Raw genomic sequence first — 64,928 nt, 5'->3', positions numbered from 1 at the left:
AAGAAAGACAAAATCTCTAGGAGGTTTCAAATGATAGGTAGCCCCCAGTGGTTATGCCTGATATCCCAGGCTGGTTCTCCTGATTACTGAGAACTGCACCAACGTAAATACTGTAGCACGCAAACTTCTGGCTCACACCAAACTATTTCCCTACTCCATTCTGTTGTTATCCCCACAACTAACTTCTGTAACACAAAGCCTGTATTAATTTGTATATTTTCTGTCTGTAAGACTTTTCCCAATAAAAGTCACAAGACAAAATGGTAGGAAATATCTGTTAAAAAAGTATTTAGCAATCTCTGTGATTATGGACCAAGAAGATAATTGTCAGACCAAGGATAACTAAATTAATGGAATAAATCCTGTGCATTAATCAGACCTACCAATTGGCCTTATATTACACTTTTATAAATAAGCCTCCCTAAGCCCTTTTTATGACTGGCTATTGCATGCATTGGCGCCTATAACCTAGTTAAAAGGTTAAAAACGGTTGTACAAATTGGTAAAACATGTAATTTCTTTACTCTATATGCCCTAACTGTTCTGCAGCTGTAAGTACTGTTTTCTGTCATATCCTGTTGAAAACTGTAAAAGCGAACTCCGAGGCAAATATGAAAATAAGTAAAGTCTTTTAGTTCTCTTGTGCCATGTTTAATAACAAGAACAATGAAGGCCAACTTCCAAGAAGCCGACTGTCATTTCACTATATTTATCAGAACATGGTACTCCTACTCCCAGGTACAACCTACCTACGTATGTGAGTAATAATGGATAATCTTATGCAGGATATAAAGTGGCTTCTTTGGAGTTCTGAGGTAAAAGCTATTACACAGAAATCTGTTGATTACAAATTTAAATATGATATACTGTATCAAAACATTCATGAATATGTCAAAAATACCCCTATGCAGTCATGATGTAAAATGATTATTATGATTGCTGGAGTTTTTATAAATTGTGGTTCAACATGGGTCCTTTATATTTTTATACTTATTCCACACACAGTTAAAAAAAAAAAATCAACATTTCATTATCCAGTATGTCAAGAGTCTAGACAATTATGAAGAAATCAACTAAGTAAAAAGGCACCCCCCTCATTGGGCAACAACTTCCTCCCACAGTTCTTATCTATTGCAGATATTAAACCTGGGCTTCCTCAGGGGTAAAGACACTAAGGAATATAATTCATGGTGGGCGGAAGTCCAAGACTGAAGGGGAGACCTATAAGTGGCATCTACAAATTTATATAGGCATTTCCAGCTCATATGTTCCTTTTAGGTCCAGTCTCCCCAAAGACCTTTTGTAGAGACTAAAATAGACTGGCTTAAAGGTGCATCCCAGAGAATTCTCTTTCAGACATACAACTTTCTGCTGTGCTCAGATCCCTTCCAATATTCCAACAGAAATGGCAGCATAGTATTACAATATCTGAAAAAGTACCAGCTCTAAAGGAGTTGTTGAGAGTATAATATAAAAAGTCAAAAGAACAAAAAGAGATATAAAAGGATCCCTTCTCCAAAAACAGCTTATCTACAAAGCTCTGAATTATGAGAAAGCCATCTCCAGCAGAGTCCATATTATAATTAAGTAATTCCAAATAATTCAATTTCTCTCTCATAATAAAACAGTATCTTTTACTTGATGGTAGCTAAGCTTTATAAATCCTTGTGAATAATGGTTGTAAAACAACTCACAGTTTATTTAGCCCCAAATTACTTAACTAGTTAACTACTTAACTATCCCATTAAATTTACATAATCCAACAATTTATCTTGTATTTCATGTTTTCCACCTAAAAGTTATCATTGATACTGAATGTACAGAACCTTCACATGGTGGTCTGACTTCTCTCTTACAAAAAGCAAAACAAACAAACAACAAAAAAAAACCAGATTAGAGCCAAATCATATAGTTCATTGCACTTCCTAAACACTTAAAGAATAGCTCGTCTATTAGGTTAAAGACTCCATTAAATTGCTGCAAGTAGTTAAAACTATCTAGCATTCTCTTTCCCTTACTATGTTATTACTGATGTAGATGAGGTGAACTAGGTTCCTGATTTAACAATTTTTGTCTAAAAAAGATGTATTACATTACATTTTTGCATAGAACCTATTTTGACAACATTTGTTCTGTCTTTTCCTGATCTTTCACATCTGTGATTTAGGTGCAGAGTCAATAAATAACTGCAAATGTTTAGATATTGTCCCATTAATGATGCACTGCTTAGTCAGAAATTGACTCCTTTGCCTAGCGGTTGTCCTATATACATATATATATGTAGGGACCCAAAGGGTTAAGCTCCCTATGGCTTTATCCCCTACCTCGTCACATCTTTATTATTATTGGGCAGAAGCCCTTGTACTTCAATTACAGTTGTAAAGCTATCCCTTAGGGCTCTGGCACACGGGGATATTAGTCGCCCGCGACAAAACTCCCTGTTCGTGGGCGACTAATCTCCCCGAGTTGCCATCACCTGCCATCCCACCGGCGAAAATGTAAGTCGCCGGTGGGATGGCACACGCGGCGGCGCAATTTCAGGAGATCACCAAAAAAGCCTTGCGAGGCAACTTCGGCGATTTGCCGAAATCGCACCGCCGTGTGTGCCATCCCACCGGCGACTTACATTTTCGCCGGTGGGATGGCAGGTGATGGCAACTCAGGGAGATTAGTCGCCCGCGAACAGGGAGATTTGTCGCGGGCGACTAATCTCCCCGTGTGCCAGAGCCCTTATAGGTTTAGCTGGTTGTACACGCCCCCTGCAGACTGATAAAGTGTCTGGCAGGAGGGTGTGACTTCCTGATGCACCACTCCATTGAGCCTGGGTGCAGACACCGGCCCCAGTAGCCATATTCATCCAATTTAAAGTTGGGGACAGGGCCCCGTGAACGAGGTACAGTAAGAACAGGTTACTTTATATTATAGGACTCTCTAGGAGAGTTACACAGTCAGGATTTATATAGAAAGAGCAGTTCATTTTCTCCATCCAGGAGAAGAGTAAAGGAGTAGTCTCCTAACAGGCTTACTTGCCATAGTTAGGGACACAGAAGTGCTAGTGACATAGGCCAGCAATTAACCCTGCTCTTACCTCTACCAAGAGAAGAGATTAACAGGTGAGCTGCCTCCTAGCCACACTGTTGGCTGTCTTTCCCTGCCCATACCTCTTTATAAGAAGGGAGGAACCGGAAGGCATTCATACTTCATCTGCTTGATTGCTTTAACATCGTTGTGCTATTGAATACCTGTTACCTCATCTGAGTGAGTATTGATATCCCTGCATTTACAACATTGTCTTGGACAAATAAACAGTCCCTTTGTTTGCAAGAGCTCCTGGCGTCCATTATCTATTCTTAAATCAACATTTACATCTAATACACTACACAGTGGCAGTGGGAGGTATAGTATAACAACATCCTCCAGCACTTCTCCCATATAGCGGAGGCCCATCCTGATGTATGTGAGTCGCATGTAACCAATGCTCTACTCCTAGCCTGGTTTTGATCCAATCTAGCCCAAAATAGTGTTATATATACTATACATTATACTATACTATACACATAATATACTATAGTCCTATAACATTCATGGAGCATAGATTAATAGGGTCTCCTGTTAGAGGGCATGGCAGCCCATGAGAAAAAAAGGGCTTCCATTCAAATTAGAAAAAAAGGAGGTTCCATCTTAAGATGTGAAAAAGGTTTATTACAAGAGTAAGAGTTGTGGAATTCCCTCAGCCTGAGATAGCTGACCTGGCAGATAAAATGGTTAAATTAGAAAATGTTTTTTTTTTAGACAATGATGAGAAGATCAAGCTATTGTGCTCATTGCATTAGAAAAGCTAAATTTCCATTTTATGAAACTGAAATTAGGCTCTTAAAGTTACCAGAGGTGTTTTTTTGCCATCTTAGGCAACTGGCGGCTTACTGCCACCTAAGGAATGGTTCTCACCTTGCCTTATGGCAGAAGCTGCCCTGGATTCAGTGATCTTGGGTCTCAAGAAGAAAGTGTTTTGAGGCTTCAGTTTTCACCTTCCTACTATGCATCTACTATGTATATGTTATGATTGTTATTCATGAATATTGACATAAATAGCTTCTTTAAATATCTAACTTTCTAAATTGCTGTTTAAGATTAAAATTTTCAGACATGCAAAATTGTGAAAAGTCACCAAACGTCTTAAATAGTGATTCTGAGTAAATATCTTTTTTTTGTATTCTTTTTTTATTTTGGTTTCTCCTGCTTTGTTTGACAATAATGGGATTATGCAATAAAAGGCAATACGTTAGCCCAGGAGCAGTAACCTATAGCAACCAATCAGCAGGTAGCATTTAAAAACTAACGATGATATGGGTTATCTCTCCTGGGCAAACTTGGTCAATTCCTTATTTCTTCTTGTAGCAGCTCAACTATGAATGTATTATACAAATGTTATAGCTTCTAAGAGAGACTCACAACATAATAATACATTTGCAGCTCCACAACCCTATCTTACACTCATACACGTGTATATTCCAGTTGGTGAAAGAAGTACAGTAGGTGCTGAGACAGGCAGTGCGTAAGACTGTCATCAAACAGCCTCCCTTGGGAAGGAAATCTTTTTTTTATTATAAGGGTATCAGTAGCCCTATAACATAGAGCTATCTTTTTAGGTGTAAATTATATGAATATGACAAAAGGTATTTGAATATTAACAGGGTGCCCTGACAACAAAGCAAGGGACTGCAAAATAATCCAAGCCCAGCCATAAAGAATTTGAAAAAGAGAAACACTGATTCCCTATTAAAGATGTTATTTAACAGATTCAATTCATTAGGCTTACACCTTTGGAGAAAATTAGACACGATAAGTAACTGCTATACAAGTAATTACATGGCTAATAAACTCCTCCGTTTTGGTGTAAGAAAAACCCTCTGTCTAATGATGGCTCAGAGTTCTTCAATGTCATCCCATGCAGGCAGCAACTATTAACCCTAATGGGCTGTAGTGTGGCTCAAGTGTGTTCATTTGCTGTCTTAAAAAAACTGAAGCTCCACAGTCAAATAAAGCATAAAAGCATATTAGAAAATCATCAGTTTGAGAGCCAGGAATAAATGAATATATATAGTGTCATTTTATTTACCAGTACAGTTTTCCAGATTTCAAAAATGATGTATCTTAAAAAATAAGTATCCTTGGCATATTTTTATACCAGCCATTTAAACATTGTAAACATTGATGTGTTAAAGAGCCCCGCACAACACAGAAAACCCATAATATTCCTATCACTGTAATCTGTTCCTTCAAAAAGTATGAATAAATACCATTTTTATATGCTGAAATCCAAAACAGTTCTCTTTCTGCATCATTTGAAATCCTGGCAAGGGAGAAGGGATTAGAACATTGATGTTACAAATTATAACACCTTCTCAACAGCTTACAGACAGTATGCAGGAACTACTTAAAACACAATTTTTTGCACTGTGATGTTCTTTTTCTTATTGACATTATGGGGGCCATTTACTAGAGGACAACATTTTTTAGTATATCTGCCCCAGTGTGCAGGGGATTGTGGGATTTGAAGGATGCAGACTGAAGGCAGACTGAGGACAGTTGACTACTGTTACATTTTTTTGGAGTCCCAAAGTAGTCAGGGGGCTACGCTTAGGTAACCAAACAATATTAATACATTAAAAATCATAAAAAAGCTGCATATTTTTAAACTAATGTATACTGCAAAGTAGCTTGAAATTATGTTTACTTTTCAAAAAGCTCAAGTTGTATTTGGGTATTCCCTTTTAAGACCATGCTCCTTGTGGGAAGCCCAACAGAACCGTATTATCTGGAGAAAGGAAACTGAGCTTATGGAAACTGTGGCATGCTCCATGCTAAGTTACGCTATATACCCTCCCATCTAAAGCCACTGGGCACAGGATCTGTGTGATGCTATACACATCAAGAATCTAGATGTTAAGAAAAGAAAAAATAAAATAAAGCACTATAGATATGTCGACTTTTTTATTTTTCTCCATATAAAGTAAAAAAAAAAACCCGTGGCTTCTGTCTGGTTTCCCATAAATTTAATTGCTATATCATGAATAAGCAAGCCTAAAGCTTGAATAAATAAGCCTATTTATAAGCAGTGTATTATAATTTACATTGCTGCACCATTTTCACAATTTAAAAAAAAATGTGCTGAAGTATTGTTTGAATGGTGGTACCACCAATAAAAGCTTGCATGAAACTGCACATAACCAACACAAAACCTGGTATTGCTGGAAAACTCACGTAAAAAAACTTCTTTGTTCTCACTGCTTATTAAGTGACAGATTTTCTGTAAATACTGCCATTGATTACAATGGGCTTTCATATATTCATATTCAATATATATATTCATATATATTTTTTTCTAGACAAAGAACCACTCAAATCAGAACCAGACTTAGAGGGGTGGGGGGTTGGTCACATAGGAAAACTAGGTCCCCTATCTAACAAGAAAAATATGGTAATCTGTGGTCCTTATGTTTTTGCATCACAGAGTCTCACCATCAGCAGTGTGCAGCATTGTGCGATGTCAGTTATCAAGTGAAGTGATGATACTTGTGCAGGCTTCTTTGTGGGTCCTCTATTTTGAGGGTTACAGCTGAGAATAAAGTGCCCACCTATTGGGCATGATACACTTTGCAATGGTTTTTATTAACCTAAGATTTGCAGTGTACATTACTGAATATATATAAAGGATGGTTTTATAAGCATAGAACATATTTTACAGTGATATTTTAAAGGATGCACTTTATTGCCACCTAAGGGTTCAAATTAGGTACTACAATCATGTATTTAGATAATGGCTAAAATATTGTCAGCACTATTGTCTCATATTTTAGAAGGTAAAAATATCTTGTAATTTGCAATCTTACCCTTATCATGAGAAAGGTCCTATTGTGGCCTTTTGGTTATTTAGAGTGTTGGACTTGTTTATCTAGAGAAACAGCCACCAGAAAAGCTAAACATACCACAGACAATGTAGGTGACACATTATATTCAGAGATGGACAGTAGTGCATTCTCTAATGCTGGTGACACACAGATTTTCTGTACAATGTGCTCAGTCTCTATATATTTGATTGTGTGAGTGGGACTGACTGATTTAGTTGATCAGTCACTGCTGTGATGACACAAACATTTGCTTGGTCAAAATAGAAACTGATACTAACTGATAACACTATTCAACTGAAATTTTGAGATATCAGTTATTTTATATTTTAAAAGGCCAGCTTTTCATCTACTGGAAATTGGTCCAATCTGTCAGGCAAATGCAATTAGACAAACTGTACTCAGTGCATGTTATGAAACATCAATAGTCATATTAGTCAGACAGTCCATATCAGGGAATGGATCAGTATTTGGTCAGTTTGACTAAAGTTGTAGGTGATTTTGGAGGTCTCTGTATTTCTCTGTCTAAGTGCTAGAGTACACATGACAAATTTCAGCCTGGTCATTTTTATCTTCAGCTCCTTGCCTCCTGTGGATCTTATTAACCTGAAGGAGAAATTGCTCAAAGTGCCAGTATCTTGTAGCACCTACTGACTTGAGAACCACAAGGCAGGAAGCAGTGCCAGGTGTTTTTCAGCTGGTAAAGAGGCAACAAGTGTGCTATTTCCCTGTGGTATGTTAGGATTAAATGGAGAATCGCTGATATAACAGTAGCCACAGCTAAAAAGCTTCAAACACCACACAGAGCAGAGTACATATAGCTAAACCATACCATCAGTGCCGCAAGCCCCTTAAAGAAAACAAGAAAGTCCTAAACAATGCATAAAATTGCAGATTTTATAAGTGACACAGCATGTGTAGGAGGAACATAATAGTACAGTGACCCTGACAAAAAATAACTAAATTTGGGCATACAAGCCAAATCAGTTTATTATATTTTTCAGGCACAGTGGAATCTTACTAAGACTCTATTGCAATATCAGCATTGTAGCCTTGTGAAGTCATACTGTAGCCAGTGCCACAGAAGTATAGCATGCACTTGCTGATACAGTGTCAGTTTTATGCTATGTCCAGTGGTAAACTACAGCAGAGACTATGGCATTAGCACTGTAGCAGACTTTTCTAGGTATGATTTGGACAAAAGGAGGCTGACATGTTACTGATGTTCAATGTGATATATTAATACCTAGGCATTGTAGTGACCACAAGTATCCATGTCTACATGACTGACCTTTAATTCATGAGGTCGGACTGGCCCACCAGGATACCAGGAAAACTCCCAGTGGGCCCAGGTGTAAGTGGGCCCTCCTGACCAATTGGCCTGTTTTATGGTCATTCCCTGTTTCTGAATGGGAAGAAAGATGAGAAATAGATGGAAGAATAGATGCTAGCATGTCAATAAAAGACTAGGAGAATGAAGAGGTTGGATGAGGAAAGGAGGAAAATAGTTTGGAAAGTGGGCCTATAGTCTAAGGTTTCCTGGTGGGCCTCTGGGTTCCCAGTCCGACACTGCATGAGGTTAATGAGGAATTATTAAAACAAAATAAAAATGTAATAGGAACTTTAATTCCATAAAAATTATGAACAATTAAAACTGTGTACCATGTCTGAGATAATCAAGTTACTCATCACTATCCCTTTCTCAGAAATTGCCTCTCTACATAGTTCCATAGTAGCTCAAAATGACCCAATCTGATATATATACATATAATTTCAAGAAAGGAGTAAGCACTGTTAGAAGTTTAGTCTGTGTTCAGCCAGATGAGGTTGCTTAGTTGTACTTGTTCCCAGAAGGCTCACTATGACAGGCTGCATGGAGTGTGTGAATCTTTGGTCTCTGGCCAAAAAAGCTCAATTGTGCCCCAGCCACAGTACAGCTACTAATAGCACCCAAGGGGATGTTCACCATATTATTTACAAATCAGTGTTTTAGCTGGCTCTCGCTCATGTGCCTGTCTATTTTCCTGCTATAGTTACATAGTTACATAGGGTTGAAAAAAGACCAGTGTCCATCAAGTTCAACCCATCCAAGTAAACCCAGCACACCTAACCCACACCTACCAATCTATACACTCACATACATAAACTATAAATACAACCACTAGTACTAACTGTAGATATTAGTATCACAATAGCCTTGGATATTCTGATTGATCAAGAACTCATCCAGGCCCCTCTTAAAGGCATTAACAGAATCTGCCATTACCACATCACTAGGAAGGGCATTCCACAGCCTCACTGCCCTCACCGTGAAAAACCCCCTACGCTGCTTTAAATGGAAGCTCCTTTCCTCTAATCTAAAGGGGTGACCTCTGGTGCGTTGATTGTTTTTATGGGAAAAAAGAACATCCCCCAACTGCCTATAATCCCCTCTAATGTACTTGTACAGAGTAATCATGTCCCCTCGCAAGCGCCTCTTTTCCAGAGAAAACAACCCCAACCTCGACAGTCTAACCTCATAGTTTAAATCTTCCATCCCCTTAACCAGTTTAGTTGCACGTCTCTGCACTTTCTCCAGCTCATTAATATCCTTCTTAAGGACTGGAGCCCAAAACTGCACTGCATACTCAAGGTGAGGCCTTACCAGGGACCTATAAAGGGGCAAAATTATGTTCTCATCCCTTGAGTCAATGCCCTTTTTTATACAAGACAGCACTTTATTTGCTTTAGTAGCCACAGAATGACACTGCCTGGCATTAGATAACTTGTTATCAACAAAAACCCCTAGATCCTTCTCCATTAAGGAAACCCCCAACACACTACCATGATTTTTATACTGCTGGATATTTTTCCTTCTGACCCCAGCTTTATTCTATTTGACCATATCAATATTTTCTTTTTCTAAAGATAATTATTCAGTCATGTCTAAACATTTTTAACAACACATGAAAGGATATTTGGATCCTAACACTTTTCAAGCAAAGAGAACCTGTACCTTTACAGCTGTTTCCACTGTGCTTAGAACATATTGTTTGTATTTGTTGCACTGTTCTCTTTAGAGAAAATAAAGTCTTACTAAACCCACTAAATTAACATATGACATATTAATGTACAGATATTGATTTTTCATACATTTGTGTCAAAAGGTTTACATAGAATAAACCCAGTATCTAGCCTCAGTTCTAAACTAATTGCTCCCTTTTAGACCCATCATGTTCTGTTTTTTTCCCAGTAAATGTACATGCATTGCCAGATAAATACCCCTAATGGATTTAGGTGACAGCTAAACAAGTTGGGTATCTCTAACCCCATTTACTTTTTATTCCAAGTAATTAGAGATCACATATTAGCAAAGGGCAAAATAAAAGCCATTTAATGGCCGCAATTTGACAAAACCAGTCCAGTAACTTCTATCTATTCCATTTAAATATGAGATTTTCTTTGAAAAGGTACATTAACTCTGGTCGCTTTCCCAAATTTCAGATAGGATGCCTTATTAAGCTAATTCCTGCAGCTTTAATTGACTACCATTCTCATAAATGACATAACCAACTAGGTTTTAGTTTGAAGTTTATTCAGGGTGAATTAAAATGTAATTACTTATTTTTCCTGGTATTTATTTAGCACATTTCTACAGTGTTTTACAAAGGGGCCATCCCTGCCCCAGAAGAGCTTACAATCTAAGGTCCCTATTACATTAACACACACAACAGTCAGTTTTATCAGGAACCATTTTACCTGCCTGTATGTTTTTGGAAAGGAAACCAGATTACCCAAGGGAAAGCCATGCTGACATGGGGAGAACATACAAACTCCTTGCAAATAGTGCCCTGGCAAAATTAAATGACATGCATGGTGCAAAGTACACTTTTTGCACTCAAACTACCATTTTTTTCCACAATGCAGCATTTTCCCCCAGAATGCCAGCATCATTGCAGACACACACTAAGTTGCCTCTGTTGTAAGACATTAACAGAATCTGCCATTACCACATCACTAGGAAGGGCATTTCCCAACCTCACTGCCTTCACCGTGAAAAACCACCTACACTGCTTCAAATGGAAGCTCTGTTCCTTTAATCTAAAGGGGTGGTCTCTGGTTTCACTGTTTTTATGGGAAAAAAAGAACATCCCCCATCTGTCTATAATCCCCTCTAATGTACTTGTACAGAGTAATCATGTCGCAAGCGCCTCTTAGTTAACCTCATAGTTTAAATCTTCCATCCCCTTTTAGTTGCACATCTCTGCACTCTCTCCAGCTCATTAATATCCTTCTTAAGGACTGGAGCCCAAAACTGCACTGCATACTCAAGGTGAGGCCTTACCAGGGACCTATAAAGAGGCAAAATGATGTTTCCATCCTTGAGTCAATGCCCTTTTTTTATACAACAGCACTTTATTTGCTTTAGTAGCCACAGAATGACACTGCCTGGAATTAGACAACTTGTATCTACAAAAACCGATCCTTCTCAAATGAGGATACCCCCAATACACTACTATTTAGTGTATAACTCGCGTTTATATTATTATTCGCGTTTATATGCATAACTTTGCACTTGTCAACATTGAACCCCAGTTACTATTTTGCTGCCCAGTTTTCCAATTTAGTCAAATTGCTCTGCAAAGTGGCAGCATCCTGCATGGAACTTATAGTTTTGCACAATTTAGGATCGTTAGCAAAAATAGAAACAGTACTTTCTTTGCCCACCTCCAGGTCATTAATAAACTTGTTAAAAAGGAAAGAACCAAGGACTGACCCCTCCGGTACTCTATTAACAACACTGGCCCAATTAGAAAATGTTCCATTTACCACTACTCTTTGTAATCTATTTTTCAGCCAGTTTTCAATCCAATTATAAATACTGTATTATATTCTAGACCGATATTGCTCAATGTTATCATTACCTTTCTGTGAGGTACTGTATCAAATGCTTTAGAAAAGTCCAAGTAGATGACATCAACTGCAATTCCAGCATCAAGGTTCCTGCTCACCTCCTCATAAAAGGCGACTAAATTGTCTGGTAGGATCTGTTACGCATAAAACCATGATGGCACAAACTTATAGTATTGTGATTTGTAATGTATTCAAGTATCCAATTCATTATTACCCCTTCCAGATGCTTCCCTACTACTGATGTCAGACTAACAGGCCTATAGTTTTCAGTCTGAGAATGGGATCCCTTTTTAAATAACGGCACCACATTAGCAATTCGCCAGTCTCTGGGCACCATGCCAGACCTCAATAAATCCTGAAAAATTAAGTGAAGAGGTTTGGCAATCACAGCACTAAGCTCAATTAATACCCTGGGATGAATCCCATCCGGTCCTGGACCTTTGTTTACCTTTAAGTGTTCAAGTCTCTTTTGAATTTCCTCCTGAGTGACCCATGCGTCAGTAGTTATATTTCTGCAATTAGGTCTATTAAAAGGGAAGCCTTCATTAGTTGGCTCCTCAGTTGCTTAGATAGATGTAACCTTAATGCTATGTATGGCTATATTGTATGGCTATCTTTCACAAGTTATTCACACATTTTAGGAGTAATTTAGGAGTAATTTTATAACAAGCACGGCTTTTGTTTGTCTCACACAGAGCAAATGATCATTAGTCAGATACAGCATCATAAATCAGAGAAAAGCACCATGGCTATGTGAGATAGTGGTACCAATTCCATATACAGGTATGGAACCTGTTATCAAAAATCTTTCGGTACTTTGGATTTCCATAACTTAAGTCTGCTAAAAAATTATTTAAACATTGAATAAACCCAATAGGATTGTTTTGCCTCCAATTAGGATGAATTATATCTTAGTCAGGATCTAGTACAAAGTTCTGTTTTATTATTACCATCCCTTAATTCGGAGCTTTCCCGGATGATGGATACCATACCTGTATTGAATATTAAATGGCACCCAGCAATTGGCAGACACCTGGTGCTTACTGGACAGGAATAGTCAGTTTTAGTCCCAAGTCACTCAATGTAGCAGGGAATTTTTACAAAAATCTGAAAGGTCTGTAAAAAAAAGTCTTTGCTAAAATAAAGTTTTTCTAAAAATTCCTGGATGCCCTGAAGCTTGCTACATTTATAGTTGAAAAATGGCAAGTTCTATACTTATTTGTAATTACATAGTTGATATGGGTTAAAAAAAGAGACCTATACATCAAATTCGTTGTTTTATTGTATCTCCCCTTGCATTGTAGGCCAAAAACAGGCTCAATAAAAATTTTTTGAAGGTCCATAGTGGACACCCACAGAAATGTAGTACAAAGAAGCCATCCCAGTGATTGATGGCCATGCCAGTGGAATGCCCATTGCTTCACCCCCCTTGTGGTATAAATACAGGTGTCCCCTAAAAATCCTAGAGGGTTGACAGCTTTGCTACATGTGCATTTGTTGACTCTTGGGAGTTCATTGAAAGGAATAGCTGCAGAGTCTTAATGAATAATGGCCTAAAATTATCTTTTAATTTTGGTTTTATAATCTACAAGACCTACAGCATCTGCTTGTTCTAGTTACAATGAAACAGTTGCAAGTAAAGCAACAGAAGATGAATTGAAAGCTGCAAACCCTAACCTGTACTATTTAAGGATGTTTATTTAGTAATACATACATAACCTTTCTTTTAGTTTCTTCCAACACTGTCTGCATAGCAGTACTGTACAGATATCTTTAGAGCATTTCTCGTTCCAGAACAGAAAATGAAAAGAGCCATGCTGTGCAATTATTAGATTTTTTAGCTAGTCGCCTACATCATGATTTCTTGTTGGCTGAAGAAATGATTTTATAAGCCCTTACCTATGTAATCAGTTACCCTTCAGAGCTTTTAATGGACTTCACCTCATTATGTGACCACTCATTAAAAGCCTTGTATCCAGAAGAATTTTATTTACATAAAGTGATCTGTAAGGACGTTATATTAGCTTAGGAGATACAAGCTTAATTTTACTCATTCGTCTTAATTTTTTGTAATCATTTTCTGTAAAAAGGGTATAATGTCAGCCGTTGCTTCCATGCTACTGACAGATCCAATCTTGCAGATAATTACCATAAGGAAATTGATGCTTTAGTGTGCACGGGAGAATTTAATTTACTCAGACATCCCACTGAACAATGCATTCCAAAGAATACTAGGATTTCATTTTTTGAGAAATTAAATGTTGCCATATAACAGGATTACTTAAAAAATCTTTAAATTGCTTTATTTAACTGTTTGATCCTAGGGTAGGTAATATTTTGGGCTAAACTCCAAGTTATTGTGGATGCTTTTTTCCAATTAAAGCCCGATGTGGGACAACTAAGTCATGGCCTGCTGCACCCTTTTCACTAATGGGCATATTGTTATAATATGGCAGACCCTCTAGTGAACTGTGGTAATATCTATTTTCACTGATAAATAGGAACCAATGGCTAATAGTATACATGGCAATGCAAGGTCTTTTGCCCATCACATTTGTTTCATGTTTAAAACATAACCTTTACCGGTACTGTTTGGCACAAAATGTTTCTGATTAACATAATTTATCCCATGTGGTAAGGTCACTGTCAGGATACCTGGGAAAGTCCAGGACGGAGCTTATTTATGTCCCAGGTTCCTAAAAGAATGGTTCTGGGACTGCTAGTCCAGCCCGGGTGTTGCCGGTCTACCTGAGGCTAATTAAAAGGCAGCCTGGGCCAAAGTAGAGAGCAGTCTGGGGGAAAGACACAGGGAAGCTGCCTGTGTGAGCTTACAGAGAGTTTTGAAACCACTACAAGGTTTGAACATTGTTTTTCTTTTCTCTGTGTGGGAGACAGGCGGTAGGCCTTCTCCAGGTTAGTTAGGACAACTAACTTGTTAGTTAGAGCCCATTAAGTGGCAAGGATTTTATTTTGGAACTGTTTTGTTTTGTGATTTTGATACCAAGTGAAAACTAAACTGCCTTAAAGAGACTATGCTCTCATGTGTTGTAATTGTGCAAAGCCTGCTTTACCCCCAGAAAGCTGGTCCCAGCCGGGGCCGGATTTTCAAACTGGCCACCCCGATGCTGCCCCCAGTCGTCGCCCATCCAACTGCCCCCCCCAAGAGTGCGCACACGCAAACAATGGGTGCGCGCATACGCGGAATGCCGCACTTGCTACGGAGCAGTGGGGTGAAGTCCCCATTGCTCCATATGGGAACAAAATTTTAAGATTTTGGTGCGGCGGGGCAGCATGCCGACCCCAAGTTTGTGCCGCCCTAGGCCCGGGCCTTTGTGGCCTCTCCACAAATCTGGGCCTGGTCCCAGCTACCTAACCCCTGTCACCCAATAAAGGAGGTTAGTTTGAAGCATGTTCTAAAGAATAAATGTACAGTTGCCTTTTTTTTTTTTTTAACAAAAGTTTTTTCATAGGGATTCTGTGGTTCTCCTGATATAAAATAGATCCTCTGCACTCATGTATAGAAATATATTAAAGGACACAAATCCAGTTTGTTAAAAAAAGCTATTTAACGCCCTTCCCTTCAAAAAAAACAGACACAGAGCTTTCGAAGTGATGCAATTCCCACTTGGGCAAACGGATTTCATTTTTTAAAAAATAAACTATTTACTACTACTTTACTATTCATCCTCCTGCATGAAACTTTGCGTGACTTTGGAATGCCAAAGCGGCACGTAGGCCTTTCCACCAGCAACTCCAATTTTAACAAAGTTATAAATATTACCAGACAACATTCACCTGTCTCTTGTCATCCTTTCATAAGTGTGTTTTCCTTAAAACAACCAAAACAATCAAAATTGAAAAGAGAAACATTCTCCTCAAAATTAAAAACACATATTGTAGTAAGTTGTGTATGATTTTGAAGTATTTTTGGAGAATTTGTTGAAACTGTTTCTGTATCCTTTGATAAATATGACTTGTAACCATAACATGTGCAAAGATAAACGATACATCAAGATAAGCATATGGAACTTTTCCCAACTGTTTTCACAAGTGGCTGTTCTATTTGTGGTACAGGAAGCTTGCTTTGGATTCTCTACCAGAATTTAACATCTCCATTTGCCCACACAGGAAACCTGTTTATCTGATGCAAAGAATGCAGCTGAACCCAAAGTGTCTCACTTAAAAAATGTGCAATAGTAAAAAGATTTATTGGTAATTTCCTTAAGGAAAGATTTAATAAGTCATAGATACATCATGTAGCCTTCTCTATGACTACCATCCAGCTAGGGAGACTGGCAGGAAAAACTAACTAGTATAAACTGTCTTGACTACGTAGGTTATATAAATGAACTCACTGCTTTGCAGAACCATAACACATTTTGGATGCTGAATCCCCTCGCACCTGATGCAGTGCAATTGCACTTGCAGAGCCAAAATTCCAATTTAAAAAGTAATTTACCAGGAGCTGTCCCACTGCGCCCCCTAGTTCTGCTGTAGAAGTTGTCAAAAGACATGATTATAGATTATTATATAGATTGTAAGCTCTACGGGGCAGGGACCTCCTTCCTCTTGTGTCCTCTACTTTTAACTTATTGCAGCTGTATTTATTATGATACTTTGTATTTATCTATTATCTTACTAACACCCTGTTTGTATTAATGTATTCTACTGTACAGCGCTGCGTACATAAGTAGCGCTTTATAAATAAAGATATACATTATAGATAAATAAAAAATTCACCAATGAGCATTCTACTGTCAGGCATCTTACATATAGAGATAATTATGTCAGTTTTTTTTCTTCATTATATGACACTGAAATCAGACATGGGGATTTGTTCAGTGCTGGCAAACTGTGCCTAAAGTACAGGGAGCCAGGTTTATACAGATCAGCTGGGATTCTCATTGGAGGATTTTTTGCATTTTAATGCAGCCGCTGGCCCTGGAGATTTGGTGAAAAGTTTTATTGTGCAATATTCCTTTAAGAATACAACTCTGATGTTGCCGGACTACAGCTGCCAGCATGTCTCAACCTTATTATATGTTACATTATTCTGGGGTTTGTAGTCCAGCAATAGCTGAGTGAAGTTTGGTTGAGCAGTGCAGTGCACCAGGGTTTAGTACCCCTTTAAACAGTCCCAATATGTCAAAATGAATGGAATAATGTGATTCCCAATCCATTTTTCTTAAATTTTACATGAAAAATGTAAAAATAAAAATAAAAATACATGAATTTGGAATTTTAATAAATAAAAATACATGAATTTGGAATTTTAATAAATCTGTCTCCCCACTTTAGTCCTCTGTGATGCAGGTGACAACTGGGTTAATATTTAGAAGACTTATGCCCCTATGTAATAAAAGGCGCAAAGTTTGCCCAGTAGCAGTGATCCATAGCAACCAATAAGATACTGTTAAACAGGTGACCAGTAAATTCTACCTGCTGACTGGTTGCTATGGGTTACTGCTCCTGGGCAAACTTAGCGCCTTTTAATACATAACCTGATTTATGCTGTGTATACAATCTGGGCTGTTCTTTATACAGTCACTAGGCTCAGATTAGGTATAGCACATCTGCGGTCAGGTCACACTTTTTAACCATATCTATATTAGAAGGAATAGACTATTTAAGGAGGAGATCATGAAAAAAAAAAAAAATTATAACATGCCTTTAAATAACCTTTTCATGGTCTATTGCATTACAAACAATCTCCATTCTTAAAGGAGAAGCTCAATGGTTGTATGTAAAAGAAGTTCTTTATTGTTTATTATTTAGTGTTTCAAATGAATAGCCTCCCTATTCTGCATCTTGTTGATCTGCATTTGAAAATGCTATCTGGATGTCAGGATCAAAAATTTGTCTCATAAAATATCTAGTATAAGTAAATCTATAAATCTAGAGCAACTGGACTTGCTGAGTAATTATTGAAGAAATGTCATTACTCATCCGAGCAGCTTCTTCAGTTCAACTGACTGGGAAGTCCTCAGCATTTGAACTTTTCCTTTAATCTAGTCGCAATTTCACATTGTAACTCTTCACATACTTCAAATACAATGACAAATTTTACAGACAGAAACATGGCTGTGCCTTACTTATTTACATTCAAGGGGACTACACCAAGTCACTGGTTCAGGTATGTAGATGGCACTTGGGTTAAAATCAGATCCAATGAAGGGGTGGCCTTTACACATTAACTCAGTAGACAATAACATTAAGTTCACAAAGGAAGATGTCCATGAGAAAACTTGCCTTTTTGGACTGTTTGATATCCATCCAAGAGGGGAAGTAACTTTAAAACAGATGTATACAGGAAACCCACTCATACAGATCAATATCTGTTGTTCGATAGGGATGTAGCGAACCTCAAAAAAAAAGTTCGCCAACGCGTTCGCGAACTTACGCCAAAAAGTGTGAAAATTTGCGAACTTTGTGAACCCCATAGACTTCAATGGGAAGGCGAACTTTAAAACCTAGAAAAGCCATTTCTGGCCAGAAAACTGATTTTAAAGTTGTTTAAAGGGTGCCACGACCTGGACAGTGGCATGCAGGAGGGGGATCAAGGGCAAAAATTTCTCTGAAAAATACGTTGTTGACACAGCGTTGTGTAAAAACGCAAGCTATTCCTATCTATACACAAAGGCAGCTGGCAGACCTAGCGGAAATACGCGGCGTTTTTTGCTATTTCGCACTATTAGCACCATGGAAACGGGATTTGCTAAAAAACGCCATGTGTGGCTTGTGCAGCGGTTTTAGGCCGAGAAGAAACGCAGCGGAAAAATGCCATGCGAACCCAAATTGCGAACATGCGTGAAAAGTTCGCGAACTTGCGAACACCCGATGTTCGTGCGAATTAGTTCGCCGGCGAACAGTTCGCTACATCTCTATTGTTCGATTCCCACCATCCGCTAGAACACAAAGATGGTGTCAACAGAACTCTTCACCACATGGTGCTGTGAAAGTGTGACAACCAATACAGAGTCCAAGGACAAGGAGCACAAACATCTCAGAGGAACACTGAAAGAGTGTCAGAAAAACTCAGGAGGATTTTCAACAAACACCACATCCCTAGGAGTATACAACAAACACCACATCCCTAGTAACTAGTATACCTGAAGGATCCAACACCAAAGGAAAAAGAAAGCAATGTGGTATATTCAGTACAGTGTAGTGAGGAGCATGGGCGTCCACAGAAGGGGGCAAGAGGGGGCACTTGCCCCCCCCTGGAAAAGTAGCAAAAAAAACATAAACCTTACTCCGTTTCTGCACTTTCCCCATAAGCCCGTTTTTGCTGTGCTCCGATTGGATCTTTCTTCTTGTCGATTCACCAATCAGAGCACAGCTTCCTTGACAGACAGTAAAATTGACCAATCAGAGCACAGATGCACACAGGGATCGGGAGATTTTGCAAACTGGAAACAGAAATAAAGACTGAAAAGATGAATCTGCCCCTGTAACTTTACCTGAGAACCAACTAATCTATCCCCTACCCTAACACATGGAGGGTAAGTTAACTCTTTCCCTCTGAAAAAGCTCATTGTGTGTTTATATATTTGTTGTTGTTTTTTGCACTTACTATTTTTTTTTTTTTTTTGTCATTGTTTTGTTCATTTATAGTAAGTTACAGTGGGGCCAATGTTGTGTATCAGTGCCAGTGTTATAGTGCCAGGGCCTGAATATCTGCCATCTGTACCCACTGCTCCTCACTGCATATAATGTGCTGGGTTTGTAAATACAGACTGCGTCTCACTGTATATAATGGGGAGTCAGTACCCACTGCCTTTCTTGCTATAAAACTAACATAAACACATCTAAAGGGGTGGTTCACTTCCTTTAGTATGTTATAAAAAGACCTATTCCTAGCAACTTTGCAATTGGTCTTCCTAATTAATTTTTTTGAATAATTTGCCTTTCTCTTCTGCCTCTATACAGATTTCAAATGGGTGCCAAAAAATATTGCTCTGCGAGGCTACAATTTTATTATTATTATAATTTTGTATTACTTATTTTTCCAAGTAGGCCCCTTAACTATTCATATTCCCATCTCTTGTTTAAATCACTACCTGGTTGCTAGGGTAAATAAGACCCTAGCAACCAGATAGCTGCTGAAATACCAAATGGAGAGCTGCTGAACAAAAAGCTAAATAACTGAAAAACCATTAAAAATAAAAGTGAATTCGAATGCGAACTACCCCTTTAAGCTAACTGATCACAAACACAAATGTTTGCAGATCCCCTAACAGAAGTGCGCGTATGAATACTTTTACTACTAATACTAAACATTTTAGGGTAAAAAAAAAAAGCACCCCCACCCGCACTTTTGTACAGTATCCCTGGGAGTCAGTGGGAACGGCAAGAGGTAGTTGGGAGGTTAACTTTTTACGTCAGCAGTGAATCCACTAAGTGTCACATTAGCTGTAGGTCAGTCTGTGTATGGGCCATATTTAGCCTCCCCTAGTATCATCCTGCAAAAAAAAAAAAAATATATATATATTTATCTGTTGCAGGATGATGCTAGCTTACTTGCCCCCCCTTGGAAAATTTTCTGCGGACGCCCATGGTGAGGAGTGCACAGACCTATATATTGGTGAGACAAAGGAACTGCTGAACAAGCGAACGGCTCAGCATAGGAGGGCGAACAATACAGGGCAAGACTGTATTTTAGGCTGTATTTCTACACCTAAAAAACGAAACATCCATTCATGCAACTTTTACAGGTAACACCTGTGTCTATAAGTTGCATGATACCTTGGTATTCCTATCACAGTAACCCCACAGCATTTACACCTCTGTGAGTTTCAGGAATCACCTCTCTGAAGAGTTAAAATGTGCCATTGTGATTGGATTAGTGAAATAGTTCATATGCTGAGGACTTCCCATACCAGTCAGTTGAACGAAGAAGCTGCTCGGATGAGTAGTGAAACATCTTCAATGATTACTTAGCAATTCCAGTTGCTTTACAATTATTTATACTAGATATACCATGACCTGGATGAATTAAATTCTTTATAGATACATCTCATAAAATTATTTAGAAATAGGCAACAATTGAAATGGTCACAAAAGATACTAGCTGAAAATAAACATTTGTGGTAAAACAGGCTTTTACTCATAAATGCAATGGCAAATTGTGATTAAAAAAACTGATACACTTTTTTTAAATACAGAGCTCCCATTATCTAAAAGTTGAGTAGTAGAACTTCATAACATGGTTACTAAGCAATTCTTTGTTTTTATGCTTAAAACCAGTAGGCTTAGGACTAAAAGGATGAAATGTAAATGTCATGCAAAGTGTCTTTATGTAGAGGTGTTTATTCATACTGAATGAAATGTAAGTAAGCTTAGGTAATTGCATTATTACCCAGATACTATAATTTGGAATAAGGTAATTGAAGTAGTCGGTTGATGTTCTATAAGATACATTACCCATACAACATAATAAGTAACAGTTTATTTATAGATGGGAGGTTCAATGAAAAGATACCTGTCATTTTGATTAATGGCTATTCACTAGAACTGGTAGTGTGGATTAGTATTAGTCCGTATTGAATCAAACTCCGAGAGACTTGGGGAAGCCGCAATGTGGTGATGTTTTTTTTTTTACATGCTGTCCTGCTTCTTTTGTGTATATGTTGCTGGCATTTACGCAGGACAAACAATAGCTGAAGTTGCTGTTACATTATAATGTTTAAAGGGGAAGTCAATAAAAAGGAAGTCTTTTCTTTTCCCAAACTTTTTGCTGTAGGTAGTAGAGATCCTTAAAGTATTGAAAACCGTCTGCAATGGAATGAGAAGCTTCATTTAAAGGTTACTGCAATGGTAGCATAGCATTGATTAATATATCATTTGCTTTTCCTTGCAATGCACCTTTTTATCAATTTTGGCGAAAGTCTATTCATTGGCTGCAATACAGGGTTTAGAAATGGAAGACCCCGTGTAATGGTTTAGGTAGAAAAAAAAGCACAACATTTTTATTTTTATAAATCATTTTCAGGGGAGGATACAGTACAGGTATCGGACCTCTAATCCGGAAACCCATTATCCAGAAAGTTCAGAATTACGGAAAGGCCAGCTCCCATAGACTCCATTTTAATCAAATAATTCACATTTTTAAAAACTACAGGTATACTATATAAAACAGTACCTTGTACTTTATCCCAATTAAGATATAATTAATCCTTATTGGAGCCAGAACAATCCTATTGGGTTTAATTACTGTTTAAATCATTTAATTAGCAGACTTAAGGTAGGAGATCCGAATTACGGAAAAAGACCCCTTATCCGGAAAACCCCAGGTCCCGAGCATTCTGGATAATGGGTCCCATACCTGTATATCAGCATTTAAACTGTAGCCCAATCATTTTTTTTCTGTTTTGACCAACATATATAATAATGATTATTTATGTGTTAGTTGGGATGAAGCACATGGTACAATTTATTGTTGTTTTAAAAAACGTGAATAGTTTGAGTAAATTAGAGTTTATGGGAGATGCCCTTCCCATAATTTGAAGCTTTCTGGATAATGTATTTCTGTATAACGGATCCCATACCTGTATAAACAAATGTGAACCAAGGGCAATACATTTCCTGCTGAATAGCATTACAAAATGTCAAAACATTATGAACTTCTACTAAAAGAACAAACTTGAACGAGCACAGACTGCTTCATTACAACAACCAAACCCCTGCTGATTGCACTGGGCAAGTTCCTTGGATATGAAGAAAGAGATGGACAAAGAAACCTTACTTCTAAATACACCTGAGTGTGATAATCATGGGTCAGAGTCATCAGGAGGCACTTCCTAATGATACTAATGAAACTCTCCTGTAACATAGCCCTAAATGTGTTTATGTGTAGCATAGACAGTTAAATCATTTAGCTGTGTAAACAATGGGATACACTTAGAAACCTAGAACATCAGGACCATTGCTTCTAATAGGTTATAAGAAATGGGGTAATACGGTCACAAATCAACAATTTCCTAACAGCTTGTAAACACATATAAAGCTGATGAAAGTATCAATTGACACAAATTATCAGCACAATTTATTGTTAAATCCAAAATCATTGGTAACTTTTTAAGCATCATTACCATTCAGTAAAAAAATCCAGATCATTAATTAAAGTCCCCTTTATTACATTACCCTGACAAGTGTTAAAAATCTTAATTCACAAAAGTGATCCCTGCACATCTTATAATTACTGTACTTTTGACAAAACATAAAAAAGCAGGTCTCACAAGTAAATGCATTTTAGTCTTTGCTTTTTCTGGTCTAAGTGAAAACCTCCACTTTATTAGATTTGTTAAATGGATTGTAAGGTGCAACAGTAGTAACCATATTGGAGAGAGGAGCCTGGTGTCTGGCTGAAGCTGCAGCCTCACTTGACAGAGGTGAACTGAAACACATAGGGAGAGTAAAAATAAACATAAAGTCAGTATTTCCTAAAGCCACACTGGTTCAAAGACAAAACCAAAACAATAACAACCAATAACAATGCTTCCTCCCAACAGTCCACTGATATTTTAAAGGGGTGGGTCACCTTCAGGTTAACTTTTAGTATGTTTTACAATGGCCTATTCTTAGCAGCCTTTTAATTGGTCTTGGTTTTTTAATTTTGTATACGTTTTAAATTATTTGCCTTCTTCTGACTCTCTCCAGCTTTCAAATAGGAGTCACTGACCCTAGTAGCCAAAAAACTATTGCTCTGTGAGGCTCCAATTTTATGGTTATTGTTACTTTTTCTTATTTATCTTTCTATATAGGCCCTCCCCTATTCATATTCCTGTCTTTCTTTCAAATCACTGCCTTGTTGCTAGGTTAAACTTGAGAGCTGCTGAAAAAAAGCTAAATAATTAAAAAACCACAAATACAAAAAATCTGAAACATGTTGTGAAACTAATACATGTGAGCAGCTTAGTACTTGCTTCCTCCATATTTTTTTATTTTGAAGTTAATAAAGTGTTTGGAGAGACAGGGAAAATGTATCCTGTATTAAAAAAAAATTATATTTCTATTATTTTCAGGTCGTAGTCATCTATATGTTTACATATATCCTATTACATTGATACAGTAATTATTTGAATATATTATAAAAGTACCCTTTTGTGTGTTAAACTAGTTCTAATTACATTAGAATCTTATTACATAAAGATCTATGTGAATATTTTATACAAATTTTTTTACAAGATTTTATTAATTGGAAAAGCTTTGTACCAGAAAAAGGTTTAGTTATTTCATAATTAAAAATAAATCACTATTTGCTATCTTTACTATTGCTAGTTTATTGTATTTAATACTAGACATAATCGCCGCAGCTTTTGAATTTAGCAAAACTATATATCCAGCACATCAGAGGGTTAAAACTGAATTGTAAAAATCTCCTTTTAGAAATGCAATTCACACATACCCAATCATTTGTGTGTTTGCTGATGAAGGTGGAGACCGAAGATTAGAATTTGCCGGGTGGATAGCCATCCAATGAACCCTACCAGTGTATCCAGGGATGTTTGGAGAACTGAAAAAGAAAAGTAAATAGCATTAGAAGTGCTTAAAACAATGAAAGACAGGGGCCTTTTAAACTCAAGGTCAGGAGATGAAAAGGTTGCAGAGGAGCAAACCAATAAATCTGCAGACTCAATGCTAATTATTCATTTGCTAAATTCTATACTTTAAGACTGTCAGTTATAGTTTAATGTACTGTAACAAACAGAGTAAGCTGAAATAATACATTGTAATGTTTTTGGCTGTTGTGTACATTGCATTATCCTCACTATTTCATTACTTTTTGGGTTAAATTATGGCCACTATACATTGCCGCCTGTCTGAGCCATGAGTATGCCACTACTAATGTGCCAGGGCATTGCCATCTGTCTGAGCCAATAGTATGCCACTTAATGTGAACACTATATTCCTTCTTATGCTGTGATTATTTATACTATGGTCCCCAGTTTGTGGAACCTTTGCCATACAAAGCAATTCGTACTCCACTGCTCAGCACAGATAATTATTATAACTATACAGTTTTAAAAACACTTAGGGGCCCATTCATTAAACCATGATTTTTTGGTGGTTAAAATCACGATAATTTCTGATGTTCGAAAATGTCATGAAAATTCTTTTATCGGTCGTATTTGACCACTTCCTTTTTTTTCCTTTTCTGTTTCTTCTTTTTCTTGGCCATTGGGGTAATATGATTTTATCTACCATTTGGACACTCAATTTTGATGTACTTTATATGCACTTCTTTGAATATACTCATTGTTATTTTACCTACTCAAATCTCCCTTTGATCATCAGCTTAATGATATATTTACAGCTCCTCCCTCACAGAAAAAAAAATGCAAACAAGATAATGGGTCACCCACAACCTGCCTGGCTACCTCTAGCACTGGCTCCCCGAGGTCTGTTTCCCCAGTGGTTGTGCCATTGAGCTAAAGGTAGCCATACAGATTTCAGTTGCTGATTCGGGTCCTTAAAGGAGAAGGAAAGGGTGTAAAGTGCGACCCCCTAAACAGAAAGGCCTCATGTCCCTGTAGCAGATCGCTTACTTTTTTTCCTGGATATCCTGTATATTGCCTGCAGTCTCTGATTTTCCTAAACGCTATATTTCTTCTATCGCGGTCGCCATGTTGGATATTTAAATCATTCCAACTTGGCACCGCGTAAGTTACAGCGCATGAGCGAACCTTCTCCCTCCCCTAGACACAACGTGACCTACTCTACCCGAGCTCTCCTGCTTTGTGAGATGGAAAGCGCGCTCACAGTCTATGTTAAATGCTTCCTGAGTAGCTGGTAGCTGTGTCCATGCAGGAGCGATGCCTTCTGGGAATCTTCTTTCCACAGCTCAGCGTTTTTTTCTTCCTGTTTGGCTTCTGATCTTCTGAACGATTGAAATATGGGGAGACTTAAGGGCACAACTGAAGGTATGCCTGCAGCTTGAGATTAACTCTTTACTAGCCTTTCGTTCTCTTTTAAGACCAATTTGGCAACTTATCTATCAGTGTATGGGCACCCCCGATGGCCCTACCCTACCAAAAATTGACCAGATCTCAATTGGGCAGGTTTGATTTTCTTGTTGGATCAGGGACTGCATTGGCTTATTGATCCTCAGTCCAAGGGCCCAATATATATATATGTTGCACTCTAGTCAAGTTGTCATTGTACAGAAATATTTGGGATTCTAGTATTTTCCCTGATTTTTCTCATCTCTTTTCTAATGAGAAATTCCATTTCTGAATTTGCTGTTTTGTGACATTGTAGCAGTTTTTAAACTGTGGTCATACTGCCAACCAAGGCATTATTTTTTTCATAGGAAGATTTCATTGATTTTCCAATACACAACAAAAGAACAAGAAACAATGTGGGGGTGGAATTATATACATGTTCTGAATGGTGCCTAGACAAAAGCTATGACATGTAGTACTCATAAACCAAAAGGTTGCCCTTTCACATGCTTCTATACCCTGTTACATTTTGTCCCAAATACAGAACATTCATAGCGCAATGAGCTTAGTCCAGGTGCTGACCCTGTACAGATGATGTACATCATCCCTACCACTTCCTCCCACTTAAGCATGAGGGGGGTGGGGGTGATACTGGGTTCCATCCACGTTTATGCAAAAGTTTCCTAGCATAAAATAATAAGGTCCTATTAACATTTTGCTATCTAGATCTGAGTCTTCTGGGAGTTTTTGGCTAGGCATTATGTGTATATTTAAATTGTATTAGCTAGCAAAAGAAACACATCCTCTGATGTGTATATGTAGAGTTACATAAATAAAATATACATACAAGTTAATCCTAGTATCTCAACCATCCACTTTATAACTCTATATTGGACATGATCTGTTTGCATTCACCTGTGGTACTATAAACATGGCAAAATAAAAGTGAAACAGGGGCGCCCAGACCTTGGTCTGAACAGGGTTAGGGATAAAGTGTTAAAGGACATGTCAACCCCAAAAATATTGTTTTGCCTAATAAAATAAAACATAATTCTAAGCAACTTTCCAATATCAATTTATTAAAAATTATTAGTGCTTTAAAAGTTATTTGTAAATGTAATTGCCATAGAAAGCAGCATTTGCTGAACTCCTGGTTGTTACTTTTCAAACAATGTTGCAAGTGCCAGGCTCCTCCAGCAAGTCAGGTCTGTAAAATCTGCAGCTGTTTGTTACATTGTTTTAAACGCCAGAGCCACCAGGGCAGAGAATAGAAAAGACAGGCAGACACTGCTTTTAATAGCAGTTATATATACAAATAACTCAAAAACCAATACAAATATGTAATGAATATATAATGCAAAGTTGCCTAGAATTAAGTTTTCTTTTATTAGGAAAAACATTTTTTGGGGGTAGACATGTCCTTTAATGGCTGATAAAATGGACCCATTAACATCAGTTCAAGTTTAGGGTATATTTGAGCCTGTTTGTCAGACTGTGTGTCCTAAAATCACTTGTATTATAAAGCAGTGCATGTCTCATACAGAAATGCATTACATACAGTTTTGACCACTACTGTTTTCCCACATGAGCACAGAGGCTGTCAAAACTCACCATGGGCCATAATAATACAATTTCTTTCTTGCTGAAGTGGATGCAGTGTTTCACTAGAATGCTATTTATAGACTTTCTCAAGTGCCTGAGATGATGACTGGTATAGAATGTCAGCTTAACGACATCTTGTGGCTGACTGGAGAAACTACAACACAGGCTAGCTTTTTCTCATATTTACTTTTATAGTTTCTAAATCAGTGAAGTGATGGAACACCCTTATACCTAGGCATCTACTACAGAGTGTGCTTGATGGCATCCTCCCAGCAGAACAGGTAAATGTGAATTTCTCCTCTCCTCTGAATGAAAGGTCTCCAGATAAGCAGGGTCGGACTGAGAGGTGCAGGGCCCACCGGGGCTCCCGCCCCAGGGGCCCTGGGGCATCCCCCCGCCAGCCATGTCCTCTACCCCCCCCAGCCCAGGGGCCCCCCTAACTCCCCCGCAGGGCCCCCACCCGACGTCCTCCCCGAGCGCATATAAATTGAACGCGGCCCAGTCCGACCCTGCAGATAAGGGTTTTATCTGTAGTTTGGATAACTAAACCTAAGTTTAATAAATAACATTTAATACATTTAAATAAACCCAACAGGATTATTTCACCACTAATAGATTATCGAATAATCCATACTTACATAATCCTTTTTCAAAACATTTCACTGAATGAGATCATCTGCACATAATTTTAGCACTAGTACCTAACTTCTAAACTGAATAACTGGCTTCACCAGTCAGGACTATCTTCTAAAACAAAATGTGAAGTAATTGTGGGAACTGACCATCACATTTGACTTGTTATCTAGCCTGCTATAAGGTTTTAATCCCTACATTCTTGTTATTTTTTCACCAGTATTCATTTGGGCTAAATATGGGTTAAGAGAAAAGAAAGTACTTTCCATTAAGTTCAGATATAGCGATGAGTGAAATTTTCAGCAGGCACGTATCCACAAGAGTTTCCATGTTTCGCCATTGCCGGACTTTTTCACAAAACTGCCACAAAAATTCACAGTGGAAAAAATGAGAGTCGGATTTCTCAAATTTTTCAGTTTCAGGACAGATTTGCTCATCACTATTTAGATATTAATATAAATGCTAAGTAACACTTACTATGCACTTTTGTAGTAATGAGGTTGTTGCGTTCGAACTTTGGTAAAAGGAGTATACTCAGCACTGGGATTGTCAATATCTTCTGAATTTCGAGAGCCTGTACAGCCTCTGTGTAGAGAATCAACATAAATTATTAGTATGTATTAATTGATTAAATACTGATGTTAATGAATAAATTACAATTCATAATCATGTATTTGTTTCCTTGCTGTTGTACTACTTCATAATCCATATCTCAACCATAAGTATGAGGCTGAATTGTATTGTGAATTTTGCTAAATATTTTTAAAAAGATTTGCTGAATATTTTTTAAAAAATTTAGATGAATTCAATTTAAAGGGGCATTGTTTGCCGTAGTTTATATTCATTTATATGATTATACTGAGACAAAAATGTAAGGAAGTCATATATAGCTGTGCGTATGCAAAGAATACACAAACACTTTAAACTGCAATGTGGGGGAGGGTGTGCAGGGCTGTTTTTTTAGCTTGTAATAAGAATTTAGTTAATAATTTCTTAGTTAAAAAAAGCTATACTACTTACGTGTAGTTAGGAATTTGGTCCATACGGGGGAATCTTGACATACTACATTAAGAAACAAACATAAGAAAACAAAATTCTAAATGAATAATGAAATATCATTAAAGGACATGTAAAGCCCACATTTTCCTACCATGTACAGTATATACGTTGGGCATATCTCCCCCACCCAAATGGCATAATTTGTATTGCATATATCCCCCCTGTCTGCAAGCGCCATCACAGTTTCCTAAAACAATTAACAGCTTTCAACAGACCATTTTCTCTTTTACACATCTTCAGTGAAATTTGCATCTGAAAACAGCACATGCACTGTAAAGTTCATGCAGCCTTACACAGGCTAAACATACTTTGATAAAAAGTTCTGCTTTGGTTAAGCACTGTAATGGTTAAGCTGAGCTTAGGAAAGAAGGATAGAAGAAAAAAATAGGAGCAGCCAGCTAGAGTTTCTGTGGAAACCAGAAATGCCATCTCTTCACTGGCTATTAGACTGGAGGGTGTGTTTAGTAATCTGAGCTGAGAAGAACTGAGCATGCCCAGGAGCCAACAGCTAAAGTAAATTCCTGAGGGAGGGGGTTGAGTGGGTTAGAGAAAGAGAAGGAATCATAAGTGATTAAGGGGATGCTGCAGTCTTACTATTAACCTTTGATTCAGTACAATGAGAAAAGGTTATTTTATAGTTTTTCACATGAAAACTTATCGCGAGATCCTTTAAGAGCAATGACACATGGGGATATTTGTAGCCAGTGTTCAATAATCGCTACAGCTGGCTACAAATCTCCCTCAAAATGCCTTGTTCTTTGGGAAAATCTGTAATTGAATTAGGGAATAATATTCATAATGTCAGTTTTTACCCAGTTACCGCTAATACAGAGGTAAAAGTTATTTCAGTTTAAAATCTGGTCTGGTATGTTAACAACATAACACCCTGTTTCAGTAAAACCCACAAGTCAGTTTATTTGCCCATTCAATTAGTACAATTGTTTCACATATATCATTCTGCTAATTCTAGTTTTAGCGCTAAAATTGTATGTCACTGTCTGTAATGTAAATCACTACAGATAAATTACACAGATCAGAGACAGTTTCTGAGGCAAGTTTGCTCAAATTGCTGTAATTTAGACACAACAATGATACAGCATTTTGGGAGTTTTGATGTCTGTCATTTAACACAGACGGGAAAATGCCCTGTGTGTCATTGCCCTTTCTGCATCAAGAGTTTGAACTTCCTACCCTTAATTGTATTAGCACAGATAAATGTCTTCACAGCCTCAATCAATATTTAAGGGAATATTGCTTTTGTGCAATGTACTCCTTTTGTGTATTGTATTTCTTCCCTGTATTTCCATATACAGTGGAAAGTTCCTCAACTGTTGTGAATCAGAATGTTTTATGGTCCAAACATGGTCCTTTTGTATGTAAAACTTAAATTATTTCAATACTGGTCACATTTGTGAATTGGTAAATAGATAGTAAATGTGTGTTTTCATTAAATATTACTAATTATTTTATTTTCATAATTTATTATAATTGCCATATGTAAAATCTGACTCTTTCAGAAATAGATTTCACCATCAGAATATTATTTAGTCAGACTTTTGTAAATGCACTCATCAAATATTGACAGAACTCATATGACTAATCTGCAGATGAAATAAATCCAAATCATTGTAAATAAGTAACAAATCTTAACAGGTTCAAGAGAATTAGGATGCACAGCTTTAGCATGTCTATTTACCGTTCACATGGATTTTACACAACGTCACAAGATTTTTTATCTATTGGCTGTCAAAAAACTGAGAGAACTTTTTACTTTAACCCCCTGACTCTAATAAAATGGTTCTGATGCCAATATTTAATTTAAGATATCTTCAGTGTAAAAAGCAGTCAGACACAGGCAAGTAAACAGGTCCCACATTAGGGGCTATACACATGTACACCATTATACTGTACTGCCCAAACGGAACAACCTGAATTTGAAGACGTGGTGTAGAGAAGTGTCTGTCAGAATTGATTATCCTTTTATCCACTCAGAATTATCAAACTGAATGTTCCCCAACTGACCATACATGCCCAGATGGGCAAGCAGTACAGTTGAAATCAGCCAAACTGCCCGATCAAATCTGAGCACTTATAGTCATCTTAATTTGTAGGTTGATTTTGTGATTCCTTCTTCTCTAGAAATAAGAGGAGAAAGAAAGGCAAAGTCACTTGGGGGTGCCAAAATGTTAGGCACCCCCAAGTGACTTAAAAAGCCTACCTTTTACCCCGGCCCGGAGTAGTTGCAGCGCTTCCTTCTTCCACTTTCTCGTGTGCGCGCATTTTGGGAAAAGGAAGCAGGAAGTGCTGGTGCTGTTTTCTCCCAACAGGGGCACCAGCCCAGGGTACAAGGTAAGCAATTAAAGTCACTTGGGAGTGCCTAACATTTTGGCACCCCCAAGTGACTTTGCCTTTCCTTCTCCTTTAAATTCTGTGTTTATAATAATTTCTGTTTCTGGCTCAGTTTGTAAGGCCATTGTACAAGTTTATGTCATTTGCTGTAATCCTTAACCACCTGTCTGCCTGAAACCCCTCGGCAGGCTCTCCCCATAGTACTCAGGAAAATTAATCTCTGGGTTACTTCTAAGCCCTATCCCAAGTGTATTCGTTCTTTTCCTATCACTGGAATCATCAGTGGCATAACTATGGATGGGATATGCCACAGGTATGAATAAAAAGAGAGAAAAACAAAATAGAAAAGACATGTGAGCAAAGGTACAAAAAGAGAAGAGAGCAGCAGAAAGTGATTAACTTAAACAGCCACCAGTTCATTCAAGTTTAATGCTATTTCCAGTCACGTGTGACTGTGGCTATTTTACTGCACTGGCTGTAAAAATGATGCTTGAAGTCAATGTCATTACATATATTTTTTCAGATGTTAGCAGTTGTGCTAAATTAACATATATCTGCATGAGGCTTAAAGGGTTATGTTTCAACTTCTATTACATTTTATGATCAAAATATTGTCCTTCTTTCTGCCTTAATTACAGGAATTAAAGATTGCATGCAATAAACCAGCCAGGAGCTGTATAAATTATAATAAAACTGTGATAGAATGGTTGGCATATAGACCTAACAAAGAACATATATAGAAATAGCATATTTTCCATTTTACACTATATATTTTACTGTATTTTAAATACAGCTTAAATGTATGATAGTGTAAAATGTCTGGCAAATATCATAAGTGAAAATAACATATATTGCTACTGTCTGCAAATAAGAAACTGATACTCACAAGGTATTTGGTCTAGTTCCTGTATAGGTCCTCCTTGTTTGGAATCTGTCCCATAGTCTCCCATTTACCTAAAATGTTATGAAAGAATAACAAAATGGTTGGTAATTATGTAGTAAATATGGAACAACCACTAATATAATAGATAGTGCTTGTGCAGTATGTTCATTAAAGGGAACATTTGATGAGCTCATTTAGGAGGGTTTATATAAAAAATTGCATAAACACTGCACTGCAATAAATATATATTTATTTATTTTTACACAGACATACTTGATTGCTCAATTGGGAGGAGTCTTCCTTGACTAGCACAATTTTCATGGCCCCTTTTAAGTTTCCAGAGTCATCTAACCATCCATCCTCACCTTGTTCCATGTTGAAGTGAAGGATTTTGGGACTTAAAGTCCTTTTGCTTTTTGGAAAATATGTTCAGTGCCTACAATGGAAGCAGAGGAACTTCAAGCCACAGAAATGTCACTTCAATATGAAAAAGGTAACAGAGGGCTTAAATGACTGTCATGCATCCCATGGGGTGAAAAAATGGCACTTCAATTGTTGTGCTCAAGCAATTCTCTACCTCGGGAGAGTGGAAGAAATTCATAAAGTATACAAAAGAAGTGCAATATGCTATTGGTTTTGCAATAGCGTGAAGTAAACAAATAGTAATGTGTAATTACTTATGTACTTATGCACACTTTTAAGCAGAAATTAAAGCTGCCATATTTGAAATATATGTTTATGAGGCTTTGCTTCAGATCTGTTTTGTTTGCATCTGTGAAACATTTAAAGAAAACATATCAAAATGGCATTATCCTCTGATCCTAGACTAAGGAACAATTCATTTGCAGTCCCTGGAACATATAACAAGACAAGGTATCCTCTAATTTTACCCACTTGTCTACTTACACAAGGATGCCAGGAATAATTCATTACATTTTCTAGCAGACAGTGAAGATAAAAAGTACAATATTTCTCTACTCTGTCTGGTAAAAATTATGTTTGATGCCAATCTTATTTTTTTAAGATTTTCATTTCTCATTTTGTAGAACAAAAATTGACAACACAAAACAATGAGACAGGACAAATGCTGGAGATCATTATGGCAAAACAATTCTACTTGGTGTATTTAATGTTTGAATTATTTTTAAGTATGTAGATCCAAATTAAGGAATTTTGGATTATTTGAAAAAAAAACTGTATTCTGGATAACAGGTCCAGTACCTGTTATCCAGGTCCAGTCACTTAGATTGTAAGCTATACGGGGCAGGGACCTCCTTCCTACTGTGTCTAATACCACATGGCACTTTCCCTGTGCATTTATATATATTTATTGTAACACTTGTCCTCCCTGTGTGTAGTTTTGTAAGATTGTACAGCGCTGCGTACCCTTGTGGTGCTTTATAAATAAAGTTATACATACATACATACCTGTAGTTAATATAATTACATAGTTACATAGGGTTGAAAAAAGACCAGAGTCCATCAAGTTCAACCCTTCCAAGTAAACCCAGCACACACAACCTATACTTACCAATCTATACACTCACATACATAAACTATATATTAATACTAACTGTAGATATTAGTAACACAATAGCCTTGGATACTATGCTTGTTCAAGAACTCATCCAGGCCCCTCTTAAAGGCATTGACTATGATAAATGACACCATAAGTAAAGCTATGTTGAACAGAGCATATGTTTTAAAATAAGTTATCTTTAAATGCTGTAGGGCTGAAGGCTGTAAAGATTGATTAAAGAAGTTATTAGTTTACCAAATTGGGGTTCTGGGTAGGCCTCCAATCAAGATCCCCAAACTTTCTCAAACGTTCGGGGACAATCCATTGTCATTTTTGTCAGTTTTATTACCAGGAGTTTACCATTTATTAGCTCCAACCATTGTGCTACCATTGGTGTTAGTGGGGTCAACCATTTGAAGGCTATATATTTTGTGGAATAAAATAAAAGGGATCTTAGAATGCATCTATTTTTATTCAGAGGAGTTAAAATGTTCACTTGTCCCATAAGCACACTTCTGGGGACAAGATACTGTAAAGCAAAACCTGGCTAGCAAGCAGTTCTGCAATCTTTACCCCAGATTCCTGTGCTAATTTTATTAACAAGGAAAACAGTAAAAAGATAAAGGCTGACATGTATCCAAAAAAGTTGGCAAACTGGCAGTCCACCTGCCCATGACCCTTTAGCATGCAGCAGGAACAAACAGAATAAATACATAAATGAGCACACACAGAATTACTTTTGTCATGACTTTTGTTAATTTTAAATTCTGAACTGGAAGGTGGTTAAATGGTATGTCTGTAAATATTAATAGGAAAAAAATATTCAATTATACAGTTTAAAGGGCAAGCAAAGCCCAGATTTCTGTAGGTAAGCTAAACTTTATATGTATTTCAAATTCTATCACTGGTGTAAATGCAAATCAGTACAGAAGCTAATTGCTGTCATTTACACACAGTAAAAGTGGCCATACATTGCCAAATTAGCGGATCTTCTTCTGACATGCCCACCTAATGTGAGTGATATCAGGCTAAACGTTTGAATTAAAACGGTGGGTATATGAGCTGTCGGACCATGGACCACATCAACAAGCCAATGTGGTCCCTAATCCAACAGGAAAATCAAACCAGCTTGATTGAGATCTGGCCAATTTTAGGCCAGATATTAGTCGGTAGGCCAGTCGGGGGTGCCCATACAGGGGCAGATAAGCTGCTGAATCAGTTTGAAGGACCAAAATCGGCAGCTGAAATCTGCCCGTGTATTGGCGACCTTAAAGGAGATGTCAACCCTAATTTTAATTTCACTTCTAATGGCATAAGTGCCCCTCCCTCAATCTCCTCCTACAGCCTGCACCACCGCATTCTTTTCTGCTCCGTTTTGCGTGTCACCCGGTGGCCATTTTGCCGGGTGACGTCATTGAGAGCGCGCGCCTGACGTCTTCAAGGATTTTTTTTTTCAAGCTTCTGCTTTTTTAAACAAAGCTGTACAGACAGCTTTTTCCTTAAAATGAAACTGTTAGGGCATTAAACAATAAAATTAAACAGGAATGAAGTGTACATTGCTTAAGTATTTCAGCAAACACTGTTTAAGCTTGCAAGAGTCACTTATAAAATACCTGCAGATCAGAATCAGCGGTGAAAAGGTTAAACTTTCCTGCCTGCAGTCAGATGAACTTGGTCCAAGAGAGGGAGCAGAGAGCTCTTGTTTACAAAGGCAGAGTTAGTATAGCAATTGCCTATGAGATCGGCTCATTGGAGGATTGACTGTGGGCGTGGTTAAAGAGTTCAATTGTCTGCTGTGTAGAGAAGAGATTCATCTCAAGTGAGCATGCTCATTAAAATGGTTTGGAACTGGGCATGTGCACCACGCCAGGCAGACAAGGAGATTCTGAAGGGAGGGGGGAGAGGGAGTTACCCAGCTCTGCAGTGAGAGAAACTCCAAGGGATCGCTGCAGCTTCAGTGTTTGCTTCTGAGGGACAGGAGTGGCAGGTATTTAAACAGTGCTGTGAGGCTTTTCTCTGCTAAAATTTTTGGTTGGGGGGTTGATGTCCTTTAAGTAAAATTACACTCACATCAATGTCATCCAAAATCGTTATTTTTTATTGCCTGATATACAACATAAATAACAAAATGATTTATCACAATGAAAGAAGTATGATGAATAAAATGAACGTACTTGCCAAGGCTCTGGGTGAAACTCAGATTTCATGGGTGTAAAGCTTGCCGAGGCAGACCTGGACTTCATTTTTACTGCAGATTCAGGAGGAGAAAGCTTTGCCGGTAACTTACTGTCCCAAGGTACTTCTTCATAGGCACTAGTAAATAAAGTTAGGTTTTGCTCTAAATGATCTAAGGATAAAATATTATATAGTATTTCCATCTTGAATATTATAAAAATGTGTAATGAAAAAAGAATACCATAACATAGACCATCAAATTCCAAAGGCCTTCTCCACTATCAACAATCTAGAAACTGCAAGTTCTCTGAGAAAGTTATAACAACATATCATTAATAGCATGGCTTCCCAAAACCTAACAGACAGAAACACCCCTCTTCATGAAATGCATCTTCATTTGCTAAATATGCAAACATCTCAAAGAAAATGTTTTTTGGTACTGTACAACTCCTTAGTGCTCATTCAAACAGCTCTTCTTCCAGAGCCTAGCTCCCCTTGAGTTCCTCATTTAAAAATGCATAATACACTGGCAGAAGTTTCAAAATGCTTAAATGATGAACTGATCTACAGTATATGCATTTGTGGTGCCATAAAAATATTTTTAGACTTTTTGTGTTGCATCATAGGTATATATAATAATTATTATATACAATAATAACACACAGAAATCCCTACACCAGTAGATAAACACTGTAGGACAAAATACCACTGGGACTGAACTCCCCACCTGTCAATATGTGCAAGTGCAAGGAATGGCATTAGTTGTAAGTACTGATCTGCACAACGACTGCTGCAGAGGTTGGAGGGCAGCAACAGTGCTTAATAAATAAAGCTTTTAATTTATAAAGATGTAAATGGCTGACCCTGCTCTTCCCTTTTTTCTCGCTTAGACGGGCAATTGTGATGGGTCAAAGCCTTTTACTTTACCTCGCCATTATTCCAACACTGGGCACTTTCTTTTACAACAGGTAAGGAAGGGCAGGGATCTACTCAGAGGTGCAACAATAGCTTTACTGTGTGGTCCTGGGAAGGAAAGGCAGTGGGCCGATTGCAGATCAAACACCCTCACATTGCAAGTCATGTTCCTGAGTTTTTCTCAGCCTGGGCGCACACTGGAAGATACCATTGCAGCCCAGAGCCAGGTACATATCTCAGCCTGGTTACAGACTGGAAGATACCATTGCAGCACAGAGACAGTTACATCTCTCAGCCTGGGCGCACACTGGAAGATACCATTGCAGCCCAGAGCCAGGTACATATCTCAGCCTGGGCACAGACTGGAAGATACCATTGCAGCGCAGAGACACTTACATATCTCAGTCTGGTCACAGACTGGAAAATACCATTGCAGCCCATAGCCAGGTACATATCTCAGCCTGGGCACAGGCTGGAAGATACCATTGCAGCACAAAGCTAAGTATGTATCTCAACCTGGGCGCAGGCTGGAAGATACCACTGCAGCCCAGACCCAGTTACAAATCTCAGCCTGGGCACAGACTGGAAGATACCATTGTAGCGCAGTGACAGTTACCTCTCTCAGCCTGGGCACACACTGGAAGATACCATTGCAGCCAAGAGCCAGGTACATATCTCACCCTGGCCACAGACTGGAAGATACCACTGCAGCCCAGACCCAGGTACATATCTCAGCCTGGGCACAGACTGGATGATACCATTGCAGCCCAGAGCTATGTACATAGCTCAGCCTGGGAACAGACTGAAAGATACCATTGCAGCACAGAGACAGTTACATCTCTCAGCCTGGGCACAGACTGGAAAATACCATTGCAGCCCATAGCCAGGTACATATTTCAGGCTAGAAGATACCATTGCAGCACAGAGCTAAGTATATATCTGAACCTGGGCGCAGGCTGGAAGATACCATTGCAGCACAGAAACACTTACATATCTCAGCCTGGTCACAGACTGGAAGATACCATTGCAGCCCAGAGCCAGGTACATATTTCAGGCTAGAAGATACCATTGCAGCACAGAGCTAGGTATATACAGTGGAGGAAATAATTATTTGACCCCTCACTGATTTTGTAAGTTTGTCCAATGACAAAGAAATGAAAAGTCTCAGAACAGTATCATTTCAATGGTAGGTTTATTTTAACAGTGGCAGATAGCACATCAAAAGGAAAATCGAAAAAATAACTTTAAATAAAAGATAGCAACTGATTTGCATTTCATTGAGTGAAATAAGTTTTTGAACCCTCTAACAAAAAAAGACTTAATACTTAGTGGAAAAACCCTTGTTTGCAAGCACAGAGGTCAAACGTTTCTTGTAATTGATGACCAAGTTTGCGCACATTTTAGGAGGAATGTTGGTCCACTCCTCTTTGCAGATCATCTCTAAATCCCTAAGGTTTCGAGGCTGTCTCTGTGCAACTCTGAGCTTGAGCTCCCTCCATAGGTTTTATATTGGATTAAGGTCCGGAGACTGACTAGGCCACTCCATGACCTTAATGTGCTTCTTCTTGAGCCACTCCTTTGTTGCCTTTGCTGTATGTTTTGGGTCATTGTCGTGCTGGAACACCCATCCACGACCCATTTTCAGTTTCCTGGCAGAGGGAAGGAGGTTGTCGTTCAGGATTTCACGATACATGGCTCCGTCCATTTTCCCGTTAATGCGAATAAGTTGTCCTGTGCCCTTAGCAGAAAAACACCCCCAAAGCAAAATGTTTCCACCCCCATGCTTGACGGTGGGGACGGTGTTTTGGGGGTCATAGGCAGCATTTTTCTTCCTCCAAACACAGCGAGTTGAGTTAATGCCAAAGAGCTCTATTTTGGTCTCATCAGACCACAGCACCTTCTCCCAGTCACTCACAGAATCATTCAGGTGTTCATTGGCAAACTTCAGACGGGCCTGCACATGTGCCTTCTTGAGCAGGGGGACCTTGCGAGCCCTGCAGGATTTTAATCCATTGCGGTGTAATGTGTTTCCAATGGTTTTCTTGGTGACTGTGGTCCCTGCTAATTTGAGGTCATTAACCAACTCCTCCCGTGTAGTTCTAGGATGCTTTTTCACCTTTCTCAGAATCATTGACACCCCACGAGGTGAGATCTTGCGTGGAGCCCCAGAGCGAGGTCGATTGATGGTCATTTTGTGCTCCTTCCATTTTCGAACAATCGCACCAACAGTTGTCACCTTCTCTCCCAGCTTCTTGCTAATGGTTTTGTAGCCCATTCCAGCCTTGTGCAGGTCTACAATTTTGTCTCTGACATCCTTGGACAGCTCTTTGGTCTTTCCCATGTTGGAGAGTTTGGAGTCTGCTTGATTGATTGATTCTGTGGACAGGTGTCTTTTATACAGGTGACTAGTTAAGACAGGTGTCCTTAATGAGGTTGACTAATTGAGTAGAAGTGTCTAACCACTCTGTGGGAGCCAGAACTCTTAATGGTTGGTAGGGGTTCAAAAACTTATTACACTCAATGAAATGCAAATCAGTTGCTATCTTTTATTTAAAGTTATTTTTTCGATTTTCCTTTTGATGTGCTATCTGCCACTGTTAAAATAAACCTACCATTGAAATGATACTGTTCTGAGACTTTTCATTTCTTTGTCATTGAACAAACTTACAAAATCAGTGAGGGGTCAAATAATTATTTCCTCCACTGTATCTGAACCTGAGACAGTTACATCTCTCGGCCTGGACACACACTGGAAGATACCTTTGCAGCACAGAGCTAGGTATATATCTCAACCTGGGCGCAGGCTGGAAGATACCATTGCAGCCCAGAGACAGGTACACATCTCAGCCTGAGCAAAGGCTGGAAGATACCATTGCAGCATAGAGACAGTTACATATCTCAGCCTGGGCACAGGCTTGAAGATACCATTGCAGCCCAGAGACAGGTACACATCTCAGCCTGGGCAAAGGCTGGAAGATACCATTGCAGCCTAGAGACAGTTACATACATCAGCCTGGGCACAGACTGGAAGATACCATTGCAATACAGAGACAGTTACAGCTCTCAGCCTGGGCACAGGCTGGAAGATACCACTGCAGCCCAGACCCAGGTACATATCTCAGCCTGGGCACAGACTGGAAGATACCATTGCAATACAGAGACAGTTACATCTCTCAGCCTGGGCACAGTCTGGAAGATACCACTGCAGCCCAGACCCAGGTACATATCTCAGCCTGGGCACACACTGGAAGATACCATTGCAGCCCAGAGCCAGGTACATATCTCAGCCTGGGCACAGACTGGAAAATACTATTGCAGCGCAGAGACACTTACATACCTCCCAACATTCGAAAAATAAAAAGAGGGACAAAAAGATTTAGCGTGCGTAGCGCGGCAATTTTTGGTCACGCCCACTTTTGTGGCCACACCCTAATTTCCACAGCCCGTTTTTTTCACAAAATACTCCTTTTATATAGTTGAAATGGTGGGATCAGATGCAAAATGTACTATATCCTCATACTGTACTACCTAAGGAAAACAATATAACAACTCCTACATATAAAATACAAATATAGAGAGAAGGAAGTCAGTTGTAAGTGAGTTATAACTATGTACCAGTTTTACCCCCCCCACAGTGACTCCAATGGCCCAATAGACAGTACCCCCATACACAGTGCCCCTTCAGACAGAGCCCCCAATTGCCCCCGTTGACAGTACCCCCCATACACAGTGCCCCCATAGACAGAGCCCCCAATTGCCCCATTAACAGTAGCCCCCATACACAGTGCCCCTATAGATAGAGCCCCCATTTGCCCCCATTGACAGTACCCCCCATACACAGAACCCCCAATTGCCCCCGTTAACAGTAGTCCCCATACACATTGCCCCCGTTGACAGTAGCCCCCATACAGTGCCCCTATAGACAGAGCCCCCAATTGCCCCCGTTGACAGTAGCCCCCATACACAGAGCCCCCAATTGCCCCCGTTGACAGTAGCCTCCATACACAGTGCCCCTATAGACAGAGCCCCCAATTGCCCCCGTTGACAGTAGCCCCCTACACACGCCGCTTCTTCTTCGGCTCTAACATCTCCTGCGGCAGCGTCAGGCCCTTTTATAAGGTTGCGCCCCGTGACGTCAGTGCGCACGGGGCGCAACCTTCTAAAAAGGCCTGTCGCCGCCGCTGAAGAAGTTAGAGCCACACTAGAAGGAGTCAGCGCATCCCGCTGTCCCAGAAATGCGGGACATTCCTTGAAAGATCCGGGACAGCGGGATGCGCTATAAAATCCGGGACAGTCCCGCAAAAAGCGGGACGGTTGGGGGTTATGCACTTACATATATCAGTCTGGTCACAGACTGGAAGATACCACTGCAGCCCAGAACCAGGTACATATCTCAGCCTGGGCACAGACTGGATGATACCATTGCAGCCCAGAGCTATGTTCATAGCTCAGCCTGGGCACAGACTGGAAGATACCATTGCAGCCCAGAGACAGATACATATCTCAGCCTAGTCAGAGACTGGAAGATACCATTGCAGCCCAGAGCCAGGTACATATATCAGTATTCTGATCATGTATTCTGTAAGATTGTACAGCGCTGCGTACCCTTGTGGCGCTTTATAAATAAAGTTATACCTATATACATACATATCTCAGCCTGGTCACAGACTGGAAGATACCATTGCAGCCCAGAGCCAGGTACATATCTCAGGCTGGAAGATACCATTGCAGCACAGAGCTAGGTATATATCTGAACCTGAGAAAGTTACATCTCTAAGCCTGGGCACACACTGGAAGATACCATTGCAGCCCAGTGCCAGGTACAAATCTCAGCCTGGTTATAGGCTGCAAGATACCATTGCAGCACAGAGCTAGATATATATCTCAACCTGGGCGCAGGCTGGAAGATACCATTGCAGCCTAGAGACAGTTACATATCTCAGCCTGGGCAGAGGCTGGAAGATACCACTGCAGCCCAGACCCAGGTACATATCTCAGCCTGGGCACAGACTGGAAGATACCATTGCAGCACAGAGACAGTTACATCTCTCAGCCTGGGCACAGGCTGGAAGATACCACTGCAGCCCAGACCCAGGTACATATCTCAGCCTGGGCACACACTGGAAGATACCATTGCAGCACAGAGCCAGGTACATATCTCAGTCTGGTCACAGACTACAAGATTCCACTGCAGCCCAGAACCAGGTACATATATCAGCCTGGGCACAGACTGGATGATACCATTGCAGCCCAGAGCTATGTACATAGATCAGCCTGGGCACAGACTGGAAGATACCATTGAAGCACAGAGACAGGTACATATCTCAGCCTAGTCACAGACTGGAAGATACCATTGCAGCCCAGAGCCAGGTACATACTGTATCTCAGCCTAGCAACAGGCTGGAAGATACCATTGCAAGACAGAGCTAGGTATATATCTCATCCTGGGAGCAAGCTGAAAGATACCATTGTAGCCCAGTGCCAGTTACATATTGTAGCCTAGGCAAAAGCTGGAAGATACCATTGCAGTCCAGAGGCAGTTACATACCTCAGCCTGGGCACAAGGTTGGAAGACACCACTGCAGCCCAGACTTAGGTACATATCTCAGCATGGGCACAGACTGGATGATACCATTGCAGCCCAGAGCTATGTACATATCTCAGCCTGGGCACAGACTGGAAGATACCATTGTAGCCCAAAGACAGGTATACATCTCAGCCTGGGCAAAGGCTGGAAAATACCATTGCAGCCTAGAGACAGTTACATATCTCAGCCTGGGCAACGACTGGTAGATACTATTGCATCCTAGACACAGTTATATATCATAGCCTGGTCACAGACTGGAAGATACCATTGCAGCTCAGAGACAGGTACAAATCCCAGCCTGGCCAAAGGCTGGAAGATACCATTGCAGCCTAGAGAAATTTACATATCTCAGCCTGAGCAAAGGCTGGAATATACCATTGCAGCCCAGAGACAGGTACACATCTCAGCCTGCGGGAAGGCTGGAAGATACCATTGCAGCCTAGACACAGTTACATATCTCAGCCTGGGCACAGGTTGGAAGATACCACTGCAGCCCAGACCCAGGTACATATCTCAGCCTGGGCACAGACTGGACCATACCATTGTAGACCAGAGCTATGTACATAGCTCAGACTGGGTACAGACTGGAAGATACAATTGCAGCCCAGAGCCAGTTACATATCTCAACCTGGGCGCAGGCTGAAAGATACCATTGCAGCCCAGAGACAGGTACATATCCCAGCCTGGGCAAAGGCTGGAAGATACCATTGCAGCCTAGAGACAGTTACATATCTCAGCCTGGGAACAGGCTGGAAGATACCACTGCAGCCCAGACCGAGGTACATATCTCAGCCTGGGCACACACTGGAAGATACCATTGCAGTGCAGAGACAGTTACATCTCTAATTCTAGGCACACAATGGAAGATACCATTGCAGCCCACAGCCAGGTACAAATCTCAGCCTGGGTACAGGCTGGAAGATACCATTGCAGCCCAGAGACAGGTACACATCTCAGCCTGGGCAAAGGCTGGAAGATACCATTGCAGCCTAGAGACAGTTACATACATCAGCCTGGGCACAGGCTGGAAGATACCACTGCAGCCCAGACCGAGGTACATATCTCAGCCTGGGCACACACTGGAAGATACCATTGCAGCACAGAGACAGTTACATCTCTCATTCCAGGCACACAATGGAAGATACCATTGCAGCACAGAGCTAGGTATATATCTCAACCTGGGCGCAGGCTGGAAGATACCATTGCAGCCCAGAGACAGGTACACATCTCAGCCTGGGTGCCGACTGGAAGATACCATTGCAGCCTAGAGACAGTTACATACATCAGCCTGGGCACAGGCTGGAAGATACAACTGCAGCCCAGACCCAGGTACATATCTCAGCCTGGGCACAGACTGGAAGATACCATTGCAGCACAGAGCCAGTTACATCTCTCAGCCTGGGCACAGGCTGGAAGATACTACTGCAGCCCAGACCCAGGTACATATCTCAGCCTGGGCACACACTGGAAGATACCATTGCAGCCCAGAGCTATGTAGATAATTCAGCCTGGTCACAGACTGGAAGACACCATTGCAGCCCATAGCCAGGTACATATCTCAGCCTGGGCACACACTGGAAGATACCATTGCAGCCCACAGCCAGGTACAAATCTCAGCCTGGGTACAGGCTGGAAGATACCATTGCAGCCCAGAGCTATGTAGATAACTCAGCCTGGGCACAGACTGGAAGATACCATTGCAGCGCAGAGACAGGTACATATATCAGCCTAGTCACAGACTGGAAGATACCATTGCAGCCCAGAGCCAGTTACATAACTTAGCCTGGGCAAAGGTTGGAAGATACCACTGCAGCCCAGACCCAGGTATATATCTCAGCCTGGGCACAGACTGGAAGATACCATTGCAGCGCAGAGACACTTACATATCTCAGTCTGGTCACAGACTGGAAGATACCACTGCAGCCCCGAACCAGGTACATATCTCAGCCTGGGCACAGATTGGATGATACCGTTGCAGCCCAGAGCTATGTAGATAACTCAGCCTGGGCACAGACTGGAAGATACCATTGCAGCGCAGAGACAGGTACATATATCATCCTGGGCAAAGGCTGGAAGATACCATTGCAGCCTAGAGACAGTTACATAACTCAGCGTGGGCAAAGGCTGGAAGATACCACTGCAGCCCAGACTCAGGTACATATCTCATCCAGGGCACAGACTGGATGATACCATTGCAGCCCAGAGCTATGTACATAGCTCAGCCTCGGCACAGACTGGAAGATACCATTGCAGCACATAGACAGGTACATATATCATCCTGGGCAAAGGCTGGAAGATACCATTGCAGCCTAGAGACAGTTACATAACTCAGCCTGGGCAAAGGTTGGAAGATACCACTGCAGCCCAGACCCAGGTATATATCTCAGCCTGGGCACAGACTGGAAGATACCATTGCAGTGCAGAGACAGTTATATATCTTAGATTGTAAGCTCTACGGGGCAGGGACCTCCTTCCCACTGTGTCTCATACCACATGGCACTTATATATATATATATTTACTGTATTTATTTATTATATCACTTGTCCTCCCTGTGTGTAATTTTGTATTCTGCAAGATTGTACAGCGCTGCGTACCCTTGTGGTGCTTTATAAATAAAGTTATACATACATACATACAAATCTCAGCCTGGTCACAGACTGGAAGATACCATTGCAGCCCAGAGCCAGGTACATATCTCAGGCTAGAAGATACCATTGCAGCACAGAGCTAGGTATATATCTGAACCTGAGACAGTTACATCTTTCAGCCTGGGCACACACTGGAAGATACCATTGCAGCCCAGCGCCAGGTACATATCTCAGCCTGGTCACAGACTGGAAGACACCATTGCAGCCCATAGCCAGGTACATATCTCAGCCTGGTCACACACTGGAAGATACCATTGCAGCGCAGAAACAGTTACATCTCTCATTCTAGGCACACAATGGAAGATACCATTGCAGCACAGAGCTAGGTACACATCTCAACCTAGGTGCAGGCTGGAAGAAACCATTGCAGCCTAGAGACAGGTACACATCTCAGCCTGGGCACAGGTTGGAAGATACCAATGCAGCACAGAGCTAGGTATATATCTCAACCTGGGCACAGGCTGGAAGATACCATTGCAGCCAAGAGACAGGTACATATCTCAGCCTGGGCAAAGGCTGGAAGATACCATTGCATTCTAGAGACAGTTACATATCTCAGCCTGGGCAAAGGCTGGAATATACCATTGTAGCGTAGAGACAGTTACATATCTCAGCCTGGGCACGGGTTGGAAGATACCACTGCAGCTGAGACCCAGGTACATATCTCAGCCTGGGCACAGACTGGATGATACCATTGTAGTCCAGAGCCAGTTACATATCTCAGCCTGGGCACAGACTGGAAGATACCATTGCAGCGCAGAGACAGTTACATATCTCAGCCTGGTCACAGACTGGAAGATACCATTGCAGCTACGAGCCAAGTACATATCTCAGCCTGACACACAGACTGGAAGATACCATTGTAGCCAAGAGACAGGTACACATCTCAGCCTGGGCAAAGGTTGAAAGATACCATTGCAGCCTAGAGACAGTTAAATATCTCAGCGTGGGCAAAGGCTGGAAGATACCACTGCAGCCCAGACTCAGGTACATATCTCATCCAGGGCACAGACTGGATGATACCATTGCAGCCCAGAGCTATGTACATAGCTCAGCCTCGGCACAGACTGGAAGATACCATTGCAGCACATAGACAGTTACATATCTCAGCCTGGGCACAGGCTGGAAGATACCATTGCAATCTACATACAGTTGCATATCTAAGCCTGGGCACAAGCTGGAAGATACCACTGCAGCCCAGACCCAGGTACATATCTCAGCCTGGGCATAGACTGGAAGATACCATTGCAGCCCAGAGACAGGTATATATATCAGCCTGGGCAAAGACTGGAATATACCATTGCATCCTAGAGACAGTTACATATCTCAGCCTGGGCAAAGGCTGGAAGATACCATTGCATGCTTGAGAGAGTTACATATCTAAGCCTGGGCAATGGCTGGAAGATACCATTGCAGCCCAGAGATAGGTATACATCTCAGCCTGGGCACAGTTTTTAAGATACCACTGCAGCCCAGAACCAGGTACATATCTCAGCCTGGGCACAGACTGGATGATACAATTGCAGCCAAGAGCTATGCATTTAGCTCGCCTGGGCACAGACTGGAAGATACCATTGCGGCACAGAGACAGTTACATATCTCAGCCTGGGCAAAGGCTGGAAGATACCATTGCAGCCTAGAGACAGTTACATATCTAAGGTTTGGTAGAGGCTGGAAGATACCACTGCAGCTGAGACCCAGGTACATATCTCAGCCTGGGCAAAGGCTGGAAGATACCATTGCAGCCTAGAGACAGTTACATATCTCAGCCTGGGCACAGGCTGGAAGATACCATTGCAGCCTAGAGAAAGGTACACATCTTAGCCTGGTCGCAGACTGGAAGATACCATTGTAGCCCAGAGCCAAGTACATAGCTCAGCCTGGGCACAGACTGGAAGATACCATTGCATCCCAGAGATAGGTACACATCCCAGCCTGGGCAAAGGCTGGAAGATACCATTGCAGCCTTGAGACAATTACATGTCTTAGCCTGGACACAGGTTGGAAGATACCACTGCAGCCCAGACCCAGGTACATATCTCAACCTAGGTGCAGGCTGGAAGAAACCATTGCAGCCTAGAGACAGGTACACATCTCAGCCTGGGCACAGGTTGGAAGATACCAATGCAGCACAGAGCTAGGTATATATCTCAACCTGGGCACAGGCTGGAAGATACCATTGCAGCCAAGAGACAGGTACATATCTCAGCCTGGGCAAAGGCTGGAAGATACCATTGCATTCTAGAGACAGTTACATATCTCAGCCTGGGCAAAGGCTGGAATATACCATTGTAGCGTAGAGACAGTTACATATCTCAGCCTGGGCACGGGTTGGAAGATACCACTGCAGCTGAGACCCAGGTACATATCTCAGCCTGGGCACAGACTGGATGATACCATTGTAGTCCAGAGCCAGTTACATATCTCAGCCTGGGCACAGACTGGAAGATACCATTGCAGCGCAGAGACAGTTACATATCTCAGCCTGGTCACAGACTGGAAGATACCATTGCAGCTACGAGCCAAGTACATATCTCAGCCTGACACACAGACTGGAAGATACCATTGTAGCCAAGAGACAGGTACACATCTCAGCCTGGGCAAAGGTTGAAAGATACCATTGCAGCCTAGAGACAGTTAAATATCTCAGCGTGGGCAAAGGCTGGAAGATACCACTGCAGCCCAGACTCAGGTACATATCTCATCCAGGGCACAGACTGGATGATACCATTGCAGCCCAGAGCTATGTACATAGCTCAGCCTCGGCACAGACTGGAAGATACCATTGCAGCACATAGACAGTTACATATCTCAGCCTGGGCACAGGCTGGAAGATACCATTGCAATCTACATACAGTTGCATATCTAAGCCTGGGCACAAGCTGGAAGATACCACTGCAGCCCAGACCCAGGTACATATCTCAGCCTGGGCATAGACTGGAAGATACCATTGCAGCCCAGAGACAGGTATATATATCAGCCTGGGCAAAGACTGGAATATACCATTGCATCCTAGAGACAGTTACATATCTCAGCCTGGGCAAAGGCTGGAAGATACCATTGCATGCTTGAGAGAGTTACATATCTAAGCCTGGGCAATGGCTGGAAGATACCATTGCAGCCCAGAGATAGGTATACATCTCAGCCTGGGCACAGTTTTTAAGATACCACTGCAGCCCAGAACCAGGTACATATCTCAGCCTGGGCACAGACTGGATGATACAATTGCAGCCAAGAGCTATGCATTTAGCTCGCCTGGGCACAGACTGGAAGATACCATTGCGGCACAGAGACAGTTACATATCTCAGCCTGGGCAAAGGCTGGAAGATACCATTGCAGCCTAGAGACAGTTACATATCTAAGGTTTGGTAGAGGCTGGAAGATACCACTGCAGCTGAGACCCAGGTACATATCTCAGCCTGGGCAAAGGCTGGAAGATACCATTGCAGCCTAGAGACAGTTACATATCTCAGCCTGGGCACAGGCTGGAAGATACCATTGCAGCCTAGAGAAAGGTACACATCTTAGCCTGGTCGCAGACTGGAAGATACCATTGTAGCCCAGAGCCAAGTACATAGCTCAGCCTGGGCACAGACTGGAAGATACCATTGCATCCCAGAGATAGGTACACATCCCAGCCTGGGCAAAGGCTGGAAGATACCATTGCAGCCTTGAGACAATTACATGTCTTAGCCTGGACACAGGTTGGAAGATACCACTGCAGCCCAGACCCAGGTACATATCTCAGCCTGGGCACAGACTGGATGATAACATTGCAGCACAGAGCTATGTACATAGCTCAGCCTGGGCACAGACTGGAAGATACCATCGCAGCGCAGAGACAGTTATATATCTTAGCCTGGGCAAAGGCTGGGAGATACCATTGCAGCCTAGAGACAGTTACATATCTCAGCCTGGGAACACACTGGAAGATACCATTGTAGCCTAGAGACCGTTACATATCTCAGCCTGGACACAGTTTGGAAAATACCACTGCAGCCCAGACCCAGGTACATATCTCAGCCTGGGCACAGACTGGATGATACCATTCCAGCCCAGAGCTATGTACTGTACATAGCTCAGCCTGGACACACACTGGAAGATAGCATTGCAACGCAGAGACAGTTACATATCTCAGCCTGTCACAGACTAGAACATACCATTGCAGCCCAGAGCCAGGTACATATCTCAACCTGGGCGCAGGCTGAAAGATACCATTGCAGCCAAGAGACAGGTACATATCTCAGCCTGGTCACAGACTGGATGATACCATTGCAGCCCAGAGAAAGATACACATCTCAGCCTGGGCAAAGGCTGGAAGATACCATTGCCGTTTAGAGAAAGTTACAAATCTCAGCCTGGGACAGGTTGGAAGATACCACTGCAGCCCAGACCCAGGTACACAGCTCAGCTTGGGCACAGACTGGATGATACCATTGCAGCCCAGAGCTATGTACATAGGTCAGCCTGGGCACAGACTGGAAGATACCATCGCAGCACAGAGACAGTTATATATCTGAGCCTGGGCACAGGCTGGAAGATACCATTGCAGCCTAGAGACAGTTACATATCTCAGCCTGGGCACAGGCTGGAAGATACCACTGCAGCCCAGACCGAGGTACATATCTCAGCCTGGGCACACACTGGAAGATACCATTGCAGTGCAGAGACAGTTACATCTCTCATTCTAGGCACACAATGGAAGATACCATTGCAGCCCACAGCCAGATACAAATCTCAGCCTGGGCACAGGCTGGAAGATACCATTGCAGCCCAGAGACAGGTACACATCTCAGCCTGGGCAAAGGCTGGAAGATACCATTGCAGCCTAGAGACAGTTACATACACCAGCCTGGGCACAGGCTGGAAAATACCACTGCAGCCCAGACCGAGGTACATTTCTCAGCCTGGGCACACACTGGAAGATACCATTGCAGTGCAGAGACAGTTACATCTCTCATTCCAGGCACACAATGGAAGATACCATTGCAGCACAGAGCTAGGTATATATCTCAACCTGGGCGCAGGCTGGAAGATACCATTGCAGCCCAGAGACAGGTACACATCTCAGCCTGGGCAAAGGCTGGAAGATACCATTGCAGCCTAGAGAAATTTACATATCTCAGTCTGAGCAAAGGCTGGAAAATACCATTGCAGCACAGAGCTAGCTATATATCTCAACCTGGGCGCAGGCTGGAATATACCATTGCAGCCCAGAGAAAGGTACACATCTCAGCCTGCGGAAAGGCTGGAAGATACCATTGCAGCCTAGACACAGTTACATATCTCAGCCTGGGCACAGGTTGGAAGATACCACTGCAGCCCAGACCCAGGTATATATCTCAGCCTGGGCACAGACTGGACCATACCATTGTAGACCAGAGCTATGTACATAGCTCAGACTGGGTACAGAGTGGAAGATACCATTGCAGTGCAGAGACAGTTACATATCTCAGCCTGGTCACAGACTGGAAGATACCATTGCAGCCCAGAGACAGGTACATATCTCAGCCTGGGCAAAGGCTGGAAGATACCATTGCAGCCTAGAGACAGTTACATACATCAGCCTGGGCACAGGCTGGAAGATACAACTGCAGCCCAGACCCAGGTACATATCTCAGCCTGGGCACAGACTGGAAGATACCATTGCAGCACAGAGCCAGTTACATCTCTCAGCCTGGGCACAGACTGGAAGATACTACTGCAACCCAGACCCAGGTACATATCTCAGCCTGGGCACACACTGGAAGATACCATTGCAGCCCAGAGCTATGTAGATAATTCAGCCTAGTCACAGACTGGAAGATACCATTGCAGCCCAGAGCCAGTTACATAACTCAGCCTGGGCAAAGGTTGGAAAATACCACTGCAGCCCAGACCCAGGTATATATCTCAGCCCGGGCACAGACTGGAAGATACCATTGCAGCGCAGAGACACTTACATATCTCAGTCTGGTCACAGACTGGAAGATACCACTGCAGCCCAGAACCAGGTACATATCTCAGCCTGGGCACAGATTGGATGATACCGTTGCAGCCCAGAGCTATGTAGATAACTCAGCCTGGGCACAGACTGGAAGATACCATTGCAGCGCAGAGACAGGTACATATATCAGCCTGGGCAAAGGCTGGAAGATACCATTGCAGCCTAGAGACAGTTACATAACTCAGCCTGGGCAAAGGTTGGAAGATACCACTGCAGCCCAGACCCAGGTATATATCTCAGCCTGGGCACAGACTGGAAGATACCATTGCAGCCCAGAGCTTTGTACATAGCTCAGCCTGGGCACAGACTAGAAGATACTATTGCAGTGCAGAGACAGTTACATATCTTAGATTGTAAGCTCTACGGGGCAGGGACCTCCTTCCCACTGTGTCTCATACCACATGGCACTTATATATATATATATTTACTGTATTTATTTATTATATCACTTGTCCTCCCTGTGTGTAATTTTGTATTCTGCAAGATTGTACAGCGCTGCGTACCCTTGTGGTGCTTTATAAATAAAGTTATACATACATACATACAAATCTCAGCCTGGTCACAGACTGGAAGATACCATTGCAGCCCAGAGCCAGGTACATATCTCAGGCTAGAAGATACCATTGCAGCACAGAGCTAGGTATATATCTGAACCTGAGACAGTTACATCTTTCAGCCTGGGCACACACTGGAAGATACCATTGCAGCCCAGCGCCAGGTACATATCTCAGCCTGGTCACAGACTGGATGATACCATTGCAGTCCAGAGCCAGGTACATATCTCAGCCTGGGCACAGACTGGAAGATACCATTGCAGCGCAGAGACAGTTACATATCTCAGCCTACACACAGACTGGAAGATACCATTGCAGCCCAGAGACAGGTACACATCTCAGCCTGGGCAAAGGCTGGAAGATACCATTGCAGCCTAGAGACAGTTAAATATCTCAGCCTGGGCAAAGGCTGGAAGATACCATTGCAGCCTAGAGACAGTTAAATATCTCAGCGTGTGCAAAGGCTGGAAGATACCATTGCATCCTAGAGACAGTTACATATTTAAGCCTGGACACAGGTTGGAAGATACCACTGCAGCCCAGACTCAGGTACATATCTTATCCTGGGCAAAAACTGGAATATACCATTGTAGCCTAGAGACAGTTACATATCCCAGACTGGGCAAAGGCTGGAAGATACCATTGCATCCTAGAGACAGTTACATATCTCAGCCTGGGCAAAGGCTGGAAGATACCATTGCATGCTTGAGACAGTTACATATCTAAGCCTGGGCAATGGCTGGAGGATACCATTGCAGCCCAGAGATAGGTATACATCTCAGCCTGGGCACAGGTTGGAAGATACCACTGCAGCCCATAACCAGGTACATATCTCAGCCTGGGCACAGACTGGATGATACCATTGCAGCACAGAGACAGTTACATATCTCAGCCTGGTCACAGACTGGAAGATACCATTGCAGCCCAGAGAAAGGTACACATCTCAGCCTGGGCAAAGGCTGGAAGATACCATTGCAGCCTAGAGACAGTTACATATCTCAGGCTTGGTAGAGGCTGGAAGATACCACTGCAGCTGAGACCCAGGTACATATCTCAGCCTGGGCAAAGGCTGGAAGATACCATTGCAGCCTAGAGACAGTTACATATCTCAGGCTTGGTAGAGGCTGGAAGATACCACTGCAGCTGAGACCCAGGTACATATCTCAGCCTGGGCACAGGCAGGAAGATACCATTGCAGCCTAAGGAAAGGTACACATCTTAGCCTGGTCACAGACTGGAAGATACCATTGCAGCCCAGAGCCAAGTACATAGCTCAGCCTGGGCACAGACTGGACGATAACATTGCATCCCAGAGATAGGTACACATCTCAGCCTGGGCAAAGGCTGGAAGATACCATTGCAGCCTTGAGACAATTACATATCTTAGCCTGGGCACAGGTTGGAAGATACCACTGCAGCCCAGACCCAGGTACATATCTCAGCCTGGGCACAGACTGGATGATACCATTGCAGCACAGAGCTATGTACATAGCTCAGCCTGGGCACAGACTGGAAGATACCATCGCAGCGCAGAGACAGTTATATATCTTAGCCTGGGCAAAGGCTGGGAGATACCATTGCAGCCTAGACCCAGGTACATATCTCAGCCTGGGCACAGACTGGATGATACCATTCCAGCCCAGAGCTATGTACTGTACATAGCTCAGCCTGGACACACACTGGAAGATAGCATTGCAACGCAGAGATAGTTACATATCTCAGCCTGTCACAGACTAGAACATACCATTGCAGCCCAGAGCCAGGTACATATCTCAACCTGGGCGCAGGCTGGAAGATACCATTGCAGCCAAGAGACAGGTACATATCTCAGCCTGGGCACAGACTGGATGATACCATTGCAGCCCAGAGCTATGTACATAGCTCAGCCTGGTCACAGACTGGAAGATACCATCGCAGCACAGAGACAGTTATATATCTGAGCCTGGGCACAGGCTGGAAGATACCATTGCAGCCTAGAGACAGTTACATATCTCAGCCTGGGCATAGGCTGGAAGATACCATTGCAGCCCAGAGAAAGATACACATCTCAGCCTGGGCAAAAGCTGGAAGATACCATTGCCGTTTAGAGAAAGTTACAAATCTCAGCCTGGGACAGGTTGGAAGATACCACTGCAGCCCAGACCCAGGTACACAGCTCAGCTTGGGCACAGACTGGATGATACCATTGCAGCCCAGAGCTATGTACATAGCTCAGCCTGGGCACAGACTGGAAGATACCATCGCAGCACAGAGACAGTTATATATCTGAGCCTGGGCACAGGCTGGAAGATACCATTGCAGCCTAGAGACAGTTACATATCTCAGCCTGGGCATAGGCTGGAAGATACCACTGCAGCCCCGACCCAGGTACACATCTCAGCCTGGGCACAGATTGGAAGATACCATTGCAGCCTAGAGAAAGGTACACATCTAAGCCTGGGCAAAGGCTGGAAGATACCATTACAGCCTATAGACAGTTACATATCTCAGCCTGGGCAAAGGCTGGAAGATACCATTGCAGCCTAGAGACAGGTACACATCTCAGCCTGGGCAAAGGCTGGAAGATACCATTGCAGCCTAGAGACAGTTACATATCTCAGCCTGGGCAAAGGCTGGAAGATACCATTGCATCCTAGAGACAGTTACATATCTCAGCCTGGGCACAGACTGGAAGATACCATTGCAGCCCAGAGACAGGTACACATTTCAGCCTGGGCAAAGGCTGAAAGATACCATTGCAGCCTAGAGACAGTTACATAACTCAGCCTGGGCACAGGTTGGAAGATACCACTGCAGCCAAGAGCCAGGTACATATCTCAGCCTGGGTACAAGCTACAAGATACCATTGCAGTACAAATCTAGGTCTATATCTCAACCTGAGCACAGGCTGCAAGATACCATTGCAGCACAGAGCTAGGTATACATCTCAACCTGGGCGCAGGCTGGAAGATACCATTGCTGCCCAGAGAGAGGTACACATCTCAGCCTGGGAAAAGGCTGGAAGATACCATTGCAGCCTAGAGACAATTACATATATCAGCCTGGGCACAGGCTGGAAGATACCACTGCAGCCCACCATATTGAATTTGTAATTTTATGTACAATGGGTACACATCTCAGCCTGGGCAACGGCTGGAAGATACCATTGCAGCCTAGAGACAGTTACATATCTCAGCCTGGGCACAGGCTGGAAGATACCACTGCAGCCCACCATATTGAATTTGTAATTTTATGTACAATGGGTACATTGCATCCCAAACCAAAAGTGCAACATCAATCAAAATTCCAAGCAGCAACTAAACAGCATTAGTCAGGCTCATTTAGCAACAGTGGGCAGTTCAGGTACAACAATGAACACAAACTTCTATTGGTTGAAATAGGATCATTTTCCCAGTGTTCGGAATAAGCCCAAGCCACACCTTAAGATTCTAAGCTGCAACTTATTGTAAGCTTATGACAAGTAGGACATCATTCCTTATATAAGAGTTTATATACCCCTAAGATAATCAAAATTACCAGATGACAATCCCAAATCCTCCCCTTCTTTAACAGGAATCTGAACACTATCTCGAGTAGGACAGTATTGAATATCTAACCCAATGAACCGTTTATATCCTGGCATGAAAAGAAAACGCTTGTAGAACCAATGTCAATGTTTTATGTTGTTTTATGTTACAAATGCATAAATAAACACCTTTGAAAAAGATGACAAATTTGCAACTATATAAATGCTATATTTTTGTATATTCTAGTTACTAATGAAGAGTTTCAAATAATCTATGTAAAAAAAAAATCAGTGTCCCTTTTAAAACATTTATAATTCAAACAGACACTATGTAAACAAAATTTTCTTGAGAGTCAGTTACCAATGTAAAAAGTTGTTTTTTTCTTAGAATCTATTGAGAAAGATAATCATTTTGTTAATCACCTGTGAAATTGGTTTCTGAAAATTCTCTATCACTGAGTTTTTCCTAGATAAAAGATTATAAAATGTGTTTATGCAATTGATGCATATTTTCCCTAAACAACTTTTGAATTTCAAGGTGAAAGTAAGAACACAACTTACAATAAGATTTCTTGGTACTATTGAAATATTTTAAAGAGATACTGACACCAGAAATGATACCCTTTTTTACAACTGTCATAACACTTTGCATGCTATTTATAACTTTAACAGAAAGGTATTTCTCTGATCTATGAGGGGGCTGCAATATTTGTACAGCAGGAGTCTGTTTTAGGGTATAGGATTAAATCCCAAAAACTTTAAAAAGAATGTTTTCCAGGTTTTTTGGAAGACTGAGAAAAAACTTGGAATTGAGATTAGCTTAATCATGTTTGAATTTTGTTTGCATGAACAGTGTGATTTTTTTTGTGCCTCTAAATCTTATTTTTGCTTACTACCTAGTATCTTTACAGTTCCTATTTTCATTTGGAAAGTACACAGACTGTGGCATCTAGGAGTGCAGAGGGACCAGGACCCACTGATTTACAATTCAAATATGTGGTAGCAAAACTGTCATCACCCTCAAGGACCTTATACAGCCTTTGATGTTACTGTTGTGTACCGTTTGGCTTATAGATGCGAACTTCATCAGGGGATTAGCTGTAAACTGGCAATATAGTTATCTACCTAACAAGAACCATACATAGAGTAGTTTCAGTTTCTGCATTTGCCTTGTCTCAGGAAATAACAAAAAACTGATTTTTCATGTAAAAACAATAGGCAAAATGTTTGTTTGTGAAGATTCTCATTCATCCAGGTCATGGGGTATCTGTAGTAATAAGTCAACTTGTGTTTTTTTTTTTTTTTTTAAGACATTTCGCCAGTTATCCAACTGGCTTTCTCAATTTAGAATGACTTGTACAACAACACATATGAAGCTCTAAGAAGGGCCCCGACCAAAAGATACAAGAGAAAGGCCACATACCTCTTAGGAATGTCATCGCCTCTATTGGCTATTTTGGACTGCTTGGTAAGAGTCAGAGAGGGTGGAAACCTAGAAATAGAGGTCTACTGGAAACCAACCCACAAAGACCAGAAATTGCTGTTCAACTCCCACCATTCACTAGATCACAAACTGGGGGTTATCATAAACTTACATCACAGAGCAGAAAAGATCCCAACCAGCACAGAGGGGAAGGAGAAAGAGTTAGAACATCTCAGAGGGGCCCTTAAGACGTGTGGGCATCCAGATTGGGCCTTTGTTAAAACCGGTAGAAATATAAGCAGTAAGACCAAAACTACTGGCGAAGGAGGAAAGCAGGACAGGCGAAAGAATTTTGTCCTCCCATATGTAGCTGGGGTATCCGAAAAACTTAGAAGGATTTTTAATAAACACCACATCCCTGTTTACTTTAAACCCAGCAACACACTGAGGCAGCAACTGGTTCTCTCAAAAGATCCAATCCCAAAGCATAAGAAGAGTGTATGCAGTACAGTGCAGTGAGGAGTGCTCTGACTTATATGTGGGAGAAACCAAACAACGATTACACCAGAATATGGTGCAGCACAGAAGAGCCAGCTCTTCTGGTCAGGACTCAGCTGTGTGCCTACATCTAGGAAAAAGGACACACATTTGAAGACTGCCAGGTCCAGATTCTAGACAGGGAGAGCAACTGGTTCAAAGGAGGTGTTAAAGAGGCCATATATAGTTTGAATTGAGGCCAAGGGGGGGGGGGGGGTAAAACATCTATTGTCTGCCACCTGTTTTGGCACCTCACCTTCATGAGATCCCTGATCCCATGCTGGTTATGATAAACAGATCATGCTGATCTGGAGCAACATTCCAGGGTATTTATTCAGGGAAGATCTTTGTACAAGTCATTCTGAATTGAGAGCGTCTTCAAAAACAAAAAACACAAGTCCAGTTGATTTGACTTATTACAACAGATAGGCAAAATGTTTGTTCATCACAAGCCCTAGTAGTTGAACTCATGGTGAAGAAGGGGGGGTCTTGTTCAAAAGGGAGGGCAAAAAGGAATGGTCTTTTTTTGTTTTTATATTATGAGCAGGCGTAAGGTGGGGGTTCTGAATTTGCCAATTTTGATTGCATATAGACATCTGAATGTACAATTACCACTTAACGTTTAATATCAGAGGTCAGTGTTATCTCCAAAGAACTAGCCTGCAGAGGAAGGCATGTACTAGTTGTCTCTGGTACTAAATTGGATTCAACTAATGGTTTGCATGCATTATAGTAAATTACCAATATAACATCACTACAAACTGAAGAATACCAGTATGTATATAAAAAGTAATAGAGAATACATTGGATAAAGTTAGGTTTTAAATGTTATAGAAGAATCTCATCAGAACTGCCGAATATCTCTACCTACAGTAACTCAGTCTCACCTTTGTGTGCTTGAAGTGAACATGAACTTTCTGGCCATTGCTTCTCTTAAAGATTCATTTGAAACATCATCAGAATCCTGTTGGGATTGCAAACAGACTGTTGTATGAATTATACAATTAAATTTTAGAATATTGCAGGATTTTTTTTTCTGCCATGAAATATGTAAGTATCAGTTTTCATTCTACATTGTGTTTCATTTTTTTGTGAATGGAAATACTGTTATTCAGGAAGCTCAGAATTACTGGGAAAAAAGCTCCAATAGCTCCTTTTTCTCTGCATTAACAAAACAGCATCTTGTACTTGATTCCAGCTAAGAATGATTAATTGTTATTGCTGGCAAAACAAGCCTAATGGTTTTAAAATTTAGATTTTTTTTGCGCATTTTAGGTACAGAGATCCAAATTATGGAAAGACCCTTTTTATATGATGTATTAAATAAAGTTTTTTAAATGTGATAGTAGTTTTTTAGGATTGTTGGTATTTTTCATTGCTTGCAATACATTTTTTCTGTGAGCTGCCAGAAGCAGTTAGTAGAAAATGCGGATTGAGAGACTTCTGCATTGCTATGATCTGCACCCAGGAAGTTGCTGCCCTTTAAACCAGACAGCAATTGTTTGTGCAGATGGCATAAACAGGACCCTGTATCTAAAACGCTTAACATATCTGACACAAAGGTAGAAAGCACCCATATGCTTCTCATGCATGAACACCCAGGAAACATTGAGTAATCTTATTGCATAAAGTAGAGCATTTTTACATGTTAGTGAACTCATTAGAGGTATAAGTGTAGCTGTGCCAGAAATCAGTCTGGGCTACGAGAGCATGCAGTGGAAAATCTAACATTTTGATTTGTTCTTTGGCTTTTTTTGCTGTGCAAATAATAAGAACAATATCTTTTAACCATAAAAAAAACCTAATTTGTAGCAAAATTCACCTTTACAGCATTAAATGCAAATGTCTGAGATAAGCTTGAACTTGGTCCATGTGCCTTTTGAGGGGGTGTCCTTTTGCTTGCCGAGCCTATAAATACAAATACAGAAATATGGTTGAATGTTAAATGTCACCAAAATTAGTGAAGATAGCAATACACAGTACAGGAATAGGATCCATTATCTGGAAAGCTTTGAATTTCAGGAAGGCTTCCCATAGACTTCATTTTAATCCAATAATTCAATTTTTTTAAAATAATTTCCTGTTTCTCTGCAATAATAAACGTGCCTTATACATGATCACACCAAAGCTGCATTAATTGATATTGGTGGCAAAACAATTTTTGTGTTTATTTAAAGGGGACCTGTCACAAAAAGGCTTAAAAAGTTGTACAATAAAATCCCTTTTCAAACTAAACATGGAACCCAAACTATTTTTTTATTAACACATCAATACCCACTATAAAAGCATTTAAAAATCCCATCTGTCAGTATGCCTTAGGCATAGAGGTAGTTACTTTCACTTTCAATTCAGAACTTCTTAGATATTGCTGCACTCCTCACATACCCCTTCCCTCCTCAACATCTAATTTTTATTTGAAATTGTGAATTCCAAGGCTGAAGAAAATAAGATTAAAATAATTTATATAGCGTAATTAAAGTTAATTTTGGTTGAAAAACACAATAGAAAAACAATATCACAATTAAAAAAAATCTCTCAAAATGAGAGACTATCTTCATGTTATGAAAGTTAACAATTCAAGTATTGTAGTGTAAAAATGCAGACTAGTTTTTAGGGGAACTGCTTGATTATTTCAGACACACCTAGGTAGTAACATTAAGAAACAACTTTTAATTTTAAAGGGGAGGCTCAACTTAAAGTTCAATTTTAGTATGTTATAGAATGCCCTATTCCTAGCAACTATGCAACTGGTTTTATATATTTTCTTTTTTTTAATTTGCCTTTCTCTTCTCCCTCTTTCCAGCTTTGAATTGGGGGTCACTGATGCTGGCAGCCCAAAACTATTGCTCTATAAGGGTAACATTTTATTATTATTGTTACTTTTTATTACTTATCATTTTCCCATCTCTTGTTTAAACCACTGCCTGGTTGCTAGGGTAAATAAGACCCTAGCAACCAGATAGCTGCTAAAATACCAAATGGAGAGCTGCTGAACAAACAGCTAAATAACAGGAAAAAAAAAATAAAAAATGAAGACCAATTGCAAATTGTCCCAGAATACCAATGTCTGCATCATATTAAAAGCTAATTTTTACATGCTACAGTCTGATACCACTGTTACTATAAGTTGCCCAGGAGTAGACAAATACGAGAAAGCCCAGGGGTACCTTTAGTCCTTTACTTGAACAAACCATATTTACTCTGTAATTTGAATTTATGCATAGAAATGCAACAAATGTACCACTGTTCAGTTTCGTTAAAAAGTCTTTGCTGACTGCAGAATAAGATCATTCTAGAGTAACATTCATTAAAATTAATGTGCTTTTCTGGAAAGTCAACAGTCCCTTCTGACACCAACCATTTAGTTGACTCCCCACACTTGAGCCCCCTGCTGGTGGAAGTAGAGAAACGATCAGCCTCCTTACATTATGGGACAACAAATACAGTGAGGATCGTCAGTTTAGCAAAATAATGTATTCGATATGGAACAGCAAAAACTATTTTTTTCCAATAGATTTTTACCTTGTACCTGTAATAAACACATTGCCATTTCTTGGATCTTTAGTTTACCTCTTAGTATTGCTCGAAGGGCAGCTTCTGACCTGGCTACCGAATTCCAGCAAGTACTCGTCCTTAGCAAGAAATGATTGTAAAGATCAGTGTCGGGATCTGATTCCTGTTGCATCACAACATAAGGAGTAGCTTGGGGAATCATGGATAGCACAGCAGAGTGGGCAGTTTTGTGCCATTCTCCTCTCCCCAGCCCCCTTCTTTCCTCCCAATGACCGACTTGCTGCGCCTTTAACTTGCTCTCAGCCATTTATTTAATGCAGCAACTTCCAGTCCCACATGTGCTTGTACTGGGCACAATTACTGGCCTCTTCGCTCGGTACGTTGCCACGGTAACAGGACTCGGTAGGAAGAGCTCAGTATGCCCCTCTGCTTGCCCTACGCTACACTTGCTTCTTCTCAAACGTCCGGTGAAAGTATCCAATGACCTAGCGTTCCTGGTTGCTAAGAAACGCTCACAGCGAGAGAGGAAGGAGAACCACTTCCTGAATGTTTTCCCCTACAGTGCTTTGTATTAGAGCGCTGCGTAAAATTTGTTTAATAAAATTACATGTTTGGACCATTTTTGTGTTTTCTGTTTGTATCCAGTGTTGCTAATGGGAGTTCCAAAAATGTTCGTTCACCAAGCAGTAAAAGATGATCTTTTAGCAAAGCGGTTACTTGCTGTATAATAGTACAATTTTTTTTTTTAGTTCAATCCCAACTTCCCCCATTGAAGGTTGAACCTTTGGTTTGGGCCTAACAAGTTAACAGATGGCTAGCACAGATGTTTACAGATTATCCCAAATCATTCAGGTTGGAATTTTATGTGCATGTAAGAGACTAAATAAGCATTCTCCCTTAATATTACCCCTAATTTTAAGTCTGTGTCCTCCGTCACTGCTCAGAACCTCACAACTAAAGGGGAACCAATCCCATAGTTTGGGAACCACCATGGGCGTCCACAGAAGGGGGCAAGAGGGGGCACTTGCCCCCCCCTGGAAAAGTAGCAAAAAAAACATAAACCTTACTCCGTTTCTGCACTTTCCCCATAAGCCCGTTTTTGCTGTGCTCCGATTGGATCTTTCTTCTTGTCGATTCACCAATCAGAGCACAGCTTCCTTGACAGACAGTAAAATTGACCAATCAGAGCACAGATGCACACAGGGATCGGGAGATTTTGCAAACTGGAAACAGAAATAAAGACTGAAAAGATGAATCTGCCCCTGTAACTTTACCTGAGAACCAACTAATCTATCCCCTACCCTAACACATGGAGGGTAAGTTAACTCTTTCCCTCTGAAAAAGCTCATTGTGTGTTTATATATTTGTTGTTGTTTTTTGCACTTACTATTTTTTTTTTTTTTTTGTCATTGTTTTGTTCATTTATAGTAAGTTACAGTGGGGCCAATGTTGTGTATCAGTGCCAGTGTTATAGTGCCAGGGCCTGAATATCTGCCATCTGTACCCACTGCTCCTCACTGCATATAATGTGCTGGGTTTGTAAATACAGACTGCGTCTCACTGTATATAATGGGGAGTCAGTACCCACTGCCTTTCTTGCTATAAAACTAACATAAACACATCTAAAGGGGTGGTTCACTTCCTTTAGTATGTTATAAAATGGCCTATTCCTAGCAACTTTGCAATTGGTCTTCCTAATTAATTTTTTTGAATAATTTGCCTTTCTCTTCTGCCTCTATACAGATTTCAAATGGGTGCCAAAAAATATTGCTCTGCGAGGCTACAATTTTATTATTATTATAATTTTGTATTACTTATTTTTCCAAGTAGGCCCCTTAACTATTCATATTCCCATCTCTTGTTTAAATCACTACCTGGTTGCTAGGGTAAATAAGACCCTAGCAACCAGATAGCTGCTGAAATACCAAATGGAGAGCTGCTGAACAAAAAGCTAAATAACTGAAAAACCATTAAAAATAAAAGTGAATTCGAATGCGAACTACCCCTTTAAGCTAACTGATCACAAACACAAATGTTTGCAGATCCCCTAACAGAAGTGCGCGTATGAATACTTTTACTACTAATACTAAACATTTTAGGGTAAAAAAAAAAAGCACCCCCACCCGCACTTTTGTACAGTATCCCTGGGAGTCAGTGGGAACGGCAAGAGGTAGTTGGGAGGTTAACTTTTTACGTCAGCAGTGAATCCACTAAGTGTCACATTAGCTGTAGGTCAGTCTGTGTATGGGCCATATTTAGCCTCCCCTAGTATCATCCTGCAAAAAAAAAAAAAATATATATATATTTATCTGTTGCAGGATGATGCTAGCTTACTTGCCCCCCCTTGGAAAATTTTCTGCGGACGCCCATGGGAACCACTACCATAGATCATAACCAAAATCAGTGTTAATCTAATGATAAAGAGTGAACCTACTTCCCTGGGACTGAAGAATTGCTTGAATCAGGAAACCACTGTTTCGTGGAAGAACTAATTTAGAAATCTAATGTAATCTAGAAATTAGAAATGTTGCCCAGTGAAGACCAAAAAATAACAGTAACTTGTTCTTAATTAAAACAATATACAAAACGTTTGTTTACCACAAGCTATTCAGTGAACTTACACTGAAAAATATGGTACACTGCCTCTTTTATAAATCACAGAGATTCACCTTCAGAAAGCTCTGAATTATGAGAAGCCCATCTCCCATCATCAATTATTAAAGCAACAACAAGTAACTTTTAAATGAAACATCCCAATTGTTTGACCCTCAATTTAATTGTTGTTAATTAAAAAAAAGTCCTCTGGCTTATAACTTTTGAGCACACATCACCTTCGGGTCTGGTAGGGTTGATTCTAATTTTAAGGGTTAAAGATTCAGATTTAGTTCAAATGCATAGATTTGTATTCAAGCTATGATCTACCAGAAAATCTGTGTAGTTTGCACTAGATGGCGCTTGGGTACTGCCTTTAGTTTAACATCACATATTTCATCAAAGATTTAGTTACAAGATGGGAAGGCCCTTAGAAAAAAAGTTCACTTGAAATCTTTAGTCCTTACAGAGCAATCAAAAAATCCTATTGCTTTACTTAGCTTGCCCTTGTTTGTATAGTAAATAAAGTCTCCGAAATATATTGTATTAATTTTTATTAATTTCACTATGTCTCAGAGAACCTACTTCTGCCAACACTTTCATGCATTGCTTTCCACGTCAACTGGTAGCCTTTACTGGGCTAAATTATCCATGTATCTGCAATCTAGTAAGGAACCTGAGAATTTTTATCAGTTTGCTTTCATCAGTATTTAGGTAGGCCTTGTGTTCCCTAGTGCAGTGTTTATATATGTAAACCATGGGTGTACATAATGAAATTATTTTAGTCATGTATGGTTTCATAAACATGCTTCATATGTTGAAATATAAATATGCCTAAAGGCATACAGACATTGAAAAAAATACTGTTTCCAAAACATATCAATTAATTGCTGCAATTCATTTTTTAAAAGTGCAAAGCAATGTATTTATATTTAGCTTTAAAATCCAGGCATGAGACGGCATGACTTTGACATAGTTGGTCAGCTTGAAATATATTGCAATATATGGACAAACAATTCCTGTTTTGCTTAAAGGGGAGGGCATATCTTGGTAGCTTAATGCACAGTATGTCTTAATGTCCTATATATATTGATAATGGGTGAGTGCAGAGGACCTCTTGTTGTTGTCTTCATTGCACTAATGGTTTAAAATTTACTTGTGAGCACAACTTTCCCTTTTTTGACATCATTAAATTATTTTTGGTCATGTATGGCTTCCATAAACATATCTAGTATGAATAAATCTAAAGCAACTGGACTTGTTAAGTAATCATTGAAGACGTTTCAATACTCATCCGAGCAGCTTCTTCAGTTCAACTGACTGGTATGGGAAGTCCTCAGCATATGTACTCTTCCACTAATCCAATCACAATGGCACTTTGTAACTCTTCAGAAAGGTGACATCTGAAACTCACAGAGGTGTGAATGCTGTGGAGTTACTTTGAAAGGAATACCAAAGTAACCAAAGAATCCAACACCAAAGGAAAAACAAAGCAATGTTATATATGCAGTCCAGGGTAGCGAGGATTGCACAGACCAGGAGGGCGAACTCTACAGGCCAGGACTCTGCTGTATTTCTAAGCTAAAACACATGGGACACTCCTTTGAAAATGTCCAAATTTTGGACAAAGAAGACCACTGGTTTGAAAGAGGCGTAAAAGAGGCTATTCATGTTAAAGTGGAGAAACCATCCCTAAACAGTG

The 64,928-nt window shown here is 40.7% G+C and overlaps 1 protein-coding gene across 3 annotated transcripts; it reads right to left on the bottom strand.

Moving 5' to 3' along the window:
* Positions 1–22,822: 22,822 nt before the first annotated feature.
* On the bottom strand, positions 22,823–61,656 carry spata48 (spermatogenesis associated 48). Of its 3 annotated transcripts, XM_002933408.5 has the most exons (9): positions 60,692–61,641; positions 58,944–59,029; positions 58,009–58,085; positions 35,964–36,102; positions 32,274–32,341; positions 29,000–29,041; positions 28,457–28,564; positions 24,208–24,315; positions 22,823–23,196 (listed from the first exon to the last, which is right to left on the bottom strand). In XM_002933408.5, the coding sequence occupies exons 1-9, from the start codon at positions 60,939–60,941 to the stop codon at positions 23,073–23,075; spliced, it is 1,002 nt and encodes a 333-aa protein (XP_002933454.1). In that variant the 5' UTR covers positions 60,942–61,641; the 3' UTR covers positions 22,823–23,072. The 3 variants fall into 3 exon arrangements, with proteins under 3 accessions (XP_002933454.1, XP_031760057.1, XP_031760058.1); XM_031904197.1 differs by lacking the exon at positions 29,000–29,041; XM_031904198.1 differs by lacking the exons at positions 22,823–23,196; positions 24,208–24,315 and adding an exon at positions 27,822–28,339 and having other exon boundaries at positions 60,692–61,656.
* Between the last annotated feature and the right edge of the window lie 3,272 nt (positions 61,657–64,928).

Source organism: Xenopus tropicalis, chromosome 6 (assembly GCF_000004195.4).
Source record: "Xenopus tropicalis strain Nigerian chromosome 6, UCB_Xtro_10.0, whole genome shotgun sequence".
NCBI classification, from domain to species: Eukaryota; Metazoa; Chordata; class Amphibia; order Anura; family Pipidae; genus Xenopus; species Xenopus tropicalis.
This window is presented reverse-complemented; position numbering and strand designations above follow the sequence as displayed.

What these genes read in the sequence shown, in the direction of transcription:
- spata48 (XM_002933408.5), bottom strand. Translation starts at nt 60,941, where the DNA reads ATGGCTGAGAGCAAGTTAAAGGCGCAGCAAGTCGGTCATTGGGAGGAA. An exon ending in TTGCATTTAATGCTGTAAAG is followed by an intron (nt 58,086 to 58,943) that starts GTGAATTTTGCT and finishes CAATCCCAACAG; the next exon opens with GATTCTGATGATGTTTCAAA. An exon ending in CATTACTACAAAAGTGCATA is followed by an intron (nt 24,316 to 28,456) that starts GTAAGTGTTACT and finishes TTTCTTTTTCAG; the next exon opens with TTCTCCAAACATCCCTGGAT.